This window comes from Argopecten irradians, chromosome 9 (assembly GCF_041381155.1).
Source record: "Argopecten irradians isolate NY chromosome 9, Ai_NY, whole genome shotgun sequence".
Classification (NCBI taxonomy): domain Eukaryota; kingdom Metazoa; phylum Mollusca; class Bivalvia; order Pectinida; family Pectinidae; genus Argopecten; species Argopecten irradians.
The window spans coordinates 43,557,918-43,630,006 of record NC_091142.1 but is presented as its reverse complement, the minus strand read 5'-3'; the positions used below and the strand labels follow the sequence as shown (position 1 = coordinate 43,630,006).

The following is a 72,089-nucleotide window of genomic DNA, read 5'->3' as shown; positions in this document are numbered from 1 at the left end:
GATGTGTCGAGCTTTCCTCTGTATGAAGACTGTCACTAGTTAGATATGACTAAATACTTACCAGATATAAAAGATAAGACTATGATGAAGATGTGTCGAGCTTTCCTCTGTTGTTGTTTATAGTTGTGTGTGAAGGCGGTCACTAACATGACAGTCAGACTCGCCAGACTGGTAACAATACTCATAACATCTAACACTTGGCAACTCCGGATCCATTCTGAAACTGTAAAACTTACTTTATTTGATTCAGTGATGGCGGATTTCTTCTTCATTGAAAATGATTCAAGTTATATAAATATAACATGACTAGATGAATATGCTGCTTCTTTCAGCTCAATAAAAAGAACCAAGTTTTTGACCAACGTTTTGTCGCTTGCATCGAGGTAAACCTAAAAGGTCAAACCTCACTGGACCTGATATGATTTCTTTCCACTGTTCGGCGTGAACAATATATATATATGTTTTATTTGAATGAGTAAAACTTTTAAAGAGAAACATTGTCTGGACGTTTCCCGTGGGAAACCATAGGAATGACTGGATCTTAGAAAAATGTCTTTATGTTTGATGAGTGAGTACAAGGCATTATCTGTATCCAGGAACATTTGGTTTGGGGTTGGTATTGGTCCTCTTACAAACTGATGAGTATTTATTCATATCAATCGGAACAAAATTCGAATTTCTCATAAATATATAATTATTTCCACCATTAGGCGAAAATGTTCAGTTCTTTTAAAACACTTTAATTTTCCATCTCTTTGAATAGACAATGTGAATTACATACCCGGTGACGCCGCCATACTCTGACACGATGTGTCCACACAATTCAGCCATAGTCCGAGGTGCGCTCCTGATCCAGTGAGTAGCCAGTACGGGGATGCTAAACTAACGAGGTGTGTAACAAAACCCAAAGTCAACGTACACAGCGCCGACTTTATATAGACAGACTGATTCTTAAACTGCGACATCCCTAGCTTCAGTGGGAAAATATCCTAATCCAGATGACGATGTAAGGAATCTGGACAGAAACGCACAATTAACGTAAGTAACGATACAGTCAGTTCCGTTTTAGTGTGTCTAAATATTACAGATTTATCAAGTGGCTCCAGGAATGATTGCTGATATGTTTTGACACCCTGTCAATGACCAACGGAGAGTTATCTACCCCAGCTGACCATACAATCTCTAAAAGTGAGCCGAATACCTCAGCTCAATACTATCAGTTCATTGGAGGGATTTCCTTGTGTGAAACCAATCTCCATACTAAACAAAATTAATTCACAGGCTATACGCACATCCAAACATGTTCAAAATAATATGCTTTACATTTCTTTAGAAGATTTATTTTCCTTAATGTCCCGTGCCACTGAAGAGCGGATTGATTACGGATGAATTTAGTTTACAAATTTTGGCCGTTCGTTATCATCCGCAAAAAAATTGGCTAACAAATTTTCAAGTATAAATTTCGGATGCATTTATAACATTCTGCGAATTTATTACGAAAAAAGGTGGATATTTCACGAATAAAAGCGAATACGATAACGGATGCTCTCCCGTGAGGTGTACAATCGAAAGATTATCCAACAATGCGGATACATAACAAACAATTACGAATATATAACGCATATATTGAGGAAACAGATCGGAAGTATTGCGACTGTTACGGAAAAATTACGAATGCATTGCACAGATGTAGCAGAAAGAACGGTTGTGGTTGCAACAGAAGCGCGCTCGGGCCTTCCGGTATCGCTTTTCACAACACGCGTACGACTGCAACAAAGATAAGCAAGATGCAATTTTTAACCTACCTCCTACAGGTCGAAAGAAGGTCCAGTCTGTTTCATATTCTTTTCTGTCTTGGAAACAATTTCATGACTTGAACAAGTTGATTGACATGTTGTTGAATACCATTGTCATGCTGCATTGGTATTATTGCCGAGGACCCATTACTATATTGCATTATGACACCTGTACTTCTGGACGGACTGGAAATAAAAGAGGCCCGGTCCCACTGGCGTTTAGGAAGATTTGCGAATGTATTGCGCACAAAATTGGCTGATATTCGCTGAACATACGCAATATTCGTAAATCGTACTTGTATCTGTCGCCCAACATCCGCAAACGTCCGCAATTATCCGCAATGGCATGTTTTTCCGTTCCCAGGGTTTTTGAACTGCACAAAATTTTGATTGCGGAAATCATTCGCATTAGATACGCTATTTGTACGCAATACATACTCAACACATGCTTATTATATGCGCTGTATATCCGCTGTTATTCGTTGATATCCGCAACTGACTGGGTTTTGCGGCTTTATAGCGAACTGTGACAGTGTGTAAAACGAATGTATATCGTACCTATCATGTTGACATCACGAATTAAAATAATTTGTAGCGAATGCATATTGAGTTCAGCGTTTGAATTGCGTCTGTTTTGTATTTGATTTGGGAATAATTTGCGAATGTATAACAAACGTGTTGCGTAAACCAAAACTTCTGTTTAAATATGGCAAAAATCGACATATTTGTCTATTGTTTCCTGTCCGTCAGGAAGTACAGGTGTAATAATGGGTCATCGGCAATAATACCAATGCAGCGTAACAATGGTATCCAACAACATATTAATCTACTTGTTCAAGTCATGAAATTGTTTCAAAGACAGAAAAAAAAATAGTTTTCTGCTTTGATTTGAATTTGAAACAGACTGGACTTTCTTTGTATCTGGAGGAGGTAGGATGAAAGTTGCAGCTTGCTTATCTTTGTTACAGTCGTGTTGTTGTGAAAAGCGATACCGAAAGGCCCGAGCGCGCTTCTTTTACCTCCGTAATTCAGATGCCCTACATGCGCAATACAACCGTTCTTTCCGCTATATATACGCAATGCATTATTAATAGATTCTTAATACTTCCGTAATAATCGCAATACTTCCGATCTGTTTCCTCAATATATGCGTTATATATTCGTAATTGTTTTTTGATTTAAAGGCCCACTACCTTACCGAAACGGCTTTTAATTTTTAAAATGGGAATGTAAAACAAGATCGATAATTTTGTAGAGTCTTAAAAATTATTAACTTACCGTTAATACTACATTAATCATCACATTCTGAACAATTTGATTATAATAAATAAAATATTTATTTTCATAACGCGGGTCGTATTATGATTCCCGCCGTCATCCTAAATACCGCGCGGTAGTTGACTATCACTGCGCCAGACGGCAAAACAGCGAATTGACTCGCCACCGTTTTCATATATTACGCAGTAAATCTTGCATATGTTTGGTGTCGTAACCTTATTTTAGGTCATCGGTATGCATTTTCTGATGTTATTAATGTTTTTTAAGAAACCTTTATATTTTGCTCCGGAAAGGTAATGGGCCTTTAAACATATTTTATTGCAAAATGTGCAATGGGATTGGGCACAAGTTATACAACTTATATAAAGCCCGTTCCCAAAAAGAATAAAACATTCAAATTACAGACAAGATGGCATTTACAAGAGAATATATACATAATATATAAAGTTGTATTTGAGATAGAGAGAGAGGGAGAGAGTGAGGGAAGTGGAGAAAGAGAGAGGTGGGGGAGGGAGAGAGCTATTTTATAACCAATATGCTCCTCAAGATGTTAGTTTCAACTCGTAATATACTATTATTTTAAAATCTAAAATCTACCCCTCCGATAAAGACGACAGAAGTTCTAAACCACTTTTCTTAACTTTCGACTTCTCAATGTTCATATCATCCTGTCTTCGGTTTGTCTTTCTCCTGGTCACTCTAGGCTTTCTTTGAATATTCGTTTCTCTTTTGTCGTCAGTATCGGAGGGTTATACAAATATAATTTAAGTGTAAATACAAAACCAGTAAGATGTTGGGAGTAAGGCAGATATGGAAATATTTGATATTAATAGAAGGACGAAGTTAAAATCTATGAGTATCTTTGATATATTGCTGAGTGTGCATGAAGATTAATTCATTTTCTTGTGTACTTAAGTTCATATTTCCAAAAAGTAATAAATTGACAGAGAGTGGAATAAATGAGTTTAGCTGTCGAAATAGAATGATTCTTTGGTCACTATATGAATTACAATTAAAAAAGAAATGCTGTGGATCTTCAACTGGGAAACCGCAATGACATTTTTGATCTGTTACAATATTGGCTCTGAATAAATGGCTACGTAATGAACTTGAACGATTTCTTAAGTTTGTATGTATAATGTTTAATTTACGGTCTCCAAAATAAAAAAAGTTGAGTTTTACAGGTACGTCTTGGTTCTGGATAGCATGTTTAAAATTAGAGAATGACTCGCTATGTCTGGTGTTTATAGGTAACTGGTTCCATAAACGAACGGTAGACGAGAAAAAAGATATATTTGAAGATTCAAGTCTATTATTAGGAAGTGTGTAATTTTCTGCATTACGAAGAAGGTGTTGGGTGTTATCAGCAACTATAGAAGGAAGGAGTGTTTGTAGATAGGTTGGGGTTAGCCCATGATGTATTTTATAAAAGAGTTGGAGTTTTCTGCGAGACCGTCTGTTAGATAAGGGCTCCCACCCAGTTTCACAGTATATAGAGTTTCTGCTTGAGAACGATGGTAATCCCGTAACAATGCGACCTGCCTCTAATTGTAATTTTTCTAAGATTTCAGCTTCAGCGACCGTACAACCGTCCCACAACTCACAACAATATTCCAATATAGGAAGAATAAAAGTTCTATAAATTTTGCTTAACGTTTGTCTAGAGAGAATGAATTTTAATTTCCGTAGAACACCTAATTGTTTCGTGACAGTTTTACTGATATGGTCTATATGTCTGCCCCACTTACACTCAGAATCAATATACACTCCAAGATGTCGGTGGCTATCAACAAAGTCGATATTTACATTATTAAAAACAATATCAATTACAGAATTAAGGTCAATATTCGAAATGAGGATAGCCTGTGTTTTTACTGGATTAAATTTCACTAACCATTTATCGGCCCAAGATTGGATATTCGAAATATCGTTATTTATTTTTGTTCTATAACTTGTGGGGATTTGTCAGTGCATATAAAAGAAGTATCATCAGCGAACAGCTTAGATAGGCTGTCTAAATTATCAGTAATATCATTAATATAAAGAATAAATAAAAGGGGACCTAGGACAGACCCTTGAGGCAAACCCTGCCTTAGTAATTTTAACATTAGATTTAGCATTCCCCAAACATACTTGTTGCGACCTATTCTTAACATAATCAGTTAACCATATCAATGATTTCCCCGATATACCATAGCTAGTTAATTTTTTTTCCAATCCCCTGTGCCACACTCTGTCGAACGCCTTAGAGATATCACAGAACACTAAACAGGTTGGTTGTCTTTTTTCAAAATTATCACATATATTTTGAAAGATTTCTATGAGTTGATGAGTAGTAGAATGTCCAGGTTGAAAACCAGACTGATATTTATAAATAAGCGAATTATCTAACAAATAATTATGTAAGTACTTTGCGATAAGTCTCTCAAATACTTTACCAATTGTACATAATAATGAAATGGGTCTATAGTTTGAAGGATCTTGTTTGTCACCTTTTTTAAATATAGGAATAACTAATGCACGTTTCCATTGTGTAGGAAAGGATCCAGTCTCTAATGAGGTACGAAAGATAATGGAAAGAGGGTAGGCTACTGCACTTGCAGTGTTTTTTAGCATAATGTGACTAATTGAATCGTGTCCTACTGCTTTCCCACTTTTTAAAGATTTGAGGATGTCAATTATGGCATTTACGGTAACTGGTACGTCAGATATTATAGAGTCAGTTCTAGGTTCAGCAATAGGAACTTTCACCCCCCTGTCATCAATATTGGATATTGATATAAAGTAGTCGTTTAAAATATTTGCCTTTGTGTAGTCATCAATTTCAATAATTCCAGTCGCACTCCGCAAAGGAGGTATACAGTTAGATACATCAGAATTTTTAATAAGTCTGCGGACAAGTTTCCAAAAATTTCTGGGATTTGAATTACTAAAGTTATCGAGGAGACCATTAATGTCCGCATAAAACAATTCTTTTTTTTCTTTTCTTTTGATTGTTAACTTTATTGCGCTGTTTTCTAAAGTTATTTAAATTTAACGGAGTGCGATTAGATTTATATTTATGAAGTAGTCTATCTCGTTTCCTAATTTCTCGTCTTATGTCCGAGTCAAACCATGGTTTATCATTTGGCCTAATGGTTACAATTTTGGAAGGAATGCACGTGTCTGCTATGCCTAAATATTTATCTGAAAAAACTTGACACATGTCATCTACATTACCTGTTTGAGAAAAAAGTTCAGTCCAGTCAGTCGTCTCTAATTTATTGTTAAAAAGATCAAAATTTGCATCATTATAACACCAGATTTTACGCTTAAAGTTTTTAGTTATCGTTGTGCCTACAGTCAATTCGACACAAGTCGCCTGATGATCAGAGATATCACGATCTATATCAATAGTGTCCGCAAAGGTGTGACTACACGTGTCAGATAGAAGAATAACGTCAAGGAGTGTGTCGCACGTGCGCCCGATTCTAGTCGGTCTGTCTATTACATTGGTGAGGTGAAAGTGATTTATTATGCTTATGAAAGGATGATTTCTGTCTGCTGTAAGAAGGTATCGCCTACAATTAGTATATGAGAAGTTTCGTTAAATGCTGAGTCAAGGGAGAACCGGAAGCTATTCCAAAAAGCGTGTATGCAATTTGGAGGTCTGTATACTGTGCAGAGACGGTATTTTTTATTTGGAAACTGGATCTCAGTCCACACAACTTCACCTATGTGGAATTCTAAGTCGGCTCTACGACTAGTGCACAGGACATTGGAAGTATATACAATAATCCCCCCACCCGGAGCCCCACGGTCTTTACGGAACATATCATACCTGTCTAGAAGCATGTCGTCGTCTGCTATCGATATATCGAGGTGAGTCTAAGTAACACATATTATATCACAATCAGATGCTAAATTCTCTAGATATGCTAGCTTATTTCTAAGACTCCGAATGTTAAGATGAAATAAAGATATATCGTTAAAATGTGGGATGGGGCCTGGATTTGGATGAACAGGTGATCAACAGTATCTGTATAATCAAGAAGAAGCATGGATTGTCGACAAGGGCAGATAAAGATAACTGAACCATACGTGTTAATTTGATAACATAGTACTTTAAATTAAAACATATTCCACTTAATAATCTATGAAGATTCATTTGTAAAAGGTACTGACTATGTGTTAAAACATAATGTGTACACATGTAAAAACAACCAATCGTCGCTCGGTATGACTCTAGATCATTACCCATTATCAAAAACAAACACAGTTATATGTAGTGAGCGGCGAAAGGTCATGTTATATAAAATATACAAAAATAATATGATTAATACACACTCAGCAGGCAAAGTAGCTACATATAAATGGAAAGGAGAGAGAGAGAAGGGGAGAGAGAGGAGAGAGAGGGGTATAGAAAATGGGAGATAACTGGGTATTTGAGGTTGAGTAAGAGATGGAAGGTGCAATTGCGAAGGGTTTTAACATTAAATGATACAGGTAATATGATAAATAATGTGATATCTATATTGTGTGAATAACACATAATAGCCAATTTCCATATTATACATATTGGCATGAACACAAACACAACATATATCAACATATATTATTGCTTATAGCTCATTACAAGCAGTGAAACTGTGCACATCTTATAAATGATTAAGTAGAATTTCATCTACTAAATAATAAATAATTGATATGCTAAGAAATATTAATATAATATACAAGGAATTTAAAATGTCTACTTTGTTTATAAATGCAGCTCATGTTTACAGTTTTCATATACTTTTTAAATGCTATTTTATCTACAAAAAGAGATTCATAAGAAAAAACAAAAAAACTTTAATTTGAATGCAATGAATACCAGTAGACATGGAGTCTATATTGAAACAGATACATGTACATATATTCAACACATTGGACTACATCTTGTGTTCACAATTAATATATAGTCTGCATGTAGAATACCAGTTATTAATTTTGTACTTGAAATATATATATTTTCTATGGTTGAAGTTAAATTTGCTGGTGTTTACACATAAACAACACCTCATTTACCTGTTCTGAGTTTTACATACATATTCATCAATAAGTATTTACATCTGGCACATACATAGCACAAAGCCAGAGTCACTTTGAATCTTCATTAAATATCTTAGTATACTTGAACACTTGCAGATAACTTTGAATTTAAAGTATACAAAACATTTTTAGCTTGGATCATCTTATATAATTGTATAAGGCAAAATTACTTACACACATTACAGGTGTTTTTCTATAATACAATGTGTAAACACTAATATAAACTACATGTAGTGTTAATGATAGGGAAACTATTGTATTAGGAACTTTTATAATATTAAACATGGACAAAGTACTTATGTTGTGAACAGCACATTGTTGATTTGCTGAACAATTTCTTATCAGATTACATTGTAGCTATAGTACAATAATTTTTCGATATATAAAAAAAAATATTCAACAACTACTTGCAACTCTAAATTCAAATGTAAATGTAGATCATATCTGCTATTTTCAATCAGAGTCTTCAAGTTCATGCTAAGTTCATTGTTTGTTACGTATCCGCATTGTTGGATAATCTTACCGATTGTACAGCTCACGGGAGAGCGTCCGTTATCGTATTCGCTTGTATTCGTGAAATATCCGCATTTCTTCGTAATAAATTCGCAGAATGTTTTTAATATATCCGTAATTTATACTTGAAAATTTGTTATTTTAAGCCAATTTTGTTGCGGATGACAACGAACAGCCAAAATTTATAAACTAAATTCATCCGTAATTTATCCGCTCTTCAGTGGGACCGGGCCTTTGTCGATTTTTGCCATATTTATACAGTAGTTTTGGTTTACGCAACACGTTTGTTATACATTCGCGAATTATTCTCAAATCAAATGGCAAACAGACGCAATACAAACGCTGAATTCAATATGCATTCGCTATATTATTTTAATTCGTGATGTCAACGTGATAGGTACGCAATATATTCATTTTACATACTGTCTCAAGTCGCTATAAAGCCGCACAAGCCTGTCAGTTGCGGATATCAACGAATATCAGCGGATATGTCATGTAGCGCATAATAAGCATGTATTGAGTATATATTGCGTATGAATAGCGTATAATGCAAATTATTTCCGCAATCAAAATTTTGTGCAGTTCAAAAATTCTGGGAACGGAAAAACACGCCATTGCGGATAATTACGGACGTGTGCGGATGTTGGGCGACAGATACAAGTACGATTTACGAATATTGCGTATGTTCACAAAATATCAGCCAATCAGCCAATTTTATGCGCAATGCATTCGCAAATCTTCCTATTAAAACGACAGTGGGACCTGGCCTTTAGAAGTAAATATGCCGGAGTCAGGGTCAGTTTTATTTATCTACCCTGAATAGTGATCTTTATCTACCCTGAATAGTGTTCTTTCTTTCATACCTACGGGTGTAGTACTAACTGGTCTAGGGCAATAAACTCATGCCGCATGAGGCTGTATTGCATGGCTTTCATAAAGCCTCGTGACGTCACGGCGTCAACAAAATTTCTATTTTCTCGGTAAAATTTTAACTTTTTTTTCACAAACTTGACTGGTTTTACTATTAAAGATGCAAACAACGGAACTTTTGTGGAAAATATCATGTAATGTATGAAAAATTGACTTTCAGCCGTGGATTTCTTCGAATTTATTTTTAAAAAAGTCTAGCAGAGAAGACTTGGCGACGGGAACTCCTCACTTTCAATTTGTTTTTAGCGTAATCTAGTGTAGTTTTATTTACCGTTGTAGATAGTAACTGTCCTTATATTCATGCACCCACTTTTTATCATCACAAAGCTGGCTCGTGCTGGTCCTTATCAGTTTTAGCCCATACTTCGTTTATTTACCGTTGTAGATAGTAACTGTTCTTATATTCATGCACCCATTTTTTATCATCACAAAGCTGGCTCGTGCTGGTCCTTATCAGTTTTAGCCCATACTTCGTTTATTTACCGTTGTAGATAGTAACTGTTCTTATATTCATGCACCCACTTTTTATCATCACAAAGCTGGCTCGTGCTGGTCCTTATCATTTTTAGCCCACACTTCGTTTATTTACCGTTGTAGATAGTAACTGTTCTTATATTCATGCACCCATTTTTTATCATCACAAAGCTGGCTCGTGCTGGTCTTCTAATCAGTTTTAGCCCATACTTCGTTTATTTACCGTTGTAGATAGTAACTGTTCTTATATTCATGCACCCACTTATAACCATCACAAAGCTGGCTCGTGCTGGTCTTCTAATCAGTTTTAGCCCATACTTCGTTTATTTACCGTTGTAGATAGTAACTGTTCTTATATTCATGCACCCACTTATAACCATCACAAAGCTGGCTCGTGCTGGTCTTCTAATCAGTTTTAGCCCATACTTCGTTTATTTACCGTTGTAGATAGTAACTGTTCTTATATTCATGCACCCACTTATAACCATCACAAAGCTGGCTCGTGCTGGTCTTCTAATCAGTTTTAGCCCATACTTCGTTTATTTACCGTTGTAGATAGTAACTGTTCTGTAGCGGGATTGGACTGGGTCGATCATCGGTGACCAGGTAGCTCAGTCGGTAGAGCACTCGGCTAGTATTCTGAGGGTCCCGGGTTCGAATCCCGGTCTGGCCGCTACATTTTCTCTTCTCCTGTTACAAAATTGGCGCCCAACTAAATAACCCACGGTGGTGGTGTTTGGAAGGGTCTCGTGTGTCTTCGAGGGCGAAGACTTTGAGAAAGGAGGGAGGAGTGTAGCGGGATTGGACTGGGTCGATCATCGGTGACCAGGTAGCTCAGTCGGTAGAGCACTCGGCTAGTATTCTGAGGGTCCCGGGTTCGAATCCCGGTCTGGCCGCTACATTTTCTCCTCTCCTGTTACAGTTCTTATATTCATGCACCCACTTATAACCATCATAAAGCTGGCTCGTGCTGGTCTTCTAATCAGTTTTAGCCCATACTTCGTTTATTTACCGTTGTAGATAGTAACTGTTCTTATATTCATGCACCCACTTATAACCATCACATAGCTGGCTCGTGCTGGTCTTCTTATCAGTTTTAGCCCATACTTCGTCTATTATTCACCTGCAAAATCCCGCCATTTTTTTCGCCATTGTTTTTTCACCCATGACCGTTCTTGAGCTCAGATTGTTTACTCCCCAAAGACAGTAACTGTTGTTTTTAGCCCAACCGCTGAGTCTAGGGCACGGTAATTTCCCGGTAATACTTCAAATATCCCCGGTCTCGGCCAAAACTCTTTGTTCGGGCAGGTCTACGGCGAAACCAAGATGGTGGCCTCCATGTTGATTACGACCACCCAGGCAACATGCACCAATCTCTAGCCATTGATGCAATCCAACAGCACACAAGCTGTGACACAACCATTGGAGGCTCAACAGGAAATCAGACACCATTCCACTGCCGTCCAAGACGGTCGTCAATACACATTGAATGTGCAATCTGCACTCTACAAAAAAGGAGCGCATGTGATAGGCAGAAGGACCAAATTCACTATAAACATATACCACGCACAATGCTCGCTCCTCATCAACGGAAGGAACGTGCCACTATTCCAGAACGATATTCTTCCTGATATTATATCCGCCATTGAATCAAACCTGAGTATTTCAATACTTGACAAACATTTTGGTGCCCTCATTGATCGCACGCTTAAAGACTACGCCCTCAACACTGATCCAGCAACGACGTTACCTAAAACAACAGGTAACAATCCATCCATAATGCCGATATGTGCCACCCAACAAAATGTAAAGAACTCCCCTGTATCTTCTGAAAAAAAAACCCAAGTGCAACGATCTGCGAACACTGCTATAAACATGTCGATGAAGGTATCTCATGCGATTCATGCTCACGCTGGTACCACTTCCCCTGTGAACACCTAGACGATGATTGGACCAACTTCTACAGAGATGGTGACCAATAGATAGCTACCTATCGTGTCGTTAGCTGACACAAATAATAACTGAACATATGGATTACTCATTTGATAACTTACACTCCCCATCCTCATGGATGACAGAAGAAAATCTATGGAGTGATGAGGCACCATATACCATAGACCCGAATCATCAGAGCACTATGTACCAAATGGTCTGGGCTACCCAGTGCGAGATATAATGCAAACACCTTCCGCGGCCCTCCCGCCTGTACCACAAGTCGTCGAACCTGTAAAAGTTTCCGATAAAACCCCCGAACCTCCAAACCCTACATCGGATACACACTCTAATAAGCCGTGCTCAAAGTCTCAGCGTACAAAAAACCTAACCGCCTCTGGACAATGAAAGTACCCAGCAACTAGCACTAGCGAACTCGCTCATTGCTAAGCTGCAGCATAAAATAGAGAACCTAGAAAGGACAAATCGGCTTCTCAGAATGAAAAAAACTCAACTAACGACGGCAGGCTAAGAGATAAAATCACTATTACTTGTACTGGAAGTCGCTGCGACGACACTATCCTCGCTCCAAAATCAAATGAGAAATATTGAAATGGAACAAATACGACTGCGCCTCTCTAATATCGAACAAAATATGGTACACCAGCAGCGACAGGTTCTCAACGAAACTGCACAACGGTTAAATAACCATCAGAACTACTATATGCCACCACCACCTGCTTACCCCAGACAACATTTTGTACCGACGATACCCACTGCGCCGCATCACGTAAGGCTTGCCACGCATCAAATACAACCAAAGTGTGTACCCAATTGGAACTACATACCTCAATCTCTACATCCACCGACAGTATTATATCAACAAATACCGCTGGCAAACTCAGTTGTCAACAACCTCTCAACAAGACAGATGCCCACCCAAACAGGCACCACGCTACTGCGCAAAACGACCAATCTTAATAATAAATCAGCTCGGCCGAAACAACAGGAGAAACAAACACCTGGCGTAACCACCAAAGATCGTGAATACCCATCTGAGCACACTAGATTGGGAAAGAGAAAATCACCTCTTCAAAAACATTCTATGCCAAAGAAAGTCACCTTCCGTGATTATTCTAACAATGAGAAAAGTGGCAATCTCCGCACAACACCTCATCTGCGAACACAACAACGCAGAGCACAACCCCTACGGTTGACCCCCATACAGACACCAGCGGACTAAAGGACAGCAAAAACCCAGAAAATCACCAAACTCAAACTCATTTTTATGGCCAGGCCGATCAGCAGCCAAAAACTGGCGACAGGGGATAAACCACTCCGCATAGGAACCCTTAATGTCAAAAACATTCAATCCAACTTTGCGAGTGTCCAACAGTTACTGGAACGGTGCGATATTCTGTGCATTCAAGAACATTGGTTATTTTAATTTCAAAACAACATTCTGAAAGACCTATCTGCAGATCATGATGTACATGCCAAAAACTCTTACTCAAATGATCCAATTTCCCCCTTACAAGTACTAAGGGGATACGGGGGCGTAGCAACCTTATTTAAGAACAGTATGAACACTAAATGTAACCCACACCCAGATGGCGGCAATCGTATTACGGTTTTAGAGCTATCAACAACCCCTCCACACTGTGTCATCAATACGTATCTCCCCTGCAGAGGCAAATCAACAAAACAGAACTTTACAGCAACCCTCGACGAAAGAGAGGAAGTTATAACTAAATTCAACAATACATATGCAGTACTGGTATGTGGCGATATGAACACATCGCTGCACACACGTCAGGTAAATGAACGGGATACAGAACTTGCTGCATTCTGCTCTAAAATGAACATCCATCATAAACAGCAAGGGAAACCAACCTTCTTCCATGTGAACGGCAAAGATAGCGCTGAGCTTGACTATATATTACTAAATACACTGGCCAGACGTGTATGGAGTCAGGAGATCAAAAATGCCGTACACGACAGCAAGAAGCAAATTTGGACCTGGAAAAAGGCAAGAAAACCACACAACAACGATAATATCCTGTACATAAACATGGAATTAACTAAACGACATCTGGAAAAAGTACGCGAAAACGCCAAGATTCAATAGAGGAAATTCTGCACTCTCAAGGGGACCAGAAAACATTCTACAGACTTATAAAAGAACAAAGATCTACATCTGTTACCCGAGTAAATGAATTGAACTACAATGGAAATTCATACAGCTCTACGGACGAAATCCTGCACTGCTGGAGACAACACTTTAGTAACCTAGCGACCAATCGAAGGTAAATCCATGACCACAAGTCAAGTATCAACGCAAACATTGATCATATCGCAGAAATCTGTGCTAACCAGGGTGACCCTATCCCCCCTGCCTCAGAAAAATATATCGTCAAGGCTGTATTAAAGCTGCACAACAACAAAGCAGCAGACTCCCTAAAGATGACGAGCGAACACATTAAGCACGCAAGTGACATTGTTGCTCCATATCTCAAAGAGGTAGTCAATGCTATATTCTCGAACAGAGCTGTTCCACGAATCCTGAAGGAGGGTGTCGTTACCCCCATTTATAAAAAAGGGGTACCCGCACGATCGATCAAACTACAGAGGGATTACGGTCACAACAACAATTCTAAAAATACTTGAACATGTCCTAAATGTACGCCATAATACTACATTGGATAAGAACCAATTAAAGCTTCAAACTGGATTTACTAGTGGAACGTCTTCTATCAATTCCGCACTCATTGTAACCGAATGCATAAATGAAGCAAAGCTTACCAAAACACCGTTCTTGACGCCCATAAAGCATTGACGATATAGACTATAAAATCCTACTCCACAAACTATTTTTCGACGGTATACATGGAGATAATTGGACACTGCTAAGGAACTTGTACACAGATGCAACCTCCTGTGTGAAATGGCTTTCAAAAACATCTAATACTTTCGACCTTAATCAGGGGGTCGGCAGGGTGGAGTGTTGTCGACAACTCACTACAAACGTTTCAACAACCCTCTACTTTTACAGTTGGAAGATAAAACTTCTAAAGCATGCATTGGTCACATAAGGATACCGCATGCTGCCTGCGCTGACAAGCTAGCTCTACTATCACACAATGATTTAGAAATGCAGGAAATGATCACCAGAGTCGAAATCTACTCCAGGTCTGAAAGATACAGCATAAACCCGTCAAAAAGCAATATTCTCCTTTTCAACAAGGAAAACAACTATACACATACCATCTACTGTGATGACATCCCAATCTGCAATCAGCTCACACACTCAGGAATAGATCGAAACAGAAATAATCAGGCTGAAACCGAAAAGAAAATTCATACTGGCAGGAAAACAGTTTACGCTCTGGCCTTCATGGCAAAAACAGAACAACACAGGCTGTTAAAGCGAGTATATGGAGTACCTATGTTACACCAAGAGTCACATATGGCCTCGTGGTAATGGACATCAACAAACAACAGTATAAGAAGCTAGAGGGAATCCAAACATCAGTCCTACGTCAGATACAGCATCTTCCGGACAGGACGGCAACATCAGTAAGGCTTTCTCTGCTCGGTATACCACCGCCCCATGCTGTCATTGACAGGAACAAACTTAACGGATCATATCCAACAAGGCATGATTCCGGAGAAGAGGCTAAACAAACAAAATCTCCTCCATGTGTTACAGCAAACATTATGTCGGAAATTAACGATAGAAAGGCCAGGGAATGCAATATAGTGATATACGGGATCGGAGAATCCAACTCCGAAATAAAGGATGACAGAATAGCACATGATTGTTCAAAAGTCAGTGAGTTGTTACTATTATGCAAGGCAATTTCTGAAGCAGATCTGGGTTTTACTAAACCTATAAGGTTGGGTAAATTCCAGAAAGATCTTCCAGAGGAAGAAAGAAAGAACAGGCCACTTTTGGTACCACTGACGAATCTAGATGTAAAGAAAATCTTATTTAGGAACATAAAGAATACGGGACAGAGTGAGGATTATCAAAAGATATCAATATGTAACGACCTAACTAAGGCCGAGAGAAACCTAGAAAAGCTTCTAAGGAAAGAAGCAGCTAAGAAAAAGCAGGAAAATTCATCGGGGGAATACATCTACAAAGTCAGAGGACCGCCGTTGGCCAGAAAAGTAATGAAGATTCGGACAACGAAAGCAGAAAACTAATCAGCCAAAGATATATACTAAAAACTGGGAATATTAAAAACAATTCAGCAAAATCAAACACACAAACGAGGAAAAATGATATTCCTTGTATATATACTAATGCATACAGTCTTCCGAATAAACATGATGAACTGAAGGCATGAGTATTTCAATCCAGCACGGAAATCGACATCATCGGGGTCACTGAAGTATATTAAAAAATAAACGATTTTTGCCGAACAAGGCAGAGCTTGGTATTGAAGGGTATGATATCTTTATCAATGAAAGTAATCATCACAGAGGAGTAGCAATTTATGTTAAAGAAAATCTTAAAGCTGTGGAGGTTATAACTGGATCTTCATTTAAAGAAAGTATTTGGGTCAAAATTAAATTCACAGAAAAGGATTCATTATTAATTGGTTGTATATATAAGAGTCCAAATACGGACACAAGAAATATGGAGGAACTATATGATTTACTGAATTCATTCGCAGCAACAAACGAATATTCTCACCTACTTATAATGGGAGACTTCAATTTCCCAAAGATTAATTGGGACCGTTCAACCTCCGTAAATGACCAAGATGGGGAGCAGTTCATAGTGTAGAAGAACAGGGAAAATACACATTCCTGTCGAGTGCCCCGACCAGGAATCGAACCCGGGTCTCCGGCGTGAAAATCTACGACTCTACCGACTGAGCCAAAGAAGCATACTCCGTCAGCTGAGTGACAGAGACCGTATTTAACACTATGTGAAACCACACCGACCCGCTCCTATTACAATAGAATGTTTGAGAGATAATCACCTAACTCAACACGTCAGGCAGTATACAAGAGGAAGAATTGGGAGCGAACCAAGCATACTTGATCTGTAGATGACCAATGAAGAAGAAATGATCAGGGAAATCATCCATGAAAGTCCCATTGGGCACAGCGATCACTTGGTACTAAAGTTAAAATTTACATGCTACCGTCAACAGTCCAATGTAACTCTTAGCCGCCGAAACTATAATAAGGGGAATTAAGCTGGCATGCGCTCGGATCTAGCCATATCATAGGAGGAACTATTAAAGGGAGATGCGGGCAGTATGTACGAACAATTCATCGAAATATTGAATAGATGTATAGATAAACATATCCCTATGATAAAAGGCAACAAGCACAACGCAAATAATAAACCATACCTTCCACTGAACCAGAACATTAGAAAGAAAAACAACAAAAAATATAGGGCATGGCAGCGATTTTTAGAAGTGAGAACAGAGTCGAAATACAGAGAATATACTAAAATCAGAAATCCGGTAAAGGGTGCAATGAGGAAGGCGAGACGAGATATTGAGAAAGACATTCAAGGAAATGTCAAAAGATACCCGAAACGTTTCTGGAAATACATCAACTCGAAAAGAAAGGTAAAAACAGGGGTTTCAGAACTTAAGGGTCTAGACGGAGATGATTCAAAAATTGCTGTGTTGGATGGGGACAAAGCAGAAGTACTTGCACATTTTTTTAGTGGTGTTTTTACAGAGGAACATAGAGGAGATATGCCAACTTTGGATAATAAACCAATCATACATGACTCAAATGAACTTTTATATACCGAGGAATTAATAAAGAAATTGCTGGGGAACTTGGACAGCAACAAATCACAGGGTCCAGACCAGATACATCCAAGATTACAAAAGGAACTAAAATTAATTCTATGTATACCACTTCGTATGATAAACAGTTTGGATTCATAGCAAAAAGGTCAACAGTTCCACAACTACTGATGTTACTAGAAGATTGGACCGATATTATGGACCATGGAGGAGAAATATACGTTGTCTACATGGACTTTATGAAGGCTTTTGACAAAGTGCCTCATAAGAGATTAATCGCCAAACTCTGAAGTTATAGAATAAACGCGAAAATAGTTAATTGGGTGGAAAACTTTCTTTGTCAACGAAAGCAACGCGTAATAGTGAATAGGAAATCGTCAAAGGACTATGCAGTATTGAGCGGAATTCCCCATGGCAGTGTCTTGGGGCCGATCTTATTTGTGATTTATATAAATGATTTACCGGAACATACCACATCAAATACTTTCCTATTCGCCGATGACACCAAAACCTACATGGAAATTAGAAATGAAGATGATAAAAAGGCTTTACAATCGGATTTGGACAAACTGCAAGAATGGTCAAACACATGGCTACTGAAATTCCATCCGCTGAAATGTAAGGTTCTAACCATAAAAGGAAAAAGCAATGAAAGTCGGAAGTACAACATGACAGATGCAGGATTAATCTTCAGAACATATCATCGGTAAAAGACATAGGAGTGCATGTGGACAAGGATATGAATTTCTCTATACACATTCAACAAGCAGTCAATAAAGCCAATAGTATCCCTGGACTAATAAGAAGACCATTTGTATACATAGATGAAATATAATTTAAAGATGCTCCACCGCTGACAAATGGTATTTTTTCATTATGAATGTCATTTATGCTCTGTCGGCGGTGGAGCATCTTTAAACAAATTTTCAACGCATTAGTAAGACCATATTTAGAATACGTTGCAAGCGTACTACTTGCGTCTGGAATCCATACAGAACAAAGGACATCGAATCCATAGAAAAAGTACAGCGGGGGCCAACCACATTAATTACAAGGCTTAGAGATCTACCATACAACGAGAGATTAAAGCGACTAGGTTTACCTTCACTATCCTACCGGAGACTGAGGGGAGACATCATAAATGTATACAAGATAATGAACAATTTCCATTACGAAAGGGTTACCATTGGATTATTTGAGCATGATACCGCATCCCGGACGAGAGGTCATTCGCAAAAATTAAAGAAAAAACATTACAAGTTAGATATACGGAAATATTCCTTTGGATTTAGAACTGTCGATATATGGAACAGTTTACCAGAAAATATCATAAACTCAACAACAATAAGAGACTACGAGATAAGTCTAGACAAGCACTGGGCTAATTTGGAACTTAAATACAACCACTTGGGGAGCTATAAAGGGAACACGGACGTGCCAATTAACTACATTCATTTAATAATTGATATCACTTAATTGCTAATTGTATATCATAGATATTAAAGGCCCATTACCTTTCCGGAGCAAAATATAAAGGTTTCTTAAAAAACATTAATAACATCAGAAAATGCATACCGATGACCTAAAATAAGGTTACGACACCAAACATATGCAAGATTTACTGCGTAATATATGAAAACGGTGGAGAGTCAATTCGCTGTTTTGCCGTCTGGCGCAGTGATAGTCAACTACCGCGCGGTATTTAGGATGACGGCGGGAATCATAATACGACCCGCGTTATGAAAATAAATATTTTATTTATTACAATCAAATTGTTCAGAAGGTGATGATTAATGTAGTATTAACGGTAAGTTAATAATTTTTAAGACTCTACAAAATTATCGATCTTGTTTTACATTCCCATTTTAAAAATTAAAAGCCGTTTCGGTAAGGTAGTGGGCCTTTAAGTCATTATTTCATTGTATTTCATTGTATGATATATGGACAAAGAGGCATGTTACTTGCCTGCGTCCATAAAATATCTTATTAAATCTTATTAAATCTTATTAAAAAATCTTATTAAAGTTTTCTTCAGTAATAATGTTCCCCGTCTCATTAGATATACATTGTACGTATGTGTAACGGTTCACACCCTGCATGTACGTGTCGCTCAATGTGTGCATTGTTGGTTTTTTTTGTTTTTTTTTTTTGCTTTTTTTATCTTTGTTTTCTTTTATCTATTTCATTGATTGTACAATGTATGTTTCTGATTGCACTAGAGTTTTGTGCATTTGTCGATTTTGCAATGTTGTTTGAAGCATTATCACACGTTATCAAATTTCGAGCTAAATTTTATCCCGCAAATTAAAATTAAGCGTTATTCTCAATATCTTTTTGGTTTATGTAGTCATCGACAAAATGGTAGGAGTTCTTCAAAGAAGATATTCGCGTCTATGAAAAAGATCCGAATATCCACCAGTTTTTGTCTTGAATTCATACCCGAAAAGATATTGAGACTTATAATTATAATTTAATTTACATAACTCAATCAGAAACTAGTCAGTTATGCATACATTTCCGTGATTTTTCTTCTTTTACATAATAGATCTACTCAAGACGTACAATTCTTTCAGTTTATAAGTGAGACCAAGGATTTATAAGTGAGATCTCATATACGTCCTTGGTGAGACTTATGAATCTTTGGTGTAACTTATGAAATTGAATTATTCCACCATACTCAGTAGTACTGTAATAACTAAAAGTCAAATTTACGGCATTAATAAAAGTTTGCCTTTTTAACAAACTATCCCCATATCCGTTTCGTGATATCAACCTTCATTCGTATGCGTGCATGTTCGTGGTACAGTACAGGTAAGAAGTTCCGGATCCCGTTCGCTGACCTTTTCTAATTTTAATCAGTGCAAAAACACTTCCGTTGTATTCTGTCAAAGTGTTTATGTTTGTGGATACGCAACAATATACACATTCCATGGAGAGTATTGACAAATTCGTCTCCTTGTAAAATGGCATAGAGGAGATCGAAACAAACCGAGAGGATGAGTGGAAGGGTAGGAGACCTGAGTGCTTTACAGGCCACCACCCTACAAACCGTAAGTCGACAGTTGACGTCTGTCAGACAGTCAGATACATTTGACCCGATCAAAGTTCGACACATTATATATATCTGTAGACCTAATAGGCTTACATTTAGCCTAATAGCAGCTCATTTGTCAGGCATAAATTGTTAACAGGGAAACAAAATATCAATGATTTAACCATCGCCATACACGATCATACTTCTTACATTCAGTTATCATCTGATCTCACAAGCGTCTTCTTTTTTTTCTTTTGTAAAAACTAAAAAAAGACTAATGGTCAAGTGTCCTAAATTCGTCAGGGACCTGTTTTCGTCATGTTTTCAATTTTGCTTATATCTCATGAACTATAATTTCATAAAGGGTGTCGTCTGCCAAAGCAGATTTGATTAAAGAAAATTTGCCTTGCTTAAACTTAAAGGGCCACTACCTTTTCGAAACGGCTTTTAATTTTTAAAATAGGAATGTAAAACGAGATCAATAATTTTGTAGAGTCGCAGAAGTTATTAACTATACGTTTACTAGCACACTTATCATCACTTCAGAACTGTTTTATTAGAATAAATAAAATGTTAAAAATGTTAAAATGTTAATGTTAATTTTCATAACGCGGGTCGTTTTATGTTTCCCGCCGTCGTCCTAAATGCCGCGCGGTAGTTGACTATCACTGCGCCAGACGGCAAAACAGCGAAATGAATTTCCACTGTTATCGTACATAAGACAGGAAATCTTGCATATGTTTGGTGTTGTAACCTCATCTTAAGCCATCGATATATATTTTCTTTTGTTATTAATGTTTTTAAGAAACCTATAAATTTTGCTCCGGAAAGGTAGTGGGCCTTTGAAAAAGGTTGTGTGCTATAATCAAGTGATTGTATAAAAACGATGTAGCAATATATATATATATGGTCAAGTGCCCTAAATTCGTCAGGGACCTGTTTTCGTCATGTTTTCAATTTTGCTTATATCTCATGAACTATGATTTCATGAAGAGTGTCGTCTACCAAAGCTGATTTGATCAAGGAAGATTTGTCATGCTTAACAAAGATTGTGTGCTATAACCAAGATATTTTATAAAAACAATGTAGCAATATACCCCAAAATGAAGGTGTTTTCTTAAGTCCATTTTAAATGAAATTTTAAATCCCTACCATCAGCGTTTGACTGTCCATGTGCACTGATCAGCAGAATGTCAACAATGTACTGAAGTCACGCACGTGTCTGATCATGTGATTCATAGTCCAGATTTTGGGTTATCACAAATTATTTTGGCGATTCAACATACTCAATTTTTGGTGCGGTACTGTTGAAAACATAATGTTATTCTATGTAAACAGTGGTGGTCGCCACTTTCCATGACCAAGAGGTTTAAATACTTAAAATTGATGTAACAAAAAGAATTTTTCAGCTTAAACACGATCTCACAAGCGCCTGCTGCTCAACATTCATTTGGAATAACCTCAATTTTCGTAATAAGCCAAACAGCCCCCCTGACAAAAATAGGTCCCTATTGTGTCCGCCATCACCGAGCGATCGGCGGGTAGAAATCTTCCGTATCGCGATAGATAAATAACAAATTGATAGACAACTTGTTGTACATGTAAGACAAAATATTATGTATTTGTGTTAATAAAATTGGTACATTTTATTTCTTGCTGGTTTGTTGATATACGGAAGATTTGATTACCCTGACGAATATTGGTCCTTCAAGGGAATATGATCATAGTAGGGGTAGATAATAATATTTTTTTTCAAAACTAGAAGCAGAGGCTTGTTGATCATTTAAGACCAACAAAAATAGACCTCTAAATGCGTCCTTGAGTTTGACTCAATAAAAAAAACGGTAGTCTACTGTACTGTAGAGGTACATAACAGTTAGAAACAAAACAATTTTTTTTTTCACTCAACAGATTTTAATTAGTATATAGAATGAATGTCATTATGTGTTGGGAAAAAAGGATCTTACATAAGAGGCTATGTAAAATGAAATTTATCAAATAAGTTCAATATTTTGCATATATATATATATGCTACTATAAAAGCAGCGGGTCGGTGTGGTTTGTAAATAGTTATAGCGTTTTTCCAAAATATGAAAGTACTTAGGCTATGATGAGACGCTATTGTATATCATAAGTCTGTGATGGAAGGTGACTATGACAGGGAAAACTAGACAACATCACTTAAAAATTCACATATTTTATTCACATAAACATCCACGTAGTATAGTTCACAATAAATCCATCAGGAACGCACACACTATTTATTCATGCTTCGTTAACTCAGTCAGTAGAGCCGTAGATTTCCATACTGGAGACCCGGGTTCGATTTCTGGTCGGGGCTCTCGACAGGAATGTGTATTTTTCCTGTTCTTCTACATTGGCGCCCAACTAAATAACCCAAGGAAGGTGGTTAAAGCCACACTATAAGTAACTATCAACAAAAAGTCAAGTTAGATTTGACCCCGATATTGTTAGTATTTGTGGATGTAGTTGAAATTAAGTAATATCAAAGAATATTTATAATGATTTCTTAATAATTATAACTTTGGTACAGAAGTTGTTAAAAGTTGATACTTGTAAACATGCCTTTGCATTTGGTCGCCATAGAAGTTATGGGTATTGCCGAACAGAAGTCGGAAAGTTCATGACCTGTTTTCGGAAGGGTTCGGACAGACGTTACCTTGTTACGGTAGTCACATGACGTTCTCAGAAACGACATTACAATGTCGGCTAACTTCAGCTTGTTTGACTAGATGGGACCCACCTATTGATGTTCAATATTTGTTTGATTTTCATCAAAAGTTTCAGAATCATTATCAATCATTATCACTCATCTTTACTTCAATTTAGTCCTGTCTCTGCATGGTTTACAACATAATTTTTTTTCAACATTCTTTTTGCTGACGGAGCATGCTTTTTTGGCTCAGTCGGTAGAGCCATAGATTTCCACACCTGAGACCAGGGTTCAATTCCTGGTCGGGGCACTCGACAGGAATGTGTATTTTCCCTGTTCTTTTACACTACGAGCCTTTAGGCAAGTGGCATATATTTCAAATTATTAAGTGTTTGATAAATTTCATATTATTCTAGTCACGAGTGTAAGATTCTATTTATCACATGACTTTTATTAATAAAAATAATTTCGTCTATATGTGACATTTTTGTCTACTGAGACAATCATGTGATGTTATTTATAAATAATTACGTTAAAACTACCTGTGACCTCGTAAAAGTGTTATAACAACTAAAATGGTGTGTCTGACCATATTTATAACATGGCCGTATACATTTTTGTATGTATACACTTCTCCAAAGCAGATTCAAACATCAGAAAGAATGAACTCCAGAAATCCAGTCTTCTCATTTTATTTGTTATTAATCTTAGAATCAATTAAGAAATAATTGGTATTTCATATTATTCATAGGTATATTAATATACTTTATTAGCATATTTTGACATGTTTAAAATGAAAAAAGCCGTTCAAACACCAGTGAACAACAAAACTGAACCATTTTTACATTTCTTATATTTACAGGTTTTTTATAACAATACTTAAATCGTAATAAGATACTTATTATCTATTTGTCTCTACATTTGTATACATACGGTTGGAACAGTTCTGGAATTCATTGAATAATATAACAGCTGATCCAAATTTGGCGAGAAACTGTGTTAACTTCCGGAGCACAACAAAACAGAGTTCTATAACCTGTGCTCCAGATAATTTTTTGATTTTGATGGATGGGTAATTCTACATGCACTTCTGAAAGAGAGGGGTACAACTTTGACTTATGTGCGAACCCAAAACTTAGAATTAACAGAGATATAGAGGTTACACAATGAGCGGTTGTTGGAGATTGAATTTATTCCACAGAAGTGAGTTAATTTTTTAAAAGTTACAAAAGACACAATTTTTAGCGAGTGTCTTTTGTAACTTTTAAAAAATAACTTACGAGTGTGGAATAAATTCCATATTCAACAACCATGAGTAGCGTGACCTTTTTCTACCACAATCATATTCATTTTTAGCCGATAGAAATACGGCGGGGATATGGTAACGTGTAAATGAGGTGTAATAATATTTTCATCAGCAAAAAGACACTAATTAGTATTTGAAAGTCATCGTTTGATAAGAAACCTGTATCAAATTCTTCTAATTGCATCTTTAATAACATGTTTAGGATTAAATTTAACGTCTTGTTGAGTTCAAATCTTCATAGTTGCTTCCAGAAAATAAAACTCGGTGTCAGACTTCATGTATACATGTAAAAGCATTCGCACAATCGCACGACAAGGAACTGTCTATTTCCCACCAGATAATCATCAAGCCATTACCATCAAGATCAAGTTCGTTTCATACACGTTAAATCTACGAAACTAATCAGTGAAATTCTTGGCCATCTAGATGTATTATTAGTACAAAAGGTCAATTTAACATGTATGAAAACGTCACATATTTTGACACAATGACCACGACGCATACGCTTTCCATCACCAGTTTGGACGTCAAGCAGCAATCACAACATAGTATGACGTCATTCGATTATTGTTGACGTTGACAAATGATGACGTGGCACCAAAGAAAAACAAGTTCGGTCAAAGTTCACATTGTCAGCCAATCAGAATACGTGTGGTATAAACAAATTGTTAATCAACAGCTGCAGTGTTTATTTGATACCATGAGAGTTGAATAACACCACTTATTGTGGTAAAAATTTCTATTAAAGTTATGTGGGTAAAGTGTAAACGTACTATAAAGTAATGTAATAAATGATAAGCTAGCAAATGTGCAAATATCTATCTGAAACAAAGGCACAGATTATGTAGACTCATAAAAGTAACTGGAATTAACCTGATTTTACTAAATTTCCTCTGATTTTATTTCTGGATGTAAACGCTCATACTAATTGGGTTGAGTAATAACAGTATTATTGGGGAAGTTTGTACACGTTCATACAGATTTTAGGGGTAACTGACAGGTTTTCAATGGGTATATTACTCATGTATGCATCTTAATGGAAGCACTGGTATAACAACATCGTTTTTAGGTCATCTGACCCCAAGGGTCAGCAGGGATCAATCTAGCTCTGATTTATTACCGTTTATGGGTTAATTTCCCCTCAAGGAATGAATTCCCCTCTGGCCTAAAATTCCCCTGAAGATTTAAAAATTCCCCATTTGAAGCTAAAAAAGGACCGTTTTTGTAACACAATTTCCCCTGTGACTTATTTTTCATTTTTTTTTTTTAGACTTTTGTTTGAAAATTTCTTCATGTTTGTCAAACAGCTACTGCATATTTTATGATAAACTAAAAAATTTCATTATTGAGCTTAAAATCTTGCTTTACTAAACCTAAAATAAAATTAAATGTTTTACAGTACTTTTTCGTCAAATTGAATATAATTTTGGAATAAAGTAAGAAGTTTCAAATTCCCCTATATTTCGCCAAATGTTCCCCCTATTTTGAAAAAGGGTAGTTCCCCCAAAACCCAGATTGATCCCTGGTCAGGATGACCTATAGTCATCATGTATGTTTCGTCTATCGTTGTGCGCCATCCGCCGTGTGCCGTCCGCCATGCGTAACTTTTCACATTTTGAACTTCTTCTCAAGTTCTAACAGTGCGATTTAGCTGAAACTTGTATGAAATGATCCTGACATGGTCTTGACAAAGTGTTGTTATATTTCGGGTCGATCCGAAATCCAAGATGGCCGCAACAGCCGCCATTTTGAAAACACATTTTGAACTTCTTCTCAAGTTCTACCGGTGCGATTTGGCTGAAACTTGCATGAAATGATCTTGACATGGTCCTGACAAAATGTTGTTATTTCTCGAGTCGATCCGAAATCCATCTTGAAAACACATTTTGAACTTCTTCTCAAGTTCTACTGGTGCGATTTGGCTGAAACTTGCATGAAATGATCCTGACATGGTCCCGACAAAGTGTTTGTTATTTTTTGGGTCGATCAGAAATCCAAGATGGCCACCACAGCTGCCATTTTGAAAACACATTTTGAACTTCTTCTCAAGTTCTACTGGTGCAATTTGGCTGAAACTTGCATGAAATGATCCTGACATGATGGTCCCAACAAAGTGTTTGTTATTTTTTGGGTCGATCCGAAATCCAAGATGGCCGCAATAGCCGCCATCTTGAAAACCCATTTTGAACTTCTTCTCAAGTTCTTGTGGTAGGATTTGTCTGAAACTTGCATGAAATGATCCTGACATGGTCCTGACAAATTGTTGTTATATCTCTGGTTGATCCCAAATCGAAGATGGATTCCATGACACTATATCTAATTAATTTCCCATATGATTATTTCCAAGGTAGTCAGATGACCGTTAAGGCCCTTGGGCCTCTTGTTTTGTCTATTGTCTGTAAGATTATTTTAAACATTTACCATGTTCAAATTTCATTGAACCACATTTGTCTAAGATTAGTGATCTTTTCTTATCTTTTGATTTAAATCAAAATGAATTTGTTTTCACGGTTTCCTTTAACACCCCTGTCTTTTAACTAGTGTTGAGAATCAGTTAAGATTCTATCATCAATGATCAGATAAAATAGCATGAATTTATTAAAGGCCCACTACCTTTCCGAAACGGCTTTAATTTTTAAAATGGGAATGTAAAACGAGATCAATAATTTTGTAGAGTCGCAAAAGTTATTTCCTTACCGTTAATTCTTCATTTCTCATCATATTCTGGAAAAAAAACTGGAATAGATAAAATGTTAATTTTCATAGCGCGGGTTGTCTTATGTTTCCCGCCGTCATCCTAAATACCGCGCAATAGTTGAATATCACTGCGCCAGACGGCAAAACTGCGAAACGAATCTCCACAGTTATCATATATTACGCAGGAAATCATGCATATGTTTGGTGTTATTACCTAATCTGAGGCCATCGATATGTATTTTCTTTTTTTATTAATGTTTTTAAGAAACCTTTAAATTTCACTTCGGAAAGGTAGTGGTCCTTTAATATCACTTATAAAAATTCTCATATTTGGACATACCTTTAACAGGTTTTTTTGGGGTTTTTAAAAAAAGAAACCTTTTCATGTTTTCAGTTGCGCTTAAAGGGACAATTCATTCTACGAAAACATTAAAATTTCTATATATATCGGAAAACCCCCAGTTCTAATGGAAATTAGATCAGTCGGTTTTACTGTAATTTGTCAGAAAATCCCATGGTGGTGAAATGCGTGTGCAATGTTCAAACTCACTCGCTGTCCGCCATTACACATTGTGGTCGAATATCTTGTATGCCGAACCCAGTCCCTTGCTCGTAGAGTTATGCTACTTTTATCTAGAACTGCTCAAATCGCTCTGACAGAAGTGTGTTTACCTTATTAGGTGAATTGTTTTGCCTAAAAAAGTATAATATCACCTCCACAGTGGTTATGTAGTTCATTTGTTTAACTTGCGTGACTTTGGCTCGGATATTGGTACAGCGTACATATTGTACCTGCATAATCGTATTGATCAATGATTTGTAATTACAACGACGTGGAATTTGTCAATATCTTATGTTATATGTTTCATAAGAAATGTAGAACAATACATTTATGCTATATTTTGCTTGTTGGATATTTAAAAGAATTAGCCTGAGTGAATTGTCCCTTTAATATGTTAGCTATTGAAAGAACTATTAACAAAATTCTTGACCAAAAAGCAAAATACAAATAGCTTCACAAATAACAAACTTCAATACCGATCACCAATGTTAATACATCATAATCGATTAAATGAAATCGTTGTCTCTTCGATTGGACATCAATTATAATCAAACAACAGGACAACACTACTTTTAACATTTTCGAAGATATGTCAATAATGTATGAATCCTTTATATTTTCACAGTTCAAAGACAATGTCAAAGATCTCCTAAAACCTAGTCATGATGATTACTACCTGCTCCGCTGGCTCAGAGGTAATGAACACTTGATTCAGAGATAATATAGGCCTGGTTTAGAGGTAATGTACACCTAGTTCAGAGATAATATAGGCCTGGTTCAGAGGTAATTATGTACACCTGATTCAGGATAATATAGGCCGGGTTCAGAGTTAATGTACACCTGGTTCAGATATAATATAGGCCTGGTTCAGAGGTAATTATGTACACCTGATTCAGGATAATATAGGCCGGGTTCAGAGTTAATGTACACCTGATTCAGAGATAATATAGGCCTGGTTCAGAGGTAATTATGTACACCTGATTCAGGATAATATAGGCCTGGTTTAGAGGTAATATACACCTGGTTCAGAGATAATATAGGCCTGGTTCAGAGGTAATTATGTACACCTGATTCGGGATAATATAGGCCTGGTTTAGAGGTAATGTACACCTGGTTCAGAGATAATATAGGCCTGGTTCAGAGATAATTATGTACACCTGATTAGGAGGTAATATAGGCCTGGTTCAAAGATAATAAATTCCTGGTTCTGAGGTATTAAAGACCTGGTTCAGAGGTAATATAGACCTGGTTCAGAGGTAATGTAGGCCTGGTTCAGAGGTAAAATAGACCTGATTCAGAGGTAATGTAGGCCTGGTTCAGAGGTAATATAGACCTGGTTCAGAGGTAATGTAGGCCTGGTTCAGAGGTAATATAGACCTGGTTCAGAGGTAATGTAGGCCTTGTTCAGAGGTAATATAGACCTGGTTCAGAGGTAATATAGACCTGGTTCAGAGGTAATATAATAGACCTGGTTCAGAGGTAATATAACCTGGTTCAGAGGTAATATAGACCTGGTTCAGAGGTAATGTAGGCCTGGTTCAGAGGTAATATAGGCCTGGTTCAGAAGTAATGTAGGTCTGGTTCAGAGGTAATGTAGGCCTGGTTCAGAGGCAATCTAGACCTGGTTACAAGGTAATATAGACCTGGTTCAGAGGTAATATAGACCTGGTTCAGAGGTAATGTAGGCCTGGTTCAGAGGTAATATAGACCTGGTTCAGAGGTAATGTAGGCCTGGTTCAGAGGTAATATAGACCTGGTTCAGAGGTAATGTAGGCCTGGTTCAGAGGTAATATAATAGACCTGGTTCAGAGGTAATATAACCTGGTTCAGAGGTAATGTAGGCCTGGTTCAGAGGTAATGTAGGCCTGGTTCAGAGGTAATATAGACCTGGTTCAGTGATAATATAGATCTGGTGTAGAGGTAATATAGACCTGGTTCAGAGGTAATATAGACCTGGTTCAGAGGTAATGTAGGCCTGGTTCAGAGGTAATATAGGCCTGGTTCAGAGGTAATGTAGGCCTGGTTCAGAGGTAATATAGACCTGGTTCAGTGATAATGTAGACCTGGTTCAGAGGTAATGTAGGTATCGTTCAGAGGTAATGTAGGTCTGGTTCAGAGGTAATATAGACCTGGTTTAGAGGTAAGGTAGACCTGGTTCAGAGGTAATGTAGGCCTGGTTCAGAGGTAATAAAGGCCTGGTTCAGAGGTAATATAGACCTGGTTCAGTGATAATGTAGACCTGGTTCAGAGGTAATGTAGACCTGGTTTAGAGGTAATGTAGACCTGGTTCAGAGGTAATGTAGGCCTGGTTCAGAGGTAATAAAGGCCTGGTTCAGAGGTAATATAGACCTGGTTCAGTGATAATGTAGACCTGGTTCAGAGGTAATGTACACCTGGTTCAGAGGTAATATAGGCCTGGTGCAGAGGTAATATAGACCTAGTTCAGAATAATATAGACCTGGTTCAGAGGTAATGTAGGCCTGGTTTAGAGGTTATGAAGGTCTTGTTCAGAGGTGATGTAGGTCTGGTTCAGGTGTAATATAGACCTGGTTCATAGGTATTACAGACCTGGTTCAGTGGTAATGCAGACCTGGTTCAGAGGTAATGTAGGCCTGGTTCAGATGTAATGTAGGCCTGGTTCAGAGGTAATGTAGACCTGGTTCAGATGTAATATAGACCTGGTTCATAGGCCTGTTTCAGAGCTTATGTACCCCTGGTTCAAAGGTAATGTACATGTAGGCCTGGTTCAGAGGTAATGTACATGTAGGCCTTGTTCAGAGGTAATGTAGGCCTGGTTCAGAGGTAATATAGACCTGGTTCAGAGGTAATGTAGGCCTGGTTAAGAGATGATATGGACCTGGTTCAGTAGTAATGTAGACCTAGCTCAGAGTTGATGTATGCCTGGTTTCAGTGATAACATAGGCCTGGTTCAGATGTAATTTAGGCCTGCTTTAGAGGTATATCCCTGTTGCTGTATCTGCAAAGGCAAACACATCATGGGTATCATCTTCAGAATATTTACATATCTTATCAATAAAACATTTAGGACACTAGACCTCATTTGTTCAGTGGTTTCGTCTTACTGGTGAAAGAAAGACATCAGAGTAATTTTGATAATGTATACTGAAAAAAGACTGGCAAATTGTAAATAACTCAAGTAGCTTTGATGGCTTCATTCTATAGCAGTAGATTATCATTTATGTTGGCACACCCTACCTTCATTTACAGTGACTCCCATTGGTCATCTCCAACCTGTTTAGATTCCAATATTGGCTGCCAACTTCGGACTACATTTTCTAGCTCTTTTTAATTGCATTTATAACACTTATTTAAAGTATAAACAACTGAATATTGGCACTTTTGAACTATGACTCTTTTTCCAACCAGAAGTTGATGTTTTATTAGCTCACCTGGTCCATAGGACCGAGGTGAGCTTATGGGATACCGCAGCGTCCGGCGTCCGGCGTCCGGCGTCCGGCGTCCATCGTCCGTCAACAATCAACTTCTTCTCCATAACCGCTGGTCGGATTTCAACAAAATTTGACTGGTAGCATCCTTATGGGCTACTAACTGAAAATTGTACAAATGATGGGGCTGATCCCCCGGGGGCCTGTGGGGTGGGGCCAAAAGGGGTCAATTTGGCTATTTCCATATAAACGACTTCTTCTCTGAAACCAAGCATGGGATAGCACCCATAATGCAATGGTAGCATCCTTATAGGGTGGGGATTCAAAATTGTACAAATGATGGGGCTGACCCCCAGGGGGCCTGAGGGGCGGGGTCAAAAGGGGTCAATTTGGCTATTTCCATATAAACGACTTCTTCTCTGGAACCAAGCATGGGATAGCACCCATAATGCAATGGTAGCATCCTTATAGGGTGGGGATTCAAAATTGTACAAATGATGGGGCTGACCTCCCGGGGGCCTGAGGGATGGGGTCAAAAGGGGTCAATTTGGCTATTTCCATATAAATGACTTCTTCTCTGCAACTAAGCATGGTATAGCACCCATAATGCAATGGTAGCATCCTTATAGGGTGGGGATTCCAAATTGTGCAAATGATAGGGCTGACCCCCGGGGGCCTTAGGGGCGGGGTCAAAAGTAGTCAATTTCCATATAAATGACTTTTTCTCTGCAACTTAACATGGGATTACGCTCATAATGTAATGGTTACATCCTTATAGAGTTTGGATTCAAAATTTTGCAAATGATGGGGCTGACCCCCCGGGGGCCTGAAGGGTGGGGTCAAAAGGGGTTAATTTAGCTATTTCCATAAAAACGACTTCTTCTCTGCAACTAAGAATGGAAGAGCACTTATAATGCAATGGTAGCATCCTTATAGGGTTGGGATTTGAAATTGTACAAATGATAGGGCTCACCCCGAGGGCCTTAGACGGCAATAGATGCGAGGTCAAAAAGGTCAATTAGGCTACTACTTTCATATAAATTACTTTGTCTCTGAACCTATGTATTGGATAGCATATTTGTATGGTATCAATAGCATCATTGTATGGTTGTGATTCAAAATTAAACTTTTGGAGTCAATTTTGCTTATTTTTCTAATTGTCAGAGTCTTGTGATAATTACTAACAAAAAACCAGGTGAGCGATACAGGCCCTCTGGGCCTCTTGTTAAGAAGTGTTTTATATTTTTTTGTTCCATTTGTGATTCTAGTCTACATTATATCAAAAAATAAAAGACATTTTTCAATCTATTAAGAAGATATTACCATAAGTTTATTTGGACCATTTCGGAGATGCAGAAGAATGATATTTAATAAGACTGAACAAAAACTAAATATTAAAAGCCCTGAATACATACCTTGGAACACTACAGTTCATTTTTATCATCATATGTTTGAAAAAATATCACCTGTTTGGAGGTAGTTAAAAGCTGATTAATTAAAATTTGGATGATGAACAAGTTGCAATTAAATGTCATCTTTTGTTTCCATTTAGCACGCAATTTTGACCTTAAGAAGTCAGAAGAAATGTTGAGAAATGTAAGTTTCCTTATAAAATCCTGTTATTTCTTGATAATTCATGTGACTGTGAAGTGAACTAACTGAGCTTCAGGCTATACTGAAACACACTGTAAAACAATATTTCATAGCTATAACAAATTATCTACAAACCAGTATGTGTGGAGGTATACAAATATCAAAGTATTACAGAATATCAATATGTAAACACTGGTGAATTAATACATCATCCAGTTGTAGATATTAAAGAATGTCCTTAACTTATATTGCAGCATGCCAGCTGGAGGAAGAAAACTGGAGCAGACACAATTTTAGAAAGTTTTAAAATTCCAGAAATTATAGACAAATATTTGACTGGAGGGCATTGTGGATTTGATAAGGAAGGCAATCCGATTTGGATTGATCCATTTGGACGCATCGACATAAAAGGTAGGATGTTACATACAAATGTGTACATATACGTGTATACATATCATGTACATGTAGTTAAAAATGTTCAATATATATTGGGTTCCTGATAAGATAAACCATGATCATGTTTGTAAGTAAAGCATGTCAATCTTTAAGCTCCTACGATGATGTCAGCAGAGGAAGTACATTGGAGGTGTAAGTAAAGCTTCAAACTCCTACAATGATGTCAGCAGAGGAAGTACATTGAAGGTGTAAGTAAAGCTTCAAACTCCTACAATGATGTCAGCAGAGGAAGTACATTGGAGGTGTAAGTAAAGCTTCAAACTCCTACAATGATGACAGCAGAGGAAGTACATTGGAGGTGTAAGTAAAGCTTCAAACTCCTACAACGATGTCAGCAGAGGAAGTACATTGAAGGTGTAAGTAAAGCTTCAAACACCTACAATGATGACAGCAGAGGAAGTACATTGGAGGTGTAAGTTAAGCTTCAAACTCCTACAATGATGACAGCAGAGGAAGTACATTGGAGGTGTAAGTAAAGCTTCAAACTCCTACGATGATGTCAGCAGAGGAAGTACATTGGAGATGTAAGTAAAGCTTCAAACTCCTACAACAATGTCAGCAGAGGAAGTACATTGAAGGTGTAAGAAAAGCTTCAAACTCCTACAATGATGTCAGCAGAGGAAGTACATTGGGGGTGTAAGTAAAACTTCAAACTCCTACAACGATGTCAGCAGAGGAAGTACATTGGAGGTGTAAGTAAAACTTCAAGCTCCTACAATGATGACAGCAGAGGAAGTACATTGGAGGTGTAAGAAAAGCTTCAAGCTACTACAATGATGTCAGCAGAGGAAGTACATTGGGGGTGTAAGTAAAACTTCAAACGCCTACAATGATGTCAGCAGAGGAAGTACATTGGAGGTGTAAGTAAAGCTTCAAGCTCCTACAATGATGTCAGCAGAGGAAGTACATTGGAGGTGTAAGAAAAGCTTCAAGCTCCTACAATGATGTCAGCAGAGGAAGTACATTGGAGGTGTGAGTAAAGAATGTCAATCTTCAAACCTCTACAATGATATCAGCAGAGGTAGTACATTAGAGATGTAAGTAAAACTTCAAACTCCTACGATGATGTCAGCAGAGGAAGTACATTGGAGGTGTAAGAAAAGCTTCAAACTCCTACAATGATGTCAGCAGAGGAAGTACATTGGAGGTGTAAGTAAAGCTTCAAACTCCTACGATGATGTCAGCAGAGGAAGTACATTGGAGGTGTAATTAAAGCTTCAAGCTCCAATGATGATGTCAGCAGAGGAAGTACATTGGAGGTGTAAGTAAAGCTTCAAGCTCCTACAATGATGTCAGCAGAGGAAGTACATTGGAGGTGTAAGAAAAGCTTCAAACTCCTACAATGATGTCAGCAGAGGAAGTACATTGGAGGTGTAAGAAAAGCTTCAAACTCCTACAATGATGTCAGCAGAGGAAGTACATTGGAGGTGTAAGTAAAGCTTCAAACTCCTACAATGATGTCAGCAGAGGAAGTACATTGGAGGTGTAAGTAAAGTAACTTCAAACTCCTACAATGATGTCAGCAGAGGAAGTACATTGGAGGTGTAAGTAAAGCTGTCAATCTCAATCTACAATGATGTCAGCAGAGGAAGTACATTGGAGGTGTAAGTAAAGAATGTCAATCTTCAAACTCCTACAATGATGTCAGCAGAGGAAGTACATTGGGGGTGTAAGTAAAGAATGTCAATCTTCAAGCTCCTACAATGATGTCAGCAGAGGAAGTACATTGGAGGTGTAAGTAAAGCTTCAAGCTCCTACAATGATGTCAGCAGAGGAAGTACATTGGAGGTGTAAGTAAAGCTTCAAGCTCCTACAATGATGTCAGCAGAGGAAGTACATTGGAGGTGTAAGAAAAGCTTCAAACTCCTACAATGATATCAGCAGAGGAAGTACATTGGAGGTGTAAGTAAAGCTTCAAGCTCCTACAATGATGTCAGCAGAGGAAGTACATTGGAGGTGTAAGTAAAACTTCAAACTCCTACAATGATGTCAGCAGAGGAAGTACATTGGAGGTGTAAGTAAAACTTCAAACTCCTACAATGATGTCAGCAGAGGAAGTACATTGGAGGTGTAAGTAAAACTTCAAACTCCTACGATGATGTCAGCAGAGGAAGTACATTGGAGGTGTAAGTAAAGCTTCAAGCTCCTACAATGATGTCAGCAGAGGAAGTACATTGGAGGTGTAAGAAAAGCTTCAAACTCCTACAATGATGTCAGCAGAGGAAGTACATTGGAGGTGTAAGTAAAACTTCAAACTCCTACGATGATGTCAGCAGAGGAAGTACATTGGAGGTGTAAGTAAAGCTTCAAACTCCTACAATGATGTCAGCAGAGGAAGTACATTGGAGGTGTAAGTAAAGCTTCAAACTCCTACAATGATGTCAGCAGAGGAAGTACATTGGAGGTGTAAGAAAAGCTTCAAACTCCTACAATGATGTCAGCAGAGGAAGTACATTGGAGGTGTAAGTAAAAGCTTCAAACTCCTACAATGATGTCAGCAGAGGAAGTACATTGGAGGTGTAAGTAAAGAATGTCAATCTTCAAGCTCCTACAATGATGTCAGCAGAGGAAGTACATTGGAGGTGTAAGAAAAGCTTCAAACTCCTACAATGATGTCAGCAGAGGAAGTACATTGGAGGTGTAAGTAAAGCTTCAAACTCCTACAATGATGTCAGCAGAGGAAGTACATTGGAGGTGTAAGTAAAGCTTCAAACTCCTACAATGATGTCAGCAGAGGAAGTACATTGGAGGTGTAAGTAAAGCTTCAAACTCCTACAATGATGTCAGCAGAGGAAGTACATTGGAGGTGTAAGTAAAGCTTCAAGCTCCTACAATGATGTCAGCAGAGGAAGTACATTGGAGGTGTAAGAAAAGCTTCAAACTCCTACAATGATGTCAGCAGAGGAAGTACATTGGAGGTGTAAGTAAAGATTCAAACTCCTACAATGATGTCAGCAGAGGAAGTACATTGGAGGTGTAAGAAAAGCTTCAAACTCCTACAATGATGTCAGCAGAGGAAGTACATTGGAGGTGTAAGTAAAGAATGTCAATCTTCAAGTCCTACAATGATGTCAGCAGAGGAAGTACATTGGGGTGTAAGTAAAATGCTTCAAGCTCCTACAATGATGTCAGCAGAGGAAGTACATTGGAGGTGTAAGTAAAGCTTCAAGCTCCTACAATGATGTCAGCAGAGGAAGTACATTGGAGGTGTAAGTAAAGCTTCAAACTCCTACAATGATGTCAGCAGAGGAAGTACATTGGAGGTGTAAGTAAAGCTTCAACTCCTACAATGATGTCAGCAGAGGAAGTACATTGGAGGTGTAAGTAAAGCTTCAAACTCCTACAATGATGTCAGCAGAGGAAGTACATTGGAGGTGTAAGTAAAACTTCAAACTCCTACAATGATGTCAGCAGAGGAAGTACATTGGAGGTGTAAGTAAAGCTTCAAACTCCTACGAATGATGTCAGCAGAGGAAGTACATTGGAGGTGTAAGTAAAGCTTCAAACTCCTACAATGATGTCAGCAGAGGAAGTACATTGGAGGTGTAAGTAAAGCTTCAAACTCCTACAATGATGTCAGCAGAGGAAGTACATTGGAGGTGTAAGTAAAACTTCAAACTCCTACAATGATGTCAGCAGAGGAAGTACATTGGAGGTGTAAGTAAAGCTTCAAACTCCTACGATGATGTCAGCAGAGGAAGTACATTGGAGGTGTAAGTAAAGCTTCAAACTCCTACAATGATGTCAGCAGAGGAAGTACATTGGAGGTGTAAGTAAACTTCAAACTCCTACGATGATGTCAGCAGAGGAAGTACATTGGAGGTGTAAGTAAAACTTCAAACTCCTACATGATGTCAGCAGAGGAAGTACATTGGAGGTGTAAGTAAAGCTTCAAACTCCTACGATGATGTCAGCAGAGGAAGTACATTGGAGGTGTAAGTAAAACTTCAAACTCCTACAATGATGTCAGCAGAGGAAGTACATTGGAGGTGTAAGTAAAGCTTCAAACTCCTACAATGATGTCAGCAGAGGAAGTACATTGGAGGTGTAAGTAAAACTTCAAACTCCTACAATGATGTCAGCAGAGGAAGTACATTGGAGGTGTAAGTAAAGCTTCAAACTCCTACAATGATGTCAGCAGAGGAAGTACATTGGAGGTGTAAGTAAAGCTTCAAGCTCCTACAATGATGTCAGCAGAGGAAGTACATTGGAGGTGTAAGAAAAGCTTCAAACTCCTACAATGATGTCAGCAGAGGAAGTACATTGGAGGTGTAAGTAAAGCTTCAAGCTCCTACGATGATGTCAGCAGAGGAAGTACATTGGAGGTGTAAGTAAAAGCTTTCAAACTCCTACAATGATGTCAGCAGAGGAAGTACATTGGAGGTGTAAGTAAAGCTTCAAACTCCTACAATGATGTCAGCAGAGGAAGTACATTGGAGGTGTAAGTAAAGCTTCAAACTCCTACAATGATGTCAGCAGAGGAAGTACATTGGAGGTGTAAGTAAAGCTTCAAACTCCTACAATGATGTCAGCAGAGGAAGTACATTGGAGGTGAAGTAAAGCTTCAAACTCCTACGATGATGTCAGCAGAGGAAGTACATTGGAGGTGTAAGTAAAGCTTCAAACTCCTACGATGATGTCAGCAGAGGAAGTACATTGGAGGTGTAAGTAAAGCTTCAAACTCCTACAATGATGTCAGCAGAGGAAGTACATTGGAGGTGTAAGTAAAGCTTCAAACTCCTACGATGATGTCAGCAGAGGAAGTACATTGGAGGTGTAAGTAAAGCTTCAAACTCCTACAATGATGTCAGCAGAGGAAGTACATTGGAGGTGTAAGTAAAACTTCAAACTCCTACGATGATGTCAGCAGAGGAAGTACATTGGAGGTGTAAGTAAAGCTTCAAACTCCTACGATGATGTCAGCAGAGGAAGTACATTGGAGGTGTAAGTAAAGCTTCAAACTCCTACGATGATGTCAGCAGAGGAAGTACATTGGAGGTGTAAGTAAAGCTTCAAACTCCTACAATGATGTCAGCAGAGGAAGTACATTGGAGGTGTAAGTAAAGCTTCAAACTCCTACGATGATGTCAGCAGAGGAAGTACATTGGAGGTGTAAGTAAAGCTTCAAACTCCTACAATGATGTCAGCAGAGGAAGTACATTGGAGGTGTAAGTAAAGCTTCAAACTCCTACGATGATGTCAGCAGAGGAAGTACATTGGAGGTGTAAGTAAAGCTTCAAACTCCTACGATGATGTCAGCAGAGGAAGTACATTGGAGGTGTAAGTAAAGCTTCAAACTCCTACAATGATGTCAGCAGAGGAAGTACATTGGAGGTGTAAGTAAATAGCTTCAAACTCCTACGATGATGTCAGCAGAGGAAGTACATTGGAGGTGTAAGTAAAGCTTCAAGCTCCTACAATGATGTCAGCAGAGGAAGTACATTGGAGTGTAAGTAAAGCTTCAAACTCCTACGATGATGTCAGCAGAGGAAGTACACATTGGAGGTGTAAGTAAAGCTTCAAACTCCTACAATGATGTCAGCAGAGGAAGTACATTGGAGGTGTAAGTAAAAACTTCAAACTCCTGGATGGTCAGCAGAGGAAGTACATTGGAGGTGTAAGTAAAACTTCAAACATCTCCTACGATGATGTCAGCAGAGGAAGTACATTGGAGGTGTAAGTAAAGCTTCAAACTCCTACAATGATGTCAGCAGAGGAAGTACATTGGAGGTGTAAGTAAAGCTTCAAACTCCTACGATGATGTCAGCAGAGGAAGTACATTGGAGTGTGTAAGTAAAGCTTCAAACTCCTACATGATGTCAGCAGAGAGAAGTACATTGGAGGTGTAAGTAAAAGCTTCAAACTCCTACGATGTTATGTCAGCAGAGGAAGTACATTGGAGGTGTAAGTAAAGCTTCAAACTCCTACAATGATGTCAGCAGAGGAAGTACATTGGAGGTGTAAGTAAAGCTTCAAACTCCTACAATGATGTCAGCAGAGGAAGTACATTGGAGGTGTAAGTAAAGCTTCAAGCTCCTACGATGATGTCAGCAGAGGAAGTACATTGGAGGTGTAAGTAAAAGCTTCAAACTCCTACAATGAATGTCAGCAGAGGAAGTACATTGGAGGTGTAAGTAAAGCTTCAAACTCCTACAATGATGTCAGCAGAGGAAGTACATTGGGAGGTGTAAGTAAAAGCTTCAAACTCCTACAATGATGTCAGCAGAGGAAGTACATTGGAGAGGTGTAAGTAAAGCTTCAAAACTCTATCTACTCAAATCCTACATGATGATGTCAGCAGAGGAAGTACATTGGAGGTGTAAGTAAAACTTCAAACTCCTACAATGATGTCAGCAGAGGAAGTACATTGGAGGTGTAAGTAAAAGCTTCAACTTCCTACATGATGTCAGCAGAGGAAGTACATTGGAGGTGTAAGTAAAGCTTCAAACTCCTACGATGAGTGTCTAGCAGAGGAAGTACATTGGAGGGTGTAAGTAAATGCTTCAAACTCCTACTTATGATGTCAGGCAGAGGAGAAGTACATTGGAGGTGTAAGTAAAGCTTCAAACTCCTACAAATGATGTCAGCAGAGGAAGTACATTGGGCGGAGGTGTAAGTAAAGCTTCAAACTCCTACGATGATGTCAGCAGAGGAAGTACATTGGAGGTGTAAGTAAAGCTTCTACAAACTTCCTACAAAATGATGTCAGCAGAGGAAGTACATTGGAGGTGTAAGTAAAGCTTTCAAAACTCCTACGATGATGTCAGCAGAGGAAGTACATTGGAGGTGTAAGTAAAAGCTTCAAACTCCTACAATGATGTCAGCAGAGGAGAGTACATTGGAGGTGTAAGTAAAGCTTCAAACTCCTACATGATGTTCAGCAGAGGAAGTACATTGGAGGTGTAAGTAAAGCTTCAAAATAACTCCTACAATGATGTCAGCAGAGGAAGTACATTGGAGGTGTAAGTAAAAACTTCAAACTCCTACAATGATGTCAGCAGAGGAAGTACATTGGAGTGTAAGTAAAGCTTCAAACTCCTACAATGATGTCAGCAGAGGAGTACATTGGAGGTGTAAGTAAAGCTTCAAACTCCTACAATGATGTCAGCCAGAGGAAGTTACATTGGAGGTGTAAAGTAAAGCTTCAAACTCCTACATGATGTCAGCAGAGGAAGTACATTGGAGGTGTAAGTAAAGCTTCAAGCTCCTACAATGATGTCAGCAGAGGAAGTACATTGGAGAGGTGTAAGTAAGTAAACTCCTACACTGATGTTGTCAGCAGATGGAACAGTACTTGGAGGGGTAAAGTAAAAAAAAAAACTCCCCTCAATGATGTCAGCAGAGGAAGTACATTGGAGGTTGTACGTTACAATGCTTCACAATGTTGTCAGCAGAGGAAGTACATTGGCGGTGTAAGTAAAGCATTCAAGCTCCTACGACAATGATGTCAGAGAATAGTACATTGGGAGTTCAGTACAGTAAGGTTACGCTTCAAGCTCCTACAATGATGTCAGCAGAGGAAGTCACATTGTGGATGGTATAATAAAAACTTCAAACTCCTACAATGATGTCAGTAGAGGAAGTTACATTGCAAGTGTAAAGTAAAACTTCAAACTCCAACGTGGATGTCAGCAGAGGAAGTACTTGGAGGTGTAAGTAAAGCTTCCAAACACCTACAAATATGTCCTGTATGAAGTACATGTCCTAATGAAGAGTCAATAGTCCAAAAGTCCTACAATGATGTCAGCAGAGGAAGTACATTGGAGGTGTAAGTAAAGAAGCTTCAAACTCCTACAATGATGTCAGCAGAGGAAGTACATTAGGTGTAAGTAAAGCTTCAAACTCCTACAATGTATGTCAGCAGAGGAAGTACATTGGAGGTGTAAGTAAAAACTTCAAACTCCTAATGATGTCAGCCAAAGGTGTACTTCCTCCTACATGATGTCAGCAGAGGAAGTACCTGTTATATGTATTCAAAACTCCCTATATGATGTCAGCTGGAAGTACATTGGAGGTAAGTAAAACTTCAAACTCCTACAATGATGTCCAGAGGAAGTACATTGAAGATAACTGTCCTACATATGTCATGAAGTACATTGGAGTAAGTAAAGCTTCATCCTACCCAATGATGTCAGCAGAGGAAGTACATTGGAGTGTAAGTAAAGCTTCAAACTCTACAATGATGTCAGCAGATGATACCATGGAGGTGTAAGTAAAAGCTTCTGTCCTACGATGATGTCAGCAGAGGAAGTACATTGGAGGTGTAAGTAAAGCTTCAAAAAGTACATGATACCAGCAGTCCTAGTATGGAGGTAAGTAAAGTTGATACAAACTCCTACAGATACCTGTCAGCAGAGGAAGTACATTGTCCTGTAAGTAAAACTTCAAACCCTGTAGATGTCAGTAGATAAGTACATGTCCTATATGATACCTGTCAAACTGTATGATGATGTCAGCAGAGGAAGTACATTGGAGGTGTAAGTGATACTTCAAACTCCTATAGATGTCACAGAGTCCTATATGATTATACCTGTCCTAATGATAAATCTCTGGATGAAGATAAAGTACATGATATGGTGTAAGTAAAAGCTTCCTGATCCTACAATGATGTCAGCAGAGGAAGTACATTGATAGGTGTAAGTAAAGCTTCAAACTCCTACTATATGATATGTCAGCTTAGAGGATACATGTCCTGTATGTAAAGCTTCAAACTCCTATATGATACCTGTCAGCAGGAGAAGTACATTGGAGGTGTAAGTAAAGCTTCAAGCCTACCTAATGATGTACAGCAGAGAAGTACATGTCCTGTCCTAAATGATTCAAACTGTACAATGATGTCCTGATAAGTACATTGGAGGTGTAAGTAAAACTTCAAACTCCTACGATGATGTCAGCAGAGAATACCATGTCCTGTATGAAACATATAATACCTGTCCTATATGTACCTGTCCTGTATGAGGTCCTAAGAAGTCCTATATGTACCTGTCCTAACTTCAAACCTGTCCTGTATGAACCTGTCTCCTATGATACCAGTCAGAGATAAGTACATTGGAGGTGTAAGTAAAGCTTCAATGACTCCTACTGATGATGTCAGCAGAGGAAGTACATTGGAGGTGTAAGTAAAGCTTCAAACTCCTACAATGATGTCCATATATGATACCTGTCCTGTATGAAAGCTTCAAGTCCTACATGATACCTGTCCTATAGGATACCTGTCCTAAGTAAAGCTTCAAACTCCTATGATACCTGTCAGCAGAGGATACCTGTCCTTGGAGGTGTATACCTGTCAGATGGATGATGTCAGCAGATAAGTACCTGTCACTATGTATAAAGCTTCCTCCTACATGATGTCAGCAGAGAAGTACATTGATACCTGTAATATATACCTGTCCTACAAAAGTCCTATCAATGATGTAGCTGTCATGTATGTGATAAAGCTGTCCTATATGTGTCCTAGATGATACCTGTCCTTGGAGGTATGATACCTGTCCTATATGATGTCAGCAGAGGAACCTGTACATTATGGACTGTAAGTAAAACTTACCTGTCCTATATGATACCCTGTACATTGTAGGATGTAAGTAAAATGTCAGATATGATATCAGTCCTATATGATACCTGTCCTAATGATACTGTCCTGTCATGATACCTGTCCTGATGATGTCCTAGTTATGATACCTGTCCTGTAATGTAAACCTGTCCTAATATGATACCTGTCAATGATACTGTCAGCAGATGAAGTACATTGTATGATACCTATCCTATATGATACCTACCTGTATGTCCTAATGTACTGTCCTGTATGATACCTGTCATGATGATACCTGATCCTATATATACATCCTGTATGATACACTGTCCTGTATGAAAGCTAAACCCTACAATCCTGTATGATACATGTCCTATATGATACCTGTCAAACTCCTATATATGATACATGTCCTGTATGAAACCTGTCCTATATGATACTGTCTCCTACAATGAAATATAGATATATGATACCTGTCCTATATGATACCAAGTGAAGTACCTGTCCTATATGTCCTGTACCTGTCCTATATGATACCTGATGATACCTGTCCTATATGATACCTGTCCTATATGAATACAGCTGTCCTGTATGATACAGTACATATATGTATACCTGTCCTATATGATACCTGTCCTGTAAAAAGCTACCTCCTACATATGATATGCATACATTGTCCTGTATGATACCCTAGTATGTATATATGATACCTGTCCTGTCCTATATGATACCTGTCCTGTATGATACCTGTCCTGTATGATACCTGTCCTATAATGATACCTGATACTGTACCTATGATACCTAAATGTCAATATGTATGATACCTGTCGTATGATACCTGTCCTGTATGTATACCTGTCCTCCTATGATATGTCCTGTATGATACCTGAATTCCTGATACCTGTCCAGATGATACATGTCCTATTATACAAAAGTAATACCTGTCCTATATGATACATGATCCTGTTATATACAGCACCTAAAGTCAATGATCCTAGATGATACATGTCCTATATGATACCTGTCCTATATGATATGTCCTATATGATAATGTCTATCTATTTCTAGATACCTGTCCTATATGATACCTGTCCTGTATGATACCTGTCCTGTATGATACCTGTCCTGTCCTGTATGTACCTTCCTGTTACCTATATGATACCTGTCCTAGTATGATACCTGTCCTTCCTATATGAATACCTGTCCTGTATACCTGTCCAATACCTGTATGATACCCTGTCCTATATGATACCTGTCCTGTATGATACCTGTCCTGTATGATACCTGTCCTGTAATCACCTTTTGTCACTATAATGATATATGTTTACCTGTATATGATACCTTCCTGTATGATACATGTACCTATATGATACCTGTCCTGTACAGGCCTGATCACCTGATTTGTTTTGTACACATAATGATATTTGTTTACTGTCCTATATGATACCTGTCCTTATGATACCTGTCCTGTATGATACCTGTCCTGTATGATACCTTTGTACACATAATGATATACAGGCCTCCTGTATCAGTTGATTCTCTTGTACCTGTACACATGATGTCAAGTGATATTACCTGTCCTGTACAGTCCTGATATGTTATGATACCTGTCCTATATGATATACATGTCCTTTATGATACCTGTCACAATGATAAGTCCTGTATGATATTGTTTTGTACACATATGATATTTGTATTATTAGTCCTATATGAATGATATACCAATGATAATTCCTTATGATACCTGTCATGTATGATACCTGTCCTGAGATCCTATGATACCTGTCCTAATGATATTTGATACCTGTCCTCATATGACACAAATGATATTTGTTTACATGATCCTGAGATATATGATTTGTTTTAATGTACACATAAAAAGTATAATTTGTACATGCTGTCATTGATTGTACTCTATAATGATATTTGTACAGGCTCACAAGTAAGTCCTGTATGATACCTGTCAGTAAGATACCTATTGTATGATACCTGTACAAACAAACCTGTATATGATACCTTTCCTGTATGATACCTGTCCTGTATGTGATAATTGATTCTCTAGTACCTGTAATACCTTCCTATATTCTCTGTACATATGAGATACAGTAAGTCATTCTCTAGAATACACAGCATGATACCTGTTCTATAAACATACCAAAATATTAATCTAGATATACCTGTCCAGCAAGTAAGTAATATGTCTATACAAAGCTTAGTCCTAGTATGATACACATACAGTCAATGATCCTAGAACACAGATACCTGTCCTGTAGAATAGTTGTAATGTCATTCTCTAGTAATATACAGCACAAGTAAGTCAATTCTCTATGTACCTGTCAATTATGAAGATATAGATCTATGACACCAAGTATCAATTCTCTATATATACCTGTCAAGTAAGTCCTGTCCTAGAATGATACCACAACAGTAAGTCAATTCTGAATATCACACACAAGTAAGTAAATTCTCTATGAATACACTGTCACAAGTAAATAAATTCTCTAGAATACACACAACAATGATACCTGTCAAAGTAATGTCCTGAAAAAAGTAAGTAATCTCTAGAATACATAGACAAGTGTATACCACCTACAAGTAAGTCAATTCTCTGTCAAGTAAGTAGTCCAAATATAACCCAAAAAGTAAGTACCTGTCCTATATGATACACTGTCCTATATGATACCTGTCCTGTATGAAACTGTCATATATGTTACTGCCCTGTATGATACCTGTCCATGTATGATACCTGTCCTGTATGATTACTCTGTCCTAATATTTATATCCATGTCCTATATGTTAATATGTCCTATATCGTTACATGTCCTTTATGATACCTTTCATTATGATACCTGTAATGTATGGATAACTGTCCCTATTTGATAAAATCCCTCCAATGTCCTGTATGATACTTCCTATATGAATACCTATCATTTTTTTTTTTTGTTATTTTTTGTGACTTAAAAATAAATTTCTATATATACCTGTCCCTGTATTATACTGGACCTATATGATATACCTGTCCTATATGATATCTGTCCTATATGATACCTGTCCCTATATGATAACCAGGTCCATGTTATGAAAACCTGTCCTGTATGATACCTGGTCCTATATGAATACCTTGTCTGACAGATACCTGGTCCTTTATGTGATCCCTGTACCTATATGATAGCCTGTCCTAAGTTAAATCTAAATATCAATATGATACCTGGTCCTATGTGATACCTATCCTATATGGCTACCTGTCATGTGTGAACCTATCCTAAATTATACCTGTCCTGTATGATAGCTTGTCCTATAGATACCTGTCCATTATCTACATGTACTGTGTGATACCTGCCTTGTTTGATACACTTTACTGTATGATACCCTGTCCTGTATGAATACCTGTCCTGTATGATACCTGTCGCTGAATGATACCTTTTCCTGTTATGATAACTTCCTGTATAATACCTGTCTAAAATGAATACCTGTCCTATTAAGATACCTGTCCTGATATGATACCTATCTCTATATGGATACCAGAACCTGTATGATTACCTGTCCTAATATGGATACCAGATCCTATAATGATACCTATCCTGTATGATACCTGTCCTGTATGATACCTGTCCTATATGATACCTGTCCTATATACCTGTGCCTTATACCTGTCCTGTAATGATACCTGTCCTATATGATACCTGTGTCCTATATAGATAACTGTCCTGTATGATACCTGTCCTATATGATACCTGTCCCTATGATACCTGTCCTGTATGATACCTGTCTGTCTGTATGATACCTGTCCTATATGATACCTGTCCTGTATGATACCTGTCCTATTATGATACCTGTGTCCTGTGTATGATACCTGTGTCCTATATGATACCTGTCCTATATGATACCTGTCCTGTATGATACCTGTCCTATATGATACCTGTCCTATATGATACCTGTCCTGTATGATACCTGTCCTATATGATACCTGTCCTGTATGATACCTGTCCTATATGATACCTGTCCTATATGATACCTGTCCTGTATGATACCTGTCCTATATGATACCTGTCCTGTATGATACCTGTCCTGTATGATACCTGTCCTATATGATACCTGTCCTGTATGATACCTGTCCTGTATGATACCTGTCCTGTATGATACCTGTCCTATATGATACCTGTCCTATATGATACCTGTCCTGTATGATACCCGTCCTATATGATACCTGTCCCTGTATGATACCTGTCCTGTATGTATGATACCTGTCCTATATGATACTGTCCTGTATGATACCTGTCCTATATGATACCTATATGATACCTGTCCTATATGATACCTGTCCTGTATGATACCTGTCCTATATGATACCTGTCCTGTATGATACCTGTCCTATATGATACCTGTCCTGTATGATACCTGTCCTGTATGATACCTGTCCTATATGATACCTGTCCTATATGATACCTGTCCTATATGATACCTGTCCTGTATGATACCTGTCCTGTATGATACCTGTCCTATATGATACCTGTCCTGTATGATACCTGTCCTATATGATACCTGTCCTGTATGATACCTGTCCTGTATGATACCTGTCCTGTATGATACCTGTCCTATATGATACCTGTCCTATATGATACCTGTCCTATATGATACCTGTCCTGTATGATACCTGTCCTGTATGATACCTGTCCTATATGATAACCTGTCCTATATGATACCTGTCCTGTATGATACCCTGTCCTGTATGATACCTGTCCTGATATGATACCTGTCCTCATGAATGATACCTTCCATATGTGCATATCCAGTCCTGTATGATACCTGTCCTTACCTATAGATACCTGTCCTAATACGATATCATGATACTCCTGTATCTATATACTCTGTCCTATATGAATACCTGTCCTGTATTAACATTACCTGTGTACCTGATCCTATATGATACCTGTCCCTATATGATACCTGTCCAATAATGATTGTCCTATATGATACTGTCTGTTACCTTCCTATATGAAAATTGTGAGTATGTTATACACCTGTCCTGTATGATACCTGTCCTATATGATACCTAGTCCTTTATGATATCCTGTCCCTGATAGCCTAATGATACCTGTCCTGTATGATACCTTTCCTATATGAACCTGTCCTGTCCTATATGATATAGTCCTATCCTATATGATACCTGTCCTATATGATACCTGTCCTATATGATACCTGTCCTACCTGTCCTGTCCTATATGAACCTGTCCCTGATGACCTTGTCCATATATGATACCTGCCCCTTATGATTATACCTGTAGTCCTGTTGATACTATATGATACCTACCTATATCCCTCTATGATACCTGTCACAATTCTAATTCGAATCTGTCTATGATACCTGTATACCTGTTCCAAAGTAAGATACCTGTCCTGTATGAAACCTGCATGTATGAATACCTTCCTTACTGTCCTAGTATGAATACCTGTCCTGTCTATGATACCTATCCTGTATGAATCATGTCCTATAAGGATACCTGTGATTACAAGGCTATATGATTTAAGTCAACCTCTATGATACCCTGGAATATACTGTCCTGTAAGATACCTGTCTCTATATGATATATACACAATGTAAGTCAAATTCTATCTAGAATATACATTCACAGTAACAAGTACAGTCAATTACTCTCCTAGAATACACTACTATATGCTTACATAAGTAAGTCAATTCTCTAGAGGTACATCAGCATAGTAATGAATATCATGCTCAATGTATCAAATCCAATAGCACAAGTAAGTCAATTCTCTAGAATAACAGCACAAGTAAGTCAATTCTCTAGAATACACAGCACAAGTAAGTCAATTCAAATAACACAGCACAAGTAAGTCAATCTCTAGAATACAATAAGTCAATTCTCTACAGCACAAAGTAAGTCAATTCTCTAGAAGTCAATTCTCTACAATACACAGCACAAGTAAGTCAATTCTCTAGAATACACAGTACAGTAAGTCACACAAATACACAGTAAGTCAATTCTCTAGAATACACAGCACAAGTAAGTCAATTCTCTAGAATACACAGCACAAGTAAGTCAATTCTCTAGAATCACAGCACCAAGGTAAGTCACTCTTCAATACAACAGCAACAGTAAGTCAATTCTCTAGAGTACACAGCACAAGTAAGTCAATTCTCTTAGAGATACACAGCACAAGTAAAGTCAATTTCTCTAGAATACACAGCACAAGTAAGTCAATTCTCTAGAATACACTAGCACAAGTAAGTCAAGTCTCTAGAATACATAGCACAAGTAAAGTCAATTCTCTCTAGAATACACAGCACAAGCTAAGTCAATTCTCTAGAATACACAGCACAAGTAATGTCAATTCTCTAGAATTACACAGCACAAGTAAGTCAATTCTCTAGAATACACAGCACAAGTAAGTCAAGTTCTCTTGAAATACACAGCACAAGTAAGTCAATTCTCTAGAATACACAGCACAAGTAAGTCAATTCTCTAGAATACACAGCACAAGTAAGTCAATTCTCTAGAATACACAGCACAAGTAAGTCAATTCTCTAGAATACACAGCACAAGTAAGTCCAATACTCTAGAAAGTCAATTCTCTACACAGCACAAGTAAGTCAATTCTCTAGAATACACAGCACACAAGTAAGTCAATTCTCTAGAATACACAGCACAAGTAAGTCAATTCTCTAGAATACACAGCACAAGTAAGTCAATTCTCTAGAATACACAGCACAAGTAAGTCAAGTCTCTAGAATACCACAGCACAAGTAAGTCAATTAAGTCTCTATAGATACACAGCACAAGTAAGTCAATTCTCTAGAATACACAGCACAAGTAAGTCAATTCTCTAGAATACACAGCACAAGTAAGTCAATTCTCTAGAATACACAGCACAAGTAAGTCAATTCTCTAGAATACACACACAGCACAAGTAAGTCAATTCTCTAGAATACACAGCACAAGTAAGTCAATTCTCTAGAATACACTAGCACAAGTAAGTCAATTCTCTAGAATACACTACACAAGTAAGTCAATTCTCTAGAATACAACAGCACAAGTAAGTCAATTCTCTCTAGAATACACAGCACAAGTAAGTCAATTCTCTAGAATACACAGCACAAGTAAGTCAATTCACTAGAATACACACCACAAATAAGTCAATTCTCTAGAATACACAGCACAAGTAAGTCAATTCTCTAGAATACACAGCACAAGTAAGTCAATTCTCTAGAATACACAGCACAAGTAAGTCAATTCTCTAGAATACACAGCACAAGTAAGTGTTCAATTCTCTAGAATACACAGCACAAGTAAGTCAATTCTCTAGAATACACAGCACAAGTAAGTCAATTCTCTAGAATACACAGCACAAAGTAAGTCAATCTCTAGAATACACAGCACAAGTAAGTCAATTCTCTAGAATACACACAGCACAAGTAAGTCAATTCTCTAGAATACACAGCACAAGTAAGTCAATTCTCTAGAATACACAGCACAAGTAAGTCAATTCTCTAGATATCACAGCACAAGTAAGTCAATTCTCTAGAATACACAGCACAAGTAAGTCAATTCTCTAGAATACACAGCACAAGGTAAGTCAATTCTCTAGAATACACAGCACAAGTAAGTCAATTCTCTAGAATACACTGTCACAAGTAAGTCAAGTCTCTAGAATACATAGCACAAGTAAGTCAATTCTCTAGAATACACAGCACAAGTAAGTCAATTCTCTAGAATACACACCACAAGTAAGTCAAGTCTCTAGAATACACTAGCACAAGTAAGTCAATTCTCTAGAATACACAGCACAAGTAAGTCAATTCTCTAGAATACACAGCACAAGTAAGTCAATTCTCTAGAATACACAGCACAAGTAAGTCAATTCTCTAGAATACACAGCACAAGTAAGTCAATTCTCTAGAATACACAGCACAAGTAAGTCAAGTCTCTAGAATACAACACACAAGTAAGTCAATTCTCTAGAATACACAGCACAAGTAAGTCAATTCTCTAGAATACACAGCACAAGTAAGTCAATTCTCTAGAATACACAGCACAAGTAAGTCAATTCTCTAGAATACACAGCACAAGTAAGTCAATTCTCTAGAATACACAGCACAAGTAAGTCAATTCTCTAGAATACACACCACACAAGTAAGTCAATTCTCTAGAGTACACACAGCACAAGTAAGTCAATTCTCTAGAATACACAGCACAAGTAAGTCAATTCTCTAGAATACACAGCACAAGTAAGTCAATTCTCTAGAATACACAGCACAAGTAAGTCAATTCTCTAGAATACACAGCACAAGTAAGTCAATTCTCTAGAATACACACCACAAGTAAGTCAATTCTCTAGAATACACAGCACAAGTAAGTCAATTCTCTAGAATACACAGCACAAGTAAGTCAATTCTCTAGAATACACAGCACAAGTAAGTCAATTCTCTAGAATACACAGCACAAGTAAGTCAATTCTCTAGAATACACAGCACAAGTAAGTCAATTCTCTAGAATACACAGCACAAGTAAGTCAATTCTCTAGAATACACAGCACAAGTAAGTCAATTCTCTAGAATACACAGCACAAGTAAGTCAATTCTCTAGAATACACACCACAAGTAAGTCAATTCTCTAGAATACACACCACAAGTTAAGTCAATTCTCTAGAATACACACCACAACGTAAGTCCAAGTTCTAGAATATACACAGGCACAGGTAAGTCAAATTCTCTAGAATACACAGCACAAGTAAGTCAATTCTCTAGAATACACAGCACAAGTAAGTCAATTCTCTAGAATACACAGCACAAGTAAGTCAATTCTCTAGAATACACAGCACAAGTAAGTCAATTCTCGTGAGTACACGGCTCAAGTAAGTCAATTCTCTAGAAAACACAGCACAAGTAAGTCAATTCTCTAGAATACACAGCACAAGTAAGTCAATTCTCTAGAATACACAGCACAAGTAAGTCAATTCTCTAGAATACACAGCACAAGTAAGTCAATTCTCTAGAATACACAGCACAAGTAAGTCAATTCTCTAGAATACACAGCAAAATAGGCAATTCTCTAGAATACACAAAACATGTAAGTCAAGTCTCTAGAATACACACCACAAGTAAGTCAATTCTCTAGAAATACACAGCACAAGTAAGTCAATTCTCTAGAATACACAGCACAAGTAAGTCAAGTCTCTAGAATACACATAGCACAAGTAAGTCAAGTCTCTAGAATACACAGCACAAGTAAGTCAATTCTCTAGAATACACAGCACAAGTAAGTCAATTCTCTAGAATACACAGCACAAGTAAGTCAATTCTCTAGAGTACACAGCACAAGTAAGTCAATTCTCTAGAATACACAGCACAAGTAAGTCAATTCTCTAGAATACACAGCACAAGTAAGTCAATTCTCTAGAATACAACACACAAGTAAGTCAATTCTCTAGAATACACAGCACAAGTAAGTCAATTCTCTAGAATACACAGCACAAGTAAGTCAAGTCTCTAGAATACACAGCACAAGTAAGTCAATTCTCTAGAATACACAGCACAAGTAAGTCAATTCTCTAGAATACACACCACAAGTAAGTCAATTCTCTAGAATACACAGCACAAGTAAGTCAATTCTCTAGAATACACAGCACAAGTAAGTCAATTCTCTAGAATACACAGCACAAGTAAGTCAATTCTCTAGAATACACAGCACAAGTAAGTCAATTCTCTAGAATACACAGCACAAGTAAGTCAATTCTCTAGAATACACAGCACAAGTAAAGTCAATTCTCTAGAATACACAGCACAAGTAAGTCAATTCTCTAGAATACACAGCACAAGTAAGTCAATTCTCTAGAATACACAGCACAAGTAAGTCAATTCTCTAGAATACACAGCACAAGTAAGTCAATTCTCTAGAATACACAGCACAAGTAAGTCAAATTCTCTAGAATACAACAGCACAAGTAAGTCAATTCTCTAGAATACACACCACAAGTAAGTCAAGTCTCTAGAATACACAGCACAAGTAAGTCAATTCTCTAGAATACACAGCACAAGTAAGTCAATTCTCTAGAATACACAGCACAAGTAAGTCAAGTCTCTAGAATACACTAGCACAAGTAAGTCAAGTTCTCTAGAATACACAGCACAAGTAAGTCAATTCTCTAGAATACACAGCACAAGTAAGTCAATTCTCTAGAATACACAGCACAAGTAAGTCAATTCTCTAGAATACACAGCACAAGTAAGTCAATTCTCTAGAATACACAGCACAAGTAAGTCAATTCTCTAGAATACACAGCACAAGTAAGTCAATTCTCTAGAATACAAAACACACAAGTAAGTCAATTCTCTAGAATACACAGCACAAGTAAGTCAATATTCTAGAATACACAGCACAAGTAAGTCAATTCTCTAGAATACACAGCACAAGTAAGTCAATTCTCTAGAATACACAGCACAAGTAAGTCAATCTCTAGAATACAAAGCACAAGTAAGTCAATTCTCTAGAATACACAGCTCAAGTAAGTCAATTCTCTAGAATACACAGCACAAGTTAAGTCAATTCTCTAGAATACACAGCACAAAAGTAAGTCAATTCTCTAGAATACACAGCACAAGTAAGTCAATTCTCTAGAATACACACAGCACAAGTAAGTCACTTCTCTAGAATACACACCACAAGTAAGTTCAATTCTCTAGAATACACAGCACAAGTAAGTCAATTTCTCTTGAATACACAGCACAAAGTAAGTCAATTCTCTAGAATACACAGCACAAGTAAGTCAATTCTCTAGAATACACACAATTCACAGGTAAGTCAATTCTCTAGAATACACAGCACATGTAAGTCACGGTTTGTCTCAGAAATACACTGCACAAGTAAGTCAATTCTCTAGAGAATACCACAGCACAAGTAAAAGTTCACATTCTTTAGAATACACAGCACAAGTAAGTCAAATTCTCTAGAATACACAGCAGCAAGTAAGTCAATTCTCTAGAATACACAGCACAAGTAAGTCAATTCACTAGAATTACACAGAATACACAGCACAAGTAAGTACAATTCTCTAGAATACACACGCACAAGTAAAGTCTCAATTCTCTAGAATACACACACAGCACATGTAAAGTCAATTCTCTAGAATACACAGCACACAAGTAAGTCAATTCTCTAGAATACACAGCACAAGTAAGTCAATTCTCTAGAATACACAGCACAAGTAAGTCAATTCTCTAGAATACACAGCACAAGTAAGTCAATTCTCTAGAATACACAGCACAAGTAAGTCAATTCTCTAGAATACACAGCACAAGTAAAGTCAATTCTCTAATTCTCTAGAAATAACAATACACAGCACAAGTAAGTCAATTCTCTATAGAATACACAGCACAAGTAAGTCAATTCTCTAGAATACACAGCACAAGTAAGTCAATTCTCTACAATACACAGCACAAGTAAGTCAATTCTCTAGAATACACAGTACAGGTAAGTCAAGTCTCTAGAATACACAGCACAAGTAAGTCAATTCTCTAGAATACACAGCACAAGTAAGTCAATTCTCTAGAATACATTAGCACACAAGTAAAGTCAATTCTCTAGAATACACAGCACAAGTAAGTCAATTCTCTAGAATACACAGCACAAGTAAGTCAATTCTCTAGAATACACAGCACAAGTAAGTCAAGTCTCACTAGAATACACAGCACAAGTTAAGTAAGTAACAGCACAAGTAAGGTATCAATTTTCTCTAGAATACACAGCACAAGTAAGTCAATTCTCTAGAATACACAGCACACGTAAGTCAATATTCTCTAGAATACACAGCACAAGTAAGTCAATTCTCTAGAATACACAGCACAAGTAAGTCAATTCTCTAGAAATACACCACAAGTAAAAGTCAATTCCTCACAAGTACAGCATCTAGAATACAAGATACAAGGCACAAGTAAGTAGTCAAATTCTGTGACTACATGCTATTATATATCAAATAATATATATTGACTTTATATCAGCATGGTAGGGAGCTTGTGATCCTCGCTGTGGTGCTCTGGTAGGCAGCTCTCTATCTATAGTAGTATTATATATCAAACAAATATCTTTATAGCATGGTAGGGAGCTTGTGATCCTGTGCTGTGGTGTTCTGGTAGGCAGCTCTCTATCTATAGTAGTATTATATATCAACAAATATATTGACTTTAATATCAGCATGGTAGGGAGCTTGTGATCCCCGCTGTGGTGCTCTGGTAGGCAGCTCTCTATCTATAGTAGTATTATATATCAAACAAATATATTGACTTTATATCAGCATGGTAGGGAGCTTGTGATCCTCGCTGTGGTGCTCTGGTAGGCAGCTCTCTATCTATAGTAGTATTATATATCAAACAAATATATTGACTTTATATCAGCATGGTAGGGAGCTTGTGATCCTGCGCTGTGGTGTTCTGGTAGGCAGCTCTCTATCTATAGTAGTATTATATATCAAATAAATATATTGACTTTATATCAGCATGGTAGGGAGCTTGTGATCTGTGCTGTGGTGTTCTGGTAGGCAGCTCTCTATCTATAGTAGTATTATATATCAAATAAATATATTGACTTTATATCAGCATGGTAGGGAGCTTGTGATCTGCGCTGTGGTGTTCTGGTAGGCAGCTCTCTATCTATAGTAGTATTATATATCAAATAAATATATTGACTTTATATCAGCATGGTAGGGAGCTTGTGATCCTGCGCTGTGGTGTTCTGGTAGGCAGCTCTCTATCTATAGTAGTATTATATATCAAATAAATATATTGACTTTATATCAGCATGGTAGGGAGCTTGTGATCCTGCGCCGTTGTGCTCTGGTAGGCAGCTCTCTATCTATAGTAGTATTATATATCAAATAAATATATTGACTTTATATCAGCATGGTAGGGAGCTTGTGATCCGCGCTGTGGTGTTCTGGTAGGCAGCTCTCTATCTATAGTAGTATTATATATCAAATAAATATATTGACTTTATATCAGCATGGTAGGGAGCTTGTGATCCTGGCCGTTGTGTTCTGGTAGGCAGCTCTCTATCTATAGTAGTATTATATATCAAACAAATATATTGACTTTATATCAGCATGGTAGGGAGCTTGTGATCCGCGCTGTGGTGTTCTGGTAGGCAGCTCTCTATCTATAGTAGTATTATATATCAAATAAATATATTGACTTTATATCAGCATGGTAGGGAGCTTGTGATATGTGCTGTGGTGTTCTGGTAGGCAGCTCTCTATCTATAGTAGTATTATATATCAAATAAATATATTGACTTTATATCAGCATGGTAGGGAGCTTGTGATCCTGTGCTTTGTGTTCTGGTAGGCAGCTCTCTATCTATAGTAGTATTATATATCAAATAAATATATTGACTTTATATCAGCATGGTAGGGAGCTTGTGATCCTGCTGTGGTGTTCTGGTAGGCAGCTCTCTATCTATAGTAGTATTATATATCAAATAAATATATTGACTTTATATCAGCATGGTAGGGAGCTTGTGATCCTGCTGTGGTGTTCTGGTAGGCAGCTCTCTATCTATAGTAGTATTATATATCAAATAAATATATTGACTTTATATCAGCATGGTAGGGAGCTTGTGATCCGCGCTGTGGTGTTTCTGGTAGGCAGCTCTCTATCTATAGTAGTATTATATATCAAATAAATATATTGACTTTATATCAGCATGGTAGGGAGCTTGTGATCCGTGCTGTGGTGTTCTGGTAGGCAGCTCTCTATCTATAGTAGTAGTTAGTATTATATATCAAACAAATATATTGACTTTATATCAGCATGGTAGGGAGCTTGTGATCCTGCGCTGTGGTGCTCTGGTAGGCAGCTCTCTATCTATAGTAGTATTATATATCAAACAAATATATTGACTTTATATCAGCATGGTAGGGAGCTTGTGATCCTCGCTGTGGTGCTCTGGTAGGCAGCTCTCTATCTATAGTAGTATTATATATCAAATAAATATATTGACTTTATATCAGCATGGTAGGGAGCTTGTGATCCACGCTGTGGTGCTCTGGTAGGCAGCTCTCTATCTATAGTAGTATTATATATCAAATAAATATATTGACTTTATATCAGCATGGTAGGGAGCTTGTGATCCACGCTGTGGTGCTCTGGTAGGCAGCTCTCTATCTATAGTAGTATTATATATCAAATAAATATATTGACTTTATATCAGCATGGTAAGGAGCTTGTGATCCGCGCTTTGGTGCTCTGGTAGGCAGCTCTCTATCTATAGTAGTATTATATATCAAATAAATATATTGACTTTATATCAGCATGGTAGGGAGCTTGTGATCCTGGCTGTGGTGCTCTGGTAGGCAGCTCTCTATCTATAGTAGTATTATATATCAAATAAATATATTGACTTTATATCAGCATGGTAGGGAGCTTGTGATCCGCGCTGTGGTGTTCTGGTAGGCAGCTCTCTATCTATAGTAGTATTATATATCAAACAAATATATTGACTTTATATCAGCATGGTAGGGAGCTTGTGATCCTCGCTGTGGTGTTCTGGTAGGCAGCTCTCTATCTATAGTAGTATTATATATCAAATAAATATATTGACTTTATATCAGCATGGTAGGGAGCTTGTGATCCTGGCTGTGGTGTTCTGGTAGGCAGCTCTCTATCTATAGTAGTATTATATATCAAATAAATATATTGACTTTATATCAGCATGGTAGGGAGCTTGTGATCCCTGCTGTGGTGTTCTGGTAGGCAGCTCTCTATCTATAGTAGTATTATATATCAAAACAAATATATTGACTTTATATCTATATCAGCATGGTAGGGAGCTTGTGATCCTGGCCGTTGTGTTCTGGTAGGCAGCTCTCTATCTATAGTAGTATTATATATCAAATAAATATATTGACTTTATATCAGCATGGTAGGGAGCTTGTGATCCTCGCTGTGGTGTTCTGGTAGGCAGCTCTCTATCTATAGTAGTATTATATATCAAACAAATATATTGACTTTATATCAGCATGGTAGGGAGCTTGTGATCTGTGCTGTGGTGTTCTGGTAGGCAGCTCTCTATCTATAGTAGTATTATATATCAAACAAATATATTGACTTTATATCAGCATGGTAGGGAGCTTGTGATCCTGGCCGTTGTGTTCTGGTAGGCAGCTCTCTATCTATAGTAGTATTATATATCAAACAAATATATTGACTTTATATCAGCATGGTAGGGAGCTTGTGATCCTGTGCTGTGGTGTTCTGGTAGGCAGCTCTCTATCTATAGTAGTATTATATATCAAATAAATATATTGACTTTATATCAGCATGGTAGGGAGCTTGTGATCCTCGCTGTGGTGTTCTGGTAGGCAGCTCTCTATCTATAGTAGTATTATATATCAAATAAATATATTGACTTTATATCAGCATGGTAGGGAGCTTGTGATCCTGTGCTGTGGTGTTCTGGTAGGCAGCTCTCTATCTATAGTAGTATTATATATCAAAACAAATATATTGACTTTATATCAGCATGGTAGGGAGCTTGTGAATCCTGCACTTGTGTTTCTGGTAGGCAAGCTCTCACGATCTATAGTAGTATTATATATCAAACAAAAAATATTGACTTATATCAGCATGGTAGGGGAGCTAAATCCTGGCCTTTGTTACTGGAGAGGTCAATAGCTCCGATAATATCAATAAATATATTATCAAGTGAGCTTTGATGATATATCTGGTGTTTCCTGGTAGGCAGACTCTAAATATGACTTCTAAATCAAACATAATCAGCATGGTAAGGGAGCTTGTGATCCGCACTCTATCTATAGGGGCTTTGGTGTACATCTGGGTATGGCAAGCTCTCTATCTATAGTAGGGGTCAGCTATTTATATATCAAATAAAATCAATATATTGACTTTATATCAGCATGGTAGGGAGCCTTGTGATATCCAGGCCGTGGTGGTCTGGTAGGCAGCTCCTCTATCTATAGTAGTATTATATATCAAACAAATATATTTGACTTTAATATCAGCATGGTAGGGAGCTTGTGATCTGGCCGTTGTGTGCTCTGGTAGGCAGCTCTCTATCTATAGTATAATTATATATCAAATAAATATAATTGACTATATATCAGCATGTAGGGAGCTTGTGATCCACGGCATTAGTTGACTGGTAGGTCATCCACACTTCTAGTAGTATTATATATCTCTATCTTAATCATAGGTAGGCAGCTTGTGATTGTTTTGGTCTGTAGGCAGCTTCTCTATTTAGTAATATGTATTATATAACAAACACAATAATATTGACTTTATATCAGCATGGTAGTGAGCTTGTGATATCCGCACTGTTGGTGTTCTGGTATGTCGATTCTCTATCTAAGTAGGCAGCTCTCTATATCATCTATAGTATCTATTATAATCTATATCAAAATGACAAAATATATTGACAGTAGTAATTAGGGCCCTCAAATACGATAATGACTTTATATCAGCATGGTAGGGAGCTTGTGATCCCCGCTGTGGTGTTCTGGTAGGCCAGCTCTCTATCTATATAGTATTATATATATCAAAATAAATATATTGACTTTATATCAGCATGGTAGGGAGCTTGTGATCCGCTGGCTAGTGTGTGTCTCTGGTAGGCAGCTCTCTATCTATAGTAGTATTATATATCAAACAAATATATTTGACTTTATATCAGCATGGTAGGGGAGCTTGTGATCCTGGCTGCCGTTGTGTTTCTGGTAGGCAGCTCTCTATCTATAGTAGTATTATATATCAAATAAATATATTGACTTTATATCAGCATGGTAGGGAGCTTGTGATCCTGTGCTGGTGGTGTGTTCTGGTAGGCAGCTCTCTATCTATAGTAGTATTATATATCAAATAAATATTATATATCAGCAAATAAATATATGTGACTTTGGTGTTCTCCTGGTATCAGCTCTCTATGGTAAGGGAGCTTGTGTACTTTATATCAGCTGTAGGTGCTTGTCCGCCACTGGTAGGCAGCTCTCTATCTATAGTAGTATTATATATCAAATAAATATATTGACTTTATATCAGCATGGTAGGGAGCTTGTGATCCGTGCTGTGGTGTTCTGGTAGGCAGCTCTCTATCTATAGTAGTATTATATATCAAACAAATATATTGACTTTATATCAGCATGGTAGGGAGCTTGTGATATGTGCTGTGGTGCTCTGGTAGGCAGCTCTCTATCTATAGTAGTATTATATATCAAATAAATATATTGACTTTATATCAGCATGGTAGGGAGCTTGTGATCCACCGCTGTGGTGCTCTGGTAGGCAGCTCTCTATATCTATATAGTAGTATTATATATATCAAACAGGTAAAGACTATATTGACTTTATATCAGCATGGTAGGGAGCTATATTGATCCTGCATGGTAGGCCCGTTCCGGTGTTTCTGGTAGGCAGCTCTCTATCTATAGTAGTAATATATATATCAAACAAATATATTGACTTTACATATCAGCATGGTAGGGGAGCTTGTGATCCTGTGCTGTGGTGTTCTGGTAGGCAGCTCTCTATCTATCTATATATAGTCAAATAAGATATATTGATATATCAAATAGGGAGCTTGTGATTCCTGGCCGTTGTGTTCCTGGTAGGCCACTTTCTATCTATAGTATAATTCATATATGGGTAGGCGATATATTGAATTTATATCCGCATGGTAGGGATCTTGTGATCTGGGTGCTGGTAGGTCAGCTCTCTATCTATATGTAGTATTATATATCAAAATAAATATATTGACTTTATATCAGCATGGTAGGGAGCTTGTGATCCGCGCTGTGGTGTTCTGGTAGGCAGCTCTCTATCTATAGTAGTAATTAATATATCAAATAAATATATTGACTTTATATCAGCATGGTAGGGAGCTTGTGAATCCGCGCTGCTGGTGATATTACTGGTAGGCAGCTCTCTATCTATAGTAGTATTATATATCAAATAAATATATTGACTTTATATCAGCATGGTAGGGAGCTTGTGATCCGCGCATGTGGTGTTCTGGTAGGCAGCTCTCTATCTATAGTATATTATTATATATCAAACAAATATATTGAGGGACTTTATATCAGCATGGGAGGAGTAGGGAGCTTGTGATATATAAATATAATGACTGTGGGAGCTTGTGATCTGGTAGTTAGGCAGCTTCTCTATCTATAGAAGTAGTATTATATATCAAACAAATATATTGACTTTATATCAGCATGGTAGGGAGCTTGATGATCCGTGCTCTGTTTGTGTGTCTGGTAGGCAGCTCTCTATCTATAGTAGTATTATATATCAAACAAATATATTGACTTTATATCAGCATGGTAGGGAGCTTGTTGATCCACGCTGTGTGGTGCTCTGGTAGGCAGCTCTCTATCTATAGTAGTATTATATATCAAACAAATATATTGACTTTATATCAGCATGGTATGGGAGCTTGTGATCCGGCTGCAGTGGTGTTCTGGTAGGCAGCTCTTCTATCTATAGTAGTATTATATATCAAATAAAATATATTGACTTTATAACAGCATGGTAGGTGTAGCTTGTGATCCTGGCTTCTGTTTGTGTTCTGGATAGCCAGCTTCCTCTATACTCATAGTAGTATTATATATCAAAACAATCATTTTATTTGACTTTATATCAGCTAGTTGGTAGGGAGCTTGTTGATCCTGGCCGTTTCCCTAAAGAATAGGGATGTGCCAAGGAGGGGAAGTACCACAAGATTTTTACTCTAACATCATCATTACTTCATTTGATATGACAAATAAACACAGCATGACAGTCGGCGAACAAGGGTCGTCAGTACAAGTAACCTTACATTTACTGATCCTGTAAACAGTGCCATTTAGTTGGTTACCTCCCCTGTAATATTAGATCTTATTATATTATGACTGACAGAGCCATTAGGTAAGTTTACCGTCCCCAGAATATTGAACATAACAATTAAAAGGTCTGACAGAAGCCATTAGAGATTTACCTCCCATCCTGTAAAAATTGATCTTACTAAGATAGGCTTGACAATTGCCATTAGTGAGTTAACCTCCCCTGTTATATTGATCCTAACAATTGATTGGCTGACAGTTGCCATTAGGATGGGTAACCTCCCCTGTATAATGATATTACTATTATAAGGCGGACAATGGCCATAATTTGAGTTACCTCCCCTGTATATTTAACCTTAACTATGAAAAGGAGTACATGCCAATAGTGATTACCAACCCCTGTAATAGAACCTACAAAGAATAGTGGATAACAGCCTGGTTAGGTGAGTATTACCTCCCCTGTATATTGATCCTACTTTGATATCCGCCGGTGTGGTGTTCAGTGCAGCTCTCTATTAGGTGTAGTTACCTCCCTATATATTGATCCTATATCTATGATAGGTGGACAATGCCATTAGGTGAGTTATGATATTACTATATAGGGCGGACAATGCCATTAGGTAGTTACAAACCCCTGTATATTGATCCTACTATCAGCATGGTAGGGACAGATGCCATTAGGTGTTCTGGTAGGCAGCTCCCCTATAGTATATTGATAAATATATGATATATCAGACAGTGCCATTAGGTAAGTTACCTCCCCTGTATATTGATCTTATATGATATGCTATAATGCCATTAGGTAGGGAGTTACCTCCCCTGTATATTGATAGTCCCCTGGTAGGCAGCTTAAAAATATATGCATTAGATATCAAAAATATATAATAATGATTAGTTTTTTATTAAATTCGTTTTTGAGACAACCCCTTGCATTTATAGGTAAGTGCAGCCGCCATTTTGTTTTAACTGCTTGGATACGGCCTGTTGACCCCTATATAAAATCATGTGACCCACACACATTTGTATATCAGTTGACTTTCGCTATTCAATATTGTCCATATTGCATTTTGGGATGATCAACAACAAGATGGTAGGGCCATCTTGTGATTTTGACAATTGCAGTTTGTAGGCAGCTATTTCTATAAAGTTCTGAAAGGGATATGTCTCAAATTTCATGTGTAAGGAGCATTGTCCCCTCGGTCCCTGGTTATGCATATAGCATTTTGGTACCGATCGGTGGTCGGCCATGTTTGATTTTGACAATTGAATTTTGTTATAGCTATTTATCAGAAATGTTCTGAAAATATATATGACTTTATATCAGCAAAAGGTGTGCAGGTTCCCCTAGCTAGTTGGTATCGCATTTTCGGTAACAAGATGCCAACAGCCGCTCTAGGATATTATAGTACTTATTGTTATATTTTTTCAAAAAACTGAAATATTGACTAAAATTTTATATTGTGATCAGCACCCCTGGTTAGGTGCATATTATCTATTCAGATTGGTCAAAAAATATATGGCCGACATATAGCATGGTAGGGAGCTTGTTTGATAATTGGTTTGTTACTGGTATAGCTCTGAAAGTACTCTCTTCTCAAATCTTCATATGTAGTAATATATAAAAGATATGAAAAAGCAAGAAAAGATCCCTATTGACTTTATCAGACATAGGGAGCTTGTGATCTTTGGTGGGGCGCCAGGCGGCTTGTCCCTCTGGGATCTCTTGTTTTTAAATCTTTTAATGAATATTTTTTTTTTCTTGCATTGTCAGCTTTAGGGCAGACAGTCCATTATTATATAGTACCTCTCTTGTAGACTTTGCCATGGCCTAACTATAAATATATTTGGCACTTCATTTCAACAGCCATGGTATGATGGATGACTTGGCTGTTAGGGCCATTATGTGACCATGAGTTACCTCCCCTGGTGATAGTCTCCATCTATTAGGTAGATTATATCAAATTATATTTTTTATATCAGGGAATGTTCAGAGGGTTCCTTTTGATCTTTTACCTTCATTACAGTCTATTTGAATATTGTTTAAGGTTTCGGTCTTCATATGACCCGCTTATTATTTGAAATGGCAGTTCATCAAGAAGGTTATGATCTCGGCTTTGGAGTTTATATCAGCATGGCAGAAGGCACATGAAATGGAGGAGGTAATTCCATCTAGAGAGTCGCTGCCACATGTTTCCTGAGGACGCTCTCAGTATCATCATACAGGATCCTATATGTATATAATGGGGAGGGAGCTTTATCATAAGTGATCCTGGTACATGTAAGTATATAGAGGACAATTTACATACAAATAAATATATGGTACATTAAGTATAACAGGGGGAGCATTTACATACGGGATCCTGGTACATGTAAGTATTACAGGGGACATTTGGTAGGGATCTCTGGTATCTATAAGTATAACAGGGGATTTACATACGTGATCCTAAAAATGTATATTATAACAGGGAACATTTATACAGCATCCTGGTAGTAGGTAAGGATAACAGGGGACATTTATCCATACGGGATACTGGTACATGTGTTATAGGGTAGGCACTTTCATACGTATCCTAGTAGTATTATATATCAACAGGGGACATTTATATATTACATAATTATAGCATGGGAACATTTACATACGGGATACTGGTACATGTAAGTATTACAGGGGACATTTACATACAGGATCCTGGTACTGTAATATTACATGGTAGGACATTTACATACGTGATCTGGTAGGCAGCTTTCATATGGGATACTATACATGTAAATATTACAGAGGACATTTTTTATATCATACTTATACATATAAAGTATTACAGGGGACAATTACATATTATGATATGGTAGGGGAATTTAGTTTGTTGATTTACAGATTTAGTAAAAGCAGCTTTATCATAGATCATTGTAATAATAAAAGTTTGCTTGTATCCTAATTTTTTTGCCACCATTTCTATCCTTATCAACATTTTTTTTTCCTCCTGACAAACTATCCTCAATTGCTAGTTATTAGGGAGCTCTATAAAATCTTTTTGGTATTTCTTTGTATAATTACTGACCAATAAATTATCATATGATAATATCATTAAAAGCTAAAGAATACTTTGGTTTTTCAGATGTTGTGAGATTTGATGACACAATACAGTTGGTGTGTAAATAAGATAGATATATTACTTTATAGAGATGTTAGAACCGGATGCTTGATGATCTGAGCTTGCCAGTGGTAAGTCTCTACCAGGGATTAGTAATGATATGTGGATCAAAACAAATAAATTGAAAATTTATCTCCTCAGCATGGTAGGGAATTCCCTGTCTCCCCAACCCTGTATGGGAATCCCCTGTCTCCCCCAACCCTTATAGGTAGTAGCTATTACATATCAAATAAATATACTGACTTCATATCAGCATGGTAGGGAGCTTGTGATATGCGCTGTGGTGTTCTGGTAGGCAGCTCTCTATCTATAGTAGTATTATATATCAAATAAATATATTGACTTTATATCAGCATGGTAGGGAGCTTGTGATCCGCGCTGTGGTGTTCTGGTAGGCAGCTCTCTATCTATAGTAGTATTATATATCAAATAAATATATTGACTTTATATCAGCATGGTAGGGAGCTTGTGATCCGCGCTGTGGTGTTCTGGTAGGCAGCTCTCTATCTATAGTAGTATTATATATCAAATAAATAATATATTGACTTTATATCAGCATGGTAGGGAGCTTGTGATCCGCGCTGTGGTGCTTCTGGTAGGCAGCTCTCTATCTATAGTAGTATTATATATCAAATAAATATATTGACTTTATATCAGCATGGTAGGGAGCTTGTGATATGTGCTGTGGTGCTCTGGTAGGCAGCTCTCTATCTATAGTAGTATTATATATCAAATAAATATATTGACTTTATATCAGCATGGTAGGGAGCTTGTGATCCGCGCTGTGGTGCTCTGGTAGGCAGCTCTCTATCTATAGTAGTATTATATATCAAACAAATATATTGACTTTATATCAGCATGGTAGGGAACTTGTGATATGCGCTGTGGTGTCTGGTAGGCAGCTCTCTATCTATAGTAGTATTATATATCAAATAAATATATTGACTTTATATCAGCATGGTAGGGAGCTTGTGATCCTCGCTGTGGTGCTCTGGTAGGCAGCTCTCTATCTATAGTAGTATTATATATTAAACAAATATATTGACTTTATATCAGCATGGTAGGGAGCTTGTGATCCCCGCTGTGGTGCTCTGGTAGGCAGCTCTCTATCTATAGTAGTATTATATATCAAATAAATATATGACTTTATATCAGCATGGTAGGGAGTTTCTGCCTGTTTAATTAAGTGTTGATTACTATCACAAGACCAAAGAGTGACAATATAAAACAGCAGAAATAATACATTGATTTGTCGTACTATGTTGTTATTGTTGTTTCTTTTCGTATTGAATAGGTGTGCCAAGGAGGGGAAGTACCAAAAGATTTTTACTCTAAAATCAGCATTAATTCATTGGATATGGACAAATACACAGCAGTGACAGTCGGTCGAGGGTCGTCAGTACAAGTAGACCTTACAGTTACTGAGCCTGACAGTGCCATTAGGTGAGTTACCTCCCCTGTATATTGATCTTATTATAATTGACTGACAGTGCCATTAGGTAAGTTACCTCCCCTGTATATTGATCTTACTATGATAGGCTGACAGTGCCATTAGGTGAGTTACCTCCCCTGTATATTGATCTTACTATGATAGGCTGACAGTGCCATTAGGTGAGTTACCTCCCCTGTATATTGATCTTACTATGATTGGCTGACAGTGCCATTAGGTGAGTTACCTCCCCTGTATATTGATATTACTATGATAGGCGGACAATGCCATTAGGTGAGTTACCTCCCCTGTATATTGATCCTACTATGATAGGTGGACAGTGCCATTAGGTGAGTTACCTCCCCTGTATATTGATCCTACTATGATAGGTGGACAGTGCCATTAGGTGAGTTACCTCCCCTGTATATTGATCCTACTATGATAGGTGGACAATGCCATTAGGTGAGTTACCTCCCCTGTATATTGATATTACTATGATAGGCGGACAATGCCATTAGGTGAGTTACCTCCCCTGTATATTGATCCTACTATGATAGGTGGACAGTGCCATTAGGTGAGTTACCTCCCCTATATATTGATCTTACTATGATTGGCTGACAGTGCCATTAGGTAAGTTACCTCCCCTGTATATTGATCTTACTATGATATGCTGATAATGCCATTAGGTGAGTTACCTCCCCTGTATATTGATAGTCCCCTGCAAAATTAAAAATTATGCATTTGAGATTTAAAAAATAATAATGAAGTTTTTTATTCAAAGTTCGTTTTTGAGACAACCCCTTGCATTTATAGGTAAGTGCAGCCGCCATTTTGTTTTAACTGCTTGGATACGACACGCCTGTTGACCCCTATATAAATCATGTGACCCACACACATTTGTAATCAGTTGACTTTCGCTATTCAATAGTTGTCCATATTGCATTTTGGGACTGATCAACCAACAAGATGGCCGCCAGGCCGCCATCTTGGATTTTGACAATTGCAGTTTGTTACCACTATTTCTCATAAAGTTCTGAAGGGATCTGTCTCAAATTTCATGTGCATTGTCCCCTCGGTCCCTGGTTATGCATATAGCATTTTGGTACCGATCGGTGGTCGGCCATGTTTGATTTTGACAATTGAATTTTGTTACCGCTATTTCTCAGAAAGTTCTGAAGGGATCTGTGTAAAATTGCATGTGCAGGTTCCCCTAGGGGTCTAGTTGTGCATATCGCATTTTCGGACCGAAAGGTGAACAAGATGGCCAACAGGCCGCCATCTAGGATTTTGATTAGTTGAAGCTTACTTTGAAATTGTTACCATTTTTTCTCAGAAAAGTACTGAAATGATCTGTCTAAAATTTTATACGTAAGTACCCCTAGGACCTTAGTTGTGCATATTGCATATTCAGATTGGTCAAAAAGATGGCCGACAGGTAGCCATCTTGTTTTTTGATAATTGAAGTTTGTTACTGTTATATATCTCTGAAAGTACTCAAAGGATCATTCTCAAATTTCATATGCAGTAATATGTAGTAAAAGATTGAAAAGCAGAGAAAAGATCCCTCTTTCCTTTGTCAGACATAGATCATTCTTTGGTGGGCGCCAAGATCCCTCTGGGATCTCTTGTTTTTAAATCTTTTAATGAATATTTTTTTTCTTGCATTGTCAGCTTTAGGGCAGACAGTGCCATTAGGTGAGTTACCTCTCTTGTAGACTTTGCCATGGCCTAACTAAAATACATTTGGCACTTCATTTGTGGACAACAGCCATGTAACTGTGGTATGATGCCTGTATGACTGTGGCTGTTAGTGCCATTATGTGACCATGAGTTACCTCCCCTGGTGATAGTCATCCACATTAGCAGATCAGATTCATCATTATTTTTTAGGGAATGTTCATCTTGAGGGTTCCTTTTGATCTTTTACCTTCATTACAGTCTTCCACTTTGAATATTGTTTAAGGTTTCGGTCTTCATATGACCCGCTTATTATTTGATAGATGGCAGTTCATCACAGAAGGTTATGATCTCGGCTTTGGAGTTTATAAGCGGACAAAAGACAGTAGGCAGAAGGCACATGAAATGGAGGAGGTAATTCCATCTAAGAGAGTCGACTGCCACATGTTTCCTGAGGACGGCAGTGTCATCATACAGGATCCTGGTACATGTAAGTATAACAGGGGACATTTACATAAGTGATCCTGGTACATGTAAGTATTACAGAGGACATTTACATACGTGATCCTGGTACATGTAAGTATAACAGGGGACATTTACATACGGGATCCTGGTACATGTAAGTATTACAGGGGACATTTACATACGGGATCCTGGTACATGTAAGTATAACAGGGGACATTTACATACGTGATCCTAGTAAATGTAATTATAACAGGGAACATTTACATACGGGATCCTGGTACATGTAAGGATAACAGGGGACATTTACATACGGGATACTGGTACATGTAAGGATAACAGGGGACATTTACATACGGGATACTGGTACATGTAATTATAGCAGGGAACATTTACATACGGGATACTGGTACATGTAAGTATTACAGGGGACATTTACATACAGGATCCTGGTACATGTAAGTATTACAGAGGACATTTACATACGTGATCCTGGTACATGTAAGTATAACAGGGGACATTTACATATGGGATACTTATACATGTAAATATTACAGAGGACATTTTCATACGGGATACTTATACATATAAGTATTACAGGGGACAATTACATACGTGATACTGGTACATACAGGGGAATTTAGAGTTTGTTGATTTACAGATTTAGTAAAAGCAGGATCTTTATAGATCATTGTAATAATAAAAGTTGCTTGTATCCTAATTTTTTGCCACCATTTCTATCCTTATCAACATTTTTTTTCCTCCTGACAAACTATCCTCAATTGCTAGAATTACATTAGTTCTATAAAATCTTTTTATATTTCTTTGTATAATTACTGACCAATAATTATCATATGATGAATATCATTAAAAGCTAAAGAATACTTTGGTTTTTCAGATGTTGTGAGATTTGATAACACATACAGTTGGACTAGAAGTAAGAAGATCTATTACATTATAGAGATGTTAGAACCGGATGTTGAAGATGAGTTTGAGCTTGCCAGTGAAAGTCTTACCAGGGATTAGTAATGATATGTGGATCAAAACAAATCAGGAAAAGAGAATCCCTTGTCTCCTCCAACCCTAATTAGAATATGGGAATTTCCTGTCTCCCCAACCCTAATTAGAATATGGGAATCCCCTGTCTCCCCCAACCCTAATGAGGATAAGGGAATCCCCTGTCTAGCCCAACCCTAATGAGGATAAGGGAATCCCCTGTCTTTCCCAACCCTAATGAGGATAGGGGAATCCCATGTCTCCCACAACATTAATGAGGATAAGGGAATCCCCTGCCTCCCCCAACCCGTATAAGGATGAGGGAATCCCCTGTCACACCCCTCCACCTCCCTCCCCCATTTCCCTTTCACTCCTTACCAAGCTGCCATGACATCATTGCTGTTATTATCTATGACTACATCTAACCTACATGTAGTGCTGTATGTTCTAATATATTGAAGTCGATACTGTCTACTTTTATGGTTTTGTTATGAGTGTGTAAATGACAAAAATATATTTATTTATTCAGACCTTTGGGTGTAATTCCATGTGGATGACAAAAATATGTTAACCTATAACGACCTTTGGGTGTAATTCCATGCAGAGCTTGAAGGTAATATAGATGGGGAAGGCTAGTGTTGTCTAATTGTGATAGTCATTACATATACTGATGATGAATGTCGAAACAGCAATAAGTCCCAATTAAAGCTTAATTCCAAACATCAGCGGCTGTAAAGTGAATAAAGGTTCTATACATCAGCAGGCTGTAGAGTTTATGTGAAGGTTCTATACATCAGCAGGCTGTAGAGTGAGTTATGTGAAGGGTCTAAAATCAGCAGGCTGTAGAGTGAGTTATGTGAAGGGTCTAAATATCAGCAGGACTGTAGAGTGAGTTATGTGAAGGTTCTAAGCATCAGCAGGCTGTAGAGTGAGTTATGTGAAGGTTCTAAGCATCAGCAGGCTGTAGAGTGAGTTATGTGAAGGTTCTAAGCATCAGCAGGCTGTAGAGTGAGTTATGTGAAGGTCTAAACATCAGCAGGCTGTGAGTGAGTTATGTGAAGGTTCTAAGCATCAGCAGGCTGTAGAGTGAGTTATGTGAAGGTTCTAAGCATCAGCAGGCTGTAGAGTGAGTTATGTGAAGGTTCTAAGCATCAGCAGGCTGTTGAGTGAGTTATGTGAAGGTTCTAAACATCAGCAGGCTGTTGAGTGAGTTATGTGAAGGTTCTAAACATCAGCAGGCTGTTGAGTGAGTTATGTGAAGGTTCTAAACATCAGCAGGCTGTTGAGTGAGTTATGTGAAGGTTCTAAGCATCAGCAGGCTGTTGAGTGAGTTATGTGAAGGTTCTAAGCATCAGCAGGCTGTAGAGTGAGTTATGTGAAGGTTCTAAGCATCAGCAGGCTGTAGAGTGAGTTATGTGAAGGTTCTAAGCATCAGCAGGCTGTTGAGTGAGTTATGTGAAGGTTCTAAGCATCAGCAGGCTGTAGAGTGAGTTATGTGAAGGTTCTAAGCATCAGCAGGCTGTAGAGTGAGTTATGTGAAGGTTCTAAGCATCAGCAGGCTGCTCAATTTTCACAGGAAATTAGTTAAACTTGGTTAGAATTATTACCTTGAAATATAATAGCATTTTAACATATCCAATTTATAAAATCATTGACTGATTTCATGGGTCTGATAGGCTAATATATAGTGTTTATATGGCTTTGTTTCATTCTGAATCAGAACTCAGGTGACCGCTAATTAATTTATAGGGCCCATGGACTATTACTCACTCTCAGATCATTTATTTAAGATATTAGGGGCAATCCTGACATTGAAGACAAAATACATTGTTATCCCCCGCCCAACGAAGTTGGCGAGGGATATACAAATGGGTTCCGCCCGTCCGTCCGTCCGTCCGTCTGTCCGTCCATACAAATGGTTTCCGGAGCATAACTCTAAAACCAGTAGAGATATTTCCACGAAACTTCATACACACATTGGTCTTATGGTCTAGTAGTGCCTTTTGCTATTTTTAGGTTTTCATTTTTTTGCATTTTTTCCGTAACCATGGAAACATTGCTGAAAATATCATGTTTTTGTACCAGGTTCGTTTCCGGAGCATAACTCTAAAACCAGAAGAGATATTTCCACGAAACTTCATAGACACATTGGTCTTATGGTCTAGTAGTGCCTTTTGCTATTTTAAGGTTTTCACTTTTTGTACTTTTTTCTGCAACCATGGAAACATTGCTGAAAATGGCAGATTTTAGTGTAAGAATCGTTTCCGGAGCACAACTCTAAAACAGCAGAGATATTTCCATGAAACTTCATAGACACATTGTTCTTATAGTCAAGTAGTGCCTTTTGCTATTTTTAGGTTTTCATTTTTTTGCGCTTTTTCCGTAACCATGGAAACATTGCTGAAAATATCATATTTTTGTACCAGGTTTCGTTTCCGCAGCATAACTGGAAAACCGGTTGAGATATATGCACGGAACTCCATAGGCACATTAGTCTTA

At 37.7% G+C, this 72,089-nt stretch overlaps 3 protein-coding genes across 3 annotated transcripts in view; 2 read left to right on the top strand and 1 right to left on the bottom strand.

The window, feature by feature from the left end:
* The window catches only part of LOC138332397 (lens fiber membrane intrinsic protein-like), a 7,882-nt gene extending 6,874 nt beyond the window's left edge, over positions 1-1,008 (bottom strand). Inside the window, exons 1-2 of the mRNA XM_069280488.1 lie at positions 782-1,008; positions 62-223 (exon numbers count right to left, since the gene is read on the bottom strand). Of these exons, the coding sequence (XP_069136589.1) occupies positions 62-223; positions 782-965 (346 nt within the window). The 5' untranslated portion in view covers positions 966-1,008. The remainder of the gene's footprint in view (positions 1-61; positions 224-781) is intronic.
* A 19,494-nt stretch (positions 1,009-20,502) lies between these two features.
* On the top strand, positions 20,503-64,023 carry LOC138330790 (SEC14-like protein 3). The gene is made up of 5 exons (XM_069278309.1): positions 20,503-20,829; positions 28,678-28,747; positions 33,012-33,055; positions 33,307-33,463; positions 63,920-64,023. The coding sequence occupies exons 1-5, from the start codon at positions 20,776-20,778 to the stop codon at positions 64,021-64,023; spliced, it is 429 nt and encodes a 142-aa protein (XP_069134410.1). The 5' UTR covers positions 20,503-20,775.
* Positions 64,024-66,105: 2,082 nt separating this feature from the next.
* Positions 66,106-70,353, top strand: LOC138332396 (SEC14-like protein 2). Its single transcript, XM_069280487.1, has 4 exons — positions 66,106-66,120; positions 66,321-66,469; positions 68,456-68,622; positions 69,493-70,353. The coding sequence occupies exons 2-4, from the start codon at positions 66,384-66,386 to the stop codon at positions 69,618-69,620; spliced, it is 381 nt and encodes a 126-aa protein (XP_069136588.1). The 5' UTR covers positions 66,106-66,120; positions 66,321-66,383; the 3' UTR covers positions 69,621-70,353.
* Positions 70,354-72,089: the final 1,736 nt, after the last annotated feature.

Excerpts from the sequence above, each read along its gene's own strand:
- LOC138330790 (XM_069278309.1), top strand. The coding sequence starts at position 20,776 with ATGAGTGGAAGGGTAGGAGACCTGAGTGCTTTACAGGCCACCACCCTA. Across the intron at positions 20,830-28,677 it reads AGGCCACCACCCTACAAACC|TTCAAAGACAATGTCAAAGA; the intron begins GTAAGTCGACAG and ends ATATTTTCACAG. Across the intron at positions 28,748-33,011 it reads CCTGCTCCGCTGGCTCAGAG|CACGCAATTTTGACCTTAAG; the intron begins GTAATGAACACT and ends GTTTCCATTTAG.
- LOC138332396 (XM_069280487.1), top strand. The coding sequence starts at position 66,384 with ATGGACAAATACACAGCAGTGACAGTCGGTCGAGGGTCGTCAGTACAA. Across the intron at positions 66,470-68,455 it reads GAGCCTGACAGTGCCATTAG|ATGGCAGTTCATCACAGAAG; the intron begins GTGAGTTACCTC and ends ATTATTTGATAG. Across the intron at positions 68,623-69,492 it reads CATACAGGATCCTGGTACAT|ATGTTGTGAGATTTGATAAC; the intron begins GTAAGTATAACA and ends TTGGTTTTTCAG.